The 72,089-nt window shown below is 45.9% G+C and overlaps 2 pseudogenes; both read right to left on the minus strand.

Moving 5' to 3' along the window:
• Positions 1–28,686: 28,686 nt before the first annotated feature.
• LOC137848780 (kinesin-like protein KIF27) lies at positions 28,687–56,619 on the minus strand (annotated as a pseudogene).
• Positions 56,620–71,656: 15,037 nt separating this feature from the next.
• LOC137848781 (zinc finger CCCH domain-containing protein 11A-like) overlaps positions 71,657–72,089 on the minus strand; it is a 16,087-nt pseudogene continuing 15,654 nt past the window's right edge.

Consider the following 72,089-nt stretch of genomic DNA (forward strand, 5'->3'; position numbering starts at 1 on the left):
ATAAGCGAAGCCGGAGGGTCCAGTTGCATGTGGGGCTGCATAAAGGCTCCCCTGGGGAGTTCACTTGTACCCCAAGCCTTCCTCTGGGGGCACTTTTAGATGGTCCAAGGGGAATCGCAATGCGTTTTCTGAGGCCCGCTTTTTCAGTCTTCTCCCATTGCGCCGAGGGCTATATTTAGGCTTGCGGTGAAAGAGTGAACGCGGAGGGTCCAGTTTCATGTGGGGCTGCATAAAGGCTCCCCTGGGGAGTTCAGTTGTACCCAAAGCCTTCCTTTAGGGGCACATCTGGATCGTCGATCGGTTCTTGAAACTCTTTTTCTGTGGCCCGACTTTTCAGTCTTCTGCCACGCTGGCTAGGGTTATATTTAGGGTTGCTCGGAAACAGCGAACACGGAGGGTCCAGTTGCATGTGGGGCTGCGTAAAGGCTCCCCTGGGGAGTTCAGTTGTACCCAAAGCCTTCCTTTGGGGGCACATCTGGTTGGGTGAATGGGGCTTGAAATGCTTTTTCTGTGGCCCGAGTTTTCAGTCTTCTGCCATGCTTTCTAGTGTTATATTTAGGGTTGCTCGGAAACTGTGAACCCGGAGGGTCCAGTTGCATGTGGGGCTGCATAAAGGCTCCCCTGGGGAGTTCACTTGTACCCAAAGCCTTCCTTTGGGGGTACTTTTGGATGGTCCAAGGGGAATCACAATGCGTTTTCTGAGGCCCACTTTTTCAGTCTTCTCCCATTGCGCCGAGGGCTATATATAGGCTTGCGGTGAAAGAGTGAACGCGGATGGTCCAGTTGCATGTGGGGCTGCATAAAGGCACCCCTGGGGAGTTCAGATGTACCCAAAGCCTTCCTTTGGGGGCACTTTTGGATGGTCCAAGGGGAATCGCAATGCGTTTTCTGAGGCCCGCTTTTTCAGTCTTCTCCCATTGCGACGAGGGCTATATTTAGGCTTGTGGTGAAAGAGTGAACCCGGAGGGTCCAGTTGCATGTGGGGCTGCATAAAGGCTCCCCTGGGGAGTTCACTTGTACCCAAAGCCTTCCTTTGGGGGCACTTTTGGATGGGCGAATGGGGTTTGTAACGCGTTTTCTGTGGCCCGAGTTTTCAGTCGTCTGCCATGCGGGCCAGGGTTATATTTAGTGTTGCTGTGAAAGAGCGAATACGGAGGGTCCAGTTGCATGTGGGGCTGCGTAAAGGCTCCCCTGGGGAGTTCACTTGTACCCAAAGCCTTCCTTTAGGGGCACTTCTGGATGGGCAAACGGGGCTTGAAACTCTTTTTCTGTTGCCCGAGTTTTCAGTCTTCTGCCATGCTGGCTAGGGTTATATTTAGGGTTGCTCGTAAACAGCGAACACGGAGGATCCAGTTGCATGTGGGGCTGCTTAAAGGCTCCCCTGGGGAGTTCAGTTGTACCCAAAGCCTTCCTTTGGGGGCACTTCTGGATGGGTGAATGGGGATTGAAACGCTTTTTCTGTGGCCCGAGTTTTCAGTCTTCTCCAAGCTGGCTAGTGTTATATTTTGGGTTGCTCGGAAACAGCGAACACGGAGGGTCCAGTTGCATGTGGGGCTGCATAAAGGCTCCCCTGGGGAGTTCAGATGTACCCAAAGCCTTCCTTTGGGGGCACTTTTGGATGGTACAAGGGGAATCGCAATGCGTTTTCTGAGGCCCGCTTTTTCAGACTTCTCCCATTGCGACGAGGGCTATATTTAGGCTTGTGCTGAAAGAGTGAACCCGGAGGGTCCAGTTGCATGTGGGGCTGCATAAAGGCTCCCCTGGGGAGTTCACTTGTACCCAAAGCCTTCCTTTGGAGGCACTTTTGGATGGGCGAATGGGGCTTGTAACGCGTTTTCTGTGGCCCGATTTTTCAGTCGTCTGCCATGCGGGCCAGGGTTATATTTAGGGTTGCTGTGAAAGAGCGAATACGGAGGGTCCAGTTGCATGTGGGGCTGCATAAAGGCTCCCCTGGGGAGTTCACTTGTACCCAAAGCCTTCCTTTAGGGGCACTTCTGGATGGGCGAACGGGGCTTCAAACTCTTTTTCTGTTGCCCGAGTTTTCAGTCTTCTGCCATGCTGGCTAGGGATATATTTAGGGTTTCTCGTAAACAGCGAACACGGAGGATCCAGTTGCATGTGGGGCTGCGTAAAGGCTCCCCTGGGGAGTTCACTTGTACCCAAAGCCTTCCTTTGGGGTCACTTTTGAATGGGCGAAAGGGGCTCGGAAAGCGTTTTCTGGGGCCCGAGTTTTCAGTCGTCTCCCATGCCGGCTAGGGTAATGTTTAGTGTTGCTTAGAAAGAGCGAACCAGGAGGGTCCAGTTGCATGTGGGGCTGCATAAAGGCTCCCCTGGGGAGTTCAGTTGTACCCAAAGCCTTCCTTTGGGAGCACTTCTGGATGGGTGAATGGGGCTTGAAACCCTTTTTCTGTGGCCCGAGTTTTCAGTCTTCTCCATGCTGGCTAGTGTTATATTTAGGGTTACTCGGAAACAGCGAACCCGGAGGGTCCAGTTGCATGTGGGGTTGCATAAAGGCACCCCTGGGGAGTTCAAATGTACCCAAAGCATTCCTTTGGGGGCACTTTTGGATGGGCGAAAGGGGCTTTTAACGCGTTTTCTGGGGCCCGAGTTTTCAGTCGTCTTCAATTTGGGCCAGGGGTAAATTTAGGCTTGCGTAGAAAGAGTGAACCCGGAGGGTTCAGTTGCATGTGGGGCTGCAAAAAGATTCCCTGGGGAGTTAAGTTCTTCCCAAAGCCTTCCTTTGGGGGCACTTTTGGATAGACGAAATGGGCTCGGAAAGCATTTTCTGAGGCCCGCTTTTTCAGTCTTCTCCCTTTGCGGCTAGGGCTATATTTAGGCTTGCGTAGAAAGAGTGAACCGGGACGGTTCAGCTGCATGTGGGACTGTGTAAAGGCTCCCCTGGGGAGTTCAGTTGTACCCAACGCCTTCCTTTGGGGGCACTTTTGGATGGGCAAAAGGGGCTTGTAACGCGTTTTCTGGGGCCCGAGTTTTCAGTCTTCTGCCATGCTGACTAGGGTTATATTTAGGGTTGCTCGGAAAGAGCGAATTCGAAGGGTCCAGTTGCATGTGGGGCTGCAAAAAGCTTCCCCTGGGGAGTTCAGTTACACCCAACGCATTCCTTTCGGGGCACTTTTGAATGGGCGAATGGGGCTTGTAACGCGTTTTCTATGGCCCGATTTTTCAGTCGTCTGCCATGCGGGCCAGGGCTATATTTAGGGTTGCTGTGAAAGAGCGAATACGGAGGGTCCAGTTGCATGTGGGACTGCGTAAAGGCTCCCCTGGGGAGTTCAGTTGTACCCAAGGCCTTCCTCTGGGGGCACTTTTGGATGGGCGAAAGGGGCTCGGAATGCGTTTTCTGGGGCCAGCTTTTTTAATCTTCTCCCTTTGCGGAAAGGGCTATATTTAGTGTTGCTCGGAAAGACCGAACCCGGAGGGTCCAGTTGCATGTGGGGCTGCATAAAGGCTCCCCAGGGGAGTTCAATTGTACCCAAAGCCTTCCTCTGGGGGCACATTTGGATGGGCGAAATGAGCTTGTAACGCGTTTTCTGTGGCCCTATTTTTCAGTCGTCTTCAATGCGGGCCAGGGCTATATTTAGGGTTGCTGTGAAAGAGCGAATACGGAGGGTCCAGTTGCATGTGGGACTGCGTAAAGGCTCCCCTGGGGAGTTCAGTTGTACCCAAGGCCTTCCTCTGGGGGCACTTTTGGATGGGCGAAAGGGGCTCGGAATGCGTTTTCTGGGGCCAGCTTTTTTAATCTTCTCCCTTTGCGGAAAGGGCTATATTTAGTGTTGCTCGGAAAGAGCGAACCCGGAGGGTCCAGTTGCATGTGGGGCTGCGTAAAGGCTCCCCTGGGGAGTTCAGTTGTACCCAAGGCCTTCCTCTGGGGGCACTTTTGGATGGGCGAAAGGGGCTTGTAACGCGTTTTCTGGGGCCCGATTTTTCAGTCGTCTCCAAAGCCAGTTAGGGCTATATTTAGGGTTACTGTGAAAGAGCGAATAAGGACGGTCCAGTTACATGTGGGGCTGCGTAAAGGCTCCCCTGGGGAGTTCACTTGTACCAAAAGCCTTCCTTTGGGGGCACTTTTGGATGGTCCAAAGGGACTCGCAATGCGTTTTCTGAGGCCCGCTTTTTCAGTCTTCTCCCTTTGCGGCTAGGGCTATATTTAGGCTTGCGTAGAAAGAGTGAACCCGGAGTGTTCAGTTGCATGTGGGGCTGCAAAAAGTTTCCCCTGGGGAGTTCAATTATACCCAACGCCTTCCTTTGGGGTCACTTTTGGATGGGCGAAAGGGGCTTGTAACGCGTTTTCTATGGCCCGATATTTCAGTCGTCTCCGATGCCTTCTAGGGCTATATTTAGGGTTGCTGTGAAAGAGCGAACCCGGAGGGTCCAGTTGCATGTGGGACTACAAAAAGGCTACCCCGGGGAGTTCACTTGTACCCAAAGACTTCCTTTGGAGGCACTTTTGGATGGGCGAAAGGGGCTTGTAACGCGTTTTCTGGGGCCCGAGTTTTCAGTCGTCTTCAATGCGGGTCAGGGATATATTTAGGGTTGCTGTGAAAGAGCGAATTCGGAGGGACCAGTTGCATGTGCGGCTGCAAAAAGACTCCCTGTGGGAGTTAAGTTCTACCCAAAGCCTTCCTTTGGGGGCACTTTTGGATGGACGAAAGTGGCTCGGAAAGCATTTTCTGAGACCCGCTTTTTCAGTCTTCTCCCTTTGCGGCTACGGATATATTTAGACTTGCGTAGAAAGAGTGAGCCTGGAGGGTTCAGATGCATGTGGGGCTGCGTAAAGGCTACCCCGGGGAGTTCACTTGTACCCAAAGCCTTCCTCTGTGGGCACTTTTGGATGGGCGAATGGGGCTTGTAACGCGTTTTCTATGGCCCGATTTTTCAGTCGTCTGCCATGCGGGCCAGGGCTATATTTAGGGTTGCTGTGAAAGAGCGAATACGGAGGGTCCAGTTGCATGTGGGACTGCGTAAAGCCTCCCCTGGGGAGTTCAGTTGTACCCAAAGCCTTCCTCTAGGGGCACTTTTGGATGGGCGAAAGGGCCTTGTATGGCGTTTTCTTTGACCCGATTTTTCAGTCCTTTCCGATGCCTTCTAAGGCTATATTTAGGCTTGCTGAGAAAGAGGGAACCCGGAGGGTCCAGTTGCATGTGGGACTGCGTAAAGGCTCCCCTGGGGAGTTCAGTTGTACCCAAGGCCTTCCTCTGGGGGCACTTTTAGATGGGCGAAAGGGGCTCGGAATGTGTTTTCTGGGGCCAGCTTTTTTAATCTTCTCCCTTTGCAGCTAGGGCTATAGTTAGTGTTGATCGGAAAGAGCGAACCAGGAGGGTCCAGTTGCATGTGGGGCTGAGAAAGGTTCCCCTGGGGAGTTCAGATGTACCCAAAGCCTTCTTTTGGGGGCACTTTTGGATGGTCCAAAGGGACTCGCAATGCGTTTTCTGAGGCCCGTTTTTTCAGTCTTCTCCCTTTGTGGCTACGGCTATATTTAGGCTTGCGTAGAAATAGTGAACCCGGAATGTTCAGTTGCATGTGGGGCTGCAAAAAGCTTCCCCTGGGGAGTTCAGTTATACCCAACGCCTTCCTTTGGGGGCACTTTTGGATGGGCGAAAGGGGCTTGTAACGCGTTTTCTGGGGCCCGATTTTTCAGTCGTCTCCAATGCAAGCTAGGGTTATATTTAGGCTTGGTGTGAAAGAGCGAATAAGGACGGTCAAGTTACATGAGGGGCTGCGTAAAGGCTCCCCTGGGGAGTTCAGTTGCACCCAAAGCCTTCCTTTGGGGGCACTTTTAGATGGGCGAAAGGGGCTTGTAACGCGTTTTCTATGGCCCGATTTTTCAGTCGTCTCCGATGCCTTCCAGGGATATATTTAGGGTTGCTGTGAAAGAGCGAACCCGGAGGGTCCAGTTGCATGTGGGACTGCGTAAAGGCTACCCCGGGGAGTTCACTTGTACCCAAAGCCTTCCTCTGGGGGCACTTTTGGATGGGCGAAAGGGGCTCGGAATGCGTTTTCTGGTACCCGAGTTTTCAGTCGTGTCCGATGCCGGCTATGTATATATGTAGTATTGCTCGTAAACAGCAAACCTGGAGGGTTCAGTTGCATGTGGGTCTGCAAAAAGGCTCCCCTGGGGAGTTCAGTTGTACCCAAAGCCTTCCTTTGGGGGCACTTTTGGATGGGCGAAAGGGGCTTGTAACGCGTTTTCTGGGGCCCGAGTTTTCAGTCGTCTTCAATGCGGGCCAGGGCTATATTTAGGCTTGTGTAGAAAGAGTGAACCCGGAGGGTTCAGTTGCATGTGAGGCTGCAAAAAGACTCCTCGTGGGAGTTAAGTTCTACCCAAAGCCTTCCTTTGGGGGCACTTCTGGATGGACGAAATGGGCTCAGAAAGCATTTTCTGAGGCCCGCTTTTTCAGTCTTCTCCCTTTGCGGCTAGGGCTATATTTAGGCTTGCGTAGAAAGAGTGAACCCGGAGGGTTCAGTTGCATGTGGGGCTGCGTAAAGGCTCCCCACGGGAGTTCAGTTGTACCCGAAGCCTTCTTTGGGGTCACTCTTGGATGGGCGAAAGGGGCTTGTAACGCGTTTTCTGGGGCCCGAGTTTTCAGTCTTCTGCCATGCTGACTAGGGTTATATTTAGGGTTGCTCGGAAAGAGCGAACACGGAGGGTCCAGTTGCATGTGGGACTGCGTAAAGGCTCCCCTGGGGAGTTCAGTTGTACCCAAGGCCCTCCTCTGGGGGCAGTTTTGGATGGGCGAAAGGGGCTCGGAATGCGTTTTCTGGGGCTAGCTTTTTTAATCTTCTCCCTTTGCGGCTACGGCTATATTTAGTGTTGCTCGGAAAGAGCGAAACCGGAGGGCACAGTTGCATGTGGGGCTGCATAAAGGCTCCCCTGGGGAGTTCAGATGTACCCAAAGCCTTCTTTTGGGGGCACTTTTGGATGGTCCAAAGGGACTCGCAATGCATTTTCTGAGGCCCGCTTTTTTAGTCTTCTCCCTTTGCGGCTACGGCTATATTTAGGCTTGCGTGGAAATAGTGAACCCGGAATGTTCAGTTGCATGTGGGGCTGCAAAAAGACCCCCCTGGGGAGTTCAGTTATACCCAACGCCTTCCTTTGGGGGCACTTTTGGATGGGCGAAAGGGGCTTGTAACGCGTTTTCTGGGGCCCGATTTTTCAGTCGTCTCCAAAGCCAGTTAGGGCTATATTTAGGGTTACTGTGAAAGAGCGAATAAGGACGGTCCAGTTACATGTGGGGCTGCGTAAAGGCTCCCCTGGGGAGTTCACTTGTACCAAAAGCCTTCCTTTGGGGGCACTTTTGGATGGTCCAAAGGGACTCGCAATGCGTTTTCTATGGCCCCATTTTTCAGTCGTCTCCGATGCCTTCTACGGCTATATTTACGCTTGCTGTGAAAGAGCGAACCCGGAGGGTCCAGTTGCATGTGGGACTGCGTAAAGGCTACCCCGGGGAGTTCACTTGTACCCAAAGCCTTCCTTTGGAGGCACTTTTGGATGGGCGAAAGTGGCTCGGAATGCGAATTCTGGGGCCCGAGTTTTCAGTCGTCTTCAATGCGGGACAGGGCTATATTTAGGGTTGCTGTGAAAGAGCGAATTCGAAGGGTCCAGTTGCATGGAGGGCTGCGTAAAGGCTCCCCTGGGGAGTTCAGTTGTACCCAAAGCCTTCCTTTGGGGGCACTTTTGGATAGGCGAAAGGGGCTTGTAACGCGTTTTCTATGGCCTGATTTTTCAGTCGTCTCCGATGCCTTCCAGGGCTATATTTAGGGTTGCTGTGAAAGAGCGAATACGGAGGGTCCAGTTGCATGTGGGACTGGTTAAAGGCTCCCCTGGGGAGTACACTTGTACCCAAAGCCTTCCTCTGGGGGCACTTTTGGATGGGCGAAAGGGGCTCGGAATGCGTTTTCTGGTACCCGAGTTTTCAGTCGTCTCCGATGCCGGCTATGGATATATGTAGTATTACTCATAAACAGCAAACCTGGAGGGTTCAGTTGCATGTGGGTCTGCAAAAAGGCTCCCCTGGGGAGTTCAGTTGTACCCAAAGCCTTCCTTTGGCGGCACTTTTGGATGGGCGAAAGGGGCTTGTAACGCGTTTTCTGGGGCCCGAGTTTTCAGTCGTCTTCAATGCGGGCCAGGGATATATTTAGGCTTGCGTAGAAAGAGTGAACCCGGAGGGTTCAGTTGCATGTGAGGCTGCAAAAAGACTCCTCGTGGGAGTTAAGTTCTACCCAAAGCATTCCTCTGGAGGCACTTTTGGATGGACCAAATGGGCTCGGAATGCGAATTCTGGGGCCCGAGTTTTCAGTCGTCTTCAATGCGGGCCAGGGCTATATTTAGGCTTGTGTAGAAAGAGTGAACCCGGAGGGTTCAGTTGCATGTGAGGCTGCAAAAAGACTCCTCGTGGGAGTTAAGTTCTACCCAAAGCCTTCCTTTGGAGGCACTTTTGGATGGATGAAATGGGCTCGGAATGCGAATTCTGGGGCCCGAGTTTTCAGTCGTCTTCAATGCAGGCCAGGGCTATATTTAGGCTTCCGTAGAAAGAGTGAACCCGGAGGATTCAGTTGCATGTGGGGCTGCGTAAAGGCTCCCCAGAGGAGTTCAGTTGTACCCAAAGCCTTCTTTGGGGTCACACTTGGATGGGCGAAAGTGGCTCGGAATGCGAATTCTGGGGCCCGAGTTTTCAGTCGTCTTCAATGCGGGACAGGGCTATATTTAGGGTTGCTGTGAAAGAGCGAATTCGAAGGGTCCAGTTGCATGGAGGGCTGCGTAAAGGCTCCCCTGGGGAGTTCAGTTGTACCCAAAGCCTTCCTTTGGGGGCACTTTTGGATAGGCGAAAGGGGCTTGTAACGCGTTTTCTATGGCCCGATTTTTCAGTCGTCTCCGATGCCTTCCAGGGCTATATTTAGGGTTGCTGTGAAAGAGCGAATACGGAGGGTCCAGTTGCATGTGGGACTGGTTAAAGGCTCCCCTGGGGAGTTCAGTTGTACCCAAAGCCTTCCTCTGGGGGCACTTTTGGATGGGCGAAAGGGGCTCGGAATGCGTTTTCTGGTACCCGAGTTTTCAGTCGTCTCCGATGCCGGCTATGGATATATGTAGTATTACTCATAAACAGCAAACCTGGAGGGTTCAGTTGCATGTGGGTCTGCAAAAGGGCTCCCCTGGGGAGTTCAGTTGTACCCAAAGCCTTCCTTTGGCGGCACTTTTGGATGGGCGAAAGGGGCTTGTAACGCGTTTTCTGGGGCCCGAGTTTTCAGTCGTCTTCAATGCGGGCCAGGGATATATTTAGGCTTGCGTAGAAAGAGTGAACCCGGAGGGTTCAGTTGCATGTGAGGCTGCAAAAAGACTCCTCGTGGGAGTTAAGTTCTACCCAAAGCATTCCTCTGGAGGCACTTTTGGATGGACCAAATGGGCTCGGAATGCGAATTCTGGGGCCCGAGTTTTCAGTCGTCTTCAATGCGGGCCAGGGCTATATTTAGGCTTGTGTAGAAAGAGTGAACCCGGAGGGTTCAGTTGCATGTGAGGCTGCAAAAAGACTCCTCGTGGGAGTTAAGTTCTACCCAAAGCCTTCCTTTGGAGGCACTTTTGGATGGACCAAATGGGCTCGGAATGCGAATTCTGGGGCCCGAGTTTTCAGTCGTCTTCAATGCAGGCCAGGGCTATATTTAGGCTTGCGTAGAAAGAGTGAACCCGGAGGATTCAGTTCCATGTGGGGCTGCGTAAAGGCTCCCCAGAGGAGTTCAGTTGTACCCAAAGCCTTCTTTGGGGTCACACTTGGATGGGCGAAAGGGGCTTGTAACGCGTTTTCTCGGGCCCGATTTTTCAGTCTTCTGCCATGCTGACTAGAGTTATATTTACGGTTGCTCGGAATGAGCAAATACGGAGGGTCCAGTTGCATGTGGGACTACGTAAAGGCTCCCCTGGGGAGTTCAGTTGTACCCAAAGCCTTCCTCTGGGGACACTTTTGGATGGGCGAAAGGGACTTGTATGGCGTTTTCTTTGGCCCGATTTTTCAGTCCTTTCCGATGCCGCCTAGGGCTATATTTAGGCTTGCTGAGAAAGAGGGAACCCGGAGGGTCCAGTTGCATGTGGGACTGCGTAAAGGCTCCCCTGGGGAGTTCAGTTGTACCCAAAGCCTTCCTCTGGGGGCACTTTTGGATGGGCGAAAGGGGCTCGGAATGCGTTTTCTGGTACCCGAGTTTTCAGTCGTCTCCGATGCCGGCTATGGATATATGTAGTATTGCTCATAAACAGCAAACCTGGAGGGTTCAGTTGCATGTGGGTCTGCAAAAAGGCTCCCCTGGGGAGTTCAGTTGTACCCAAAGCCTTCCTTTGGCGGCACTTTTGGATGGGCGAAAGGGGCTTGTAACGCGTTTTCTGGGGCCCGAGTTTTCAGTCGTCTTCAATGCGGGCCAGGGATATATTTAGGCTTGCGTAGAAAGAGTGAACCCGGAGGGTTCAGTTGCATGTGAGGCTGCAAAAAGACTCCTCGTGGGAGTTAAGTTCTACCCAAAGCATTCCTCTGGAGGCACTTTTGGATGGACCAAATGGGCTCGGAATGCGAATTCTGGGGCCCGAGTTTTCAGTCGTCTTCAATGCGGGCCAGGGCTATATTTAGGCTTGTGTAGAAAGAGTGAACCCGGAGGGTTCAGTTGCATGTGAGGCTGCAAAAAGACTCCTCGTGGGAGTTAAGTTCTACCCAAAGCCTTCCTTTGGAGGCACTTTTGGATGGGCGAAAGTGGCTCGGAATGCGAATTCTGGGGCCCGAGTTTTCAGTCGTCTTCAATGCAGGCCAGGGCTATATTTAGGCTTGCGTAGAAAGAGTGAACCCGGAGGATTCAGTTCCATGTGGGGCTGCGTAAAGGCTCCCCAGAGGAGTTCAGTTGTACCCAAAGCCTTCTTTGGGGTCACACTTGGATGGGCGAAAGTGGCTCGGAATGCGAATTCTGGGGCCCGAGTTTTCAGTCGTCTTCAATGCGGGACAGGGCTATATTTAGGGTTGCTGTGAAAGAGCGAATTCGAAGGGTCCAGTTGCATGGAGGGCTGCGTAAAGGCTCCCCTGGGGAGTTCAGTTGTACCCAAAGCCTTCCTCTGGGGGCACTTTTGGATAGGCGAAAGGGGCTTGTAACGCGTTTTCTATGGCCCGATTTTTCAGTCGTCTCCGATGCCTTCCAGGGCTATATTTAGGGTTGCTGTGAAAGAGCGAATACGGAGGGTCCAGTTGCATGTGGGACTGGTTAAAGGCTCCCCTGGGGAGTACACTTGTACCCAAAGCCTTCCTCTGGGGGCACTTTTGGATGGGCGAAAGGGGCTCGGAATGCGTTTTCTGGTACCCGAGTTTTCAGTCGTCTCCGATGCCGGCTATGGATATATGTAGTATTACTCATAAACAGCAAACCTGGAGGGTTCAGTTGCATGTGGGTCTGCAAAAAGGCTCCCCTGGGGAGTTCAGTTGTACCCAAAGCCTTCCTTTGGCGGCACTTTTGGATGGGCGAAAGGGGCTTGTAACGCGTTTTCTGGGGCCCGAGTTTTCAGTCGTCTTCAATGCGGGCCAGGGATATATTTAGGCTTGCGTAGAAAGAGTGAACCCGGAGGGTTCAGTTGCATGTGAGGCTGCAAAAAGACTCCTCGTGGGAGTTAAGTTCTACCCAAAGCATTCCTCTGGAGGCACTTTTGGATGGACCAAATGGGCTCGGAATGCGAATTCTGGGGCCCGAGTTTTCAGTCGTCTTCAATGCGGGCCAGGGCTATATTTAGGCTTGTGTAGAAAGAGTGAACCCGGAGGGTTCAGTTGCATGTGAGGCTGCAAAAAGACTCCTCGTGGGAGTTAAGTTCTACCCAAAGCCTTCCTTTGGAGGCACTTTTGGATGGACCAAATGGGCTCGGAATGCGAATTCTGGGGCCCGAGTTTTCAGTCGTCTTCAATGCAGGCCAGGGCTATATTTAGGCTTGCGTAGAAAGAGTGAACCCGGAGGATTCAGTTCCATGTGGGGCTGCGTAAAGGCTCCCCAGAGGAGTTCAGTTGTACCCAAAGCCTTCTTTGGGGTCACACTTGGATGGGCGAAAGTGGCTCGGAATGCGAATTCTGGGGCCCGAGTTTTCAGTCGTCTTCAATGCGGGACAGGGCTATATTTAGGGTTGCTGTGAAAGAGCGAATTCGAAGGGTCCAGTTGCATGGAGGGCTGCGTAAAGGCTCCCCTGGGGAGTTCAGTTGTACCCAAAGCCTTCCTTTGGGGGCACTTTTGGATAGGCGAAAGGGGCTTGTAACGCGTTTTCTATGGCCTGATTTTTCAGTCGTCTCCGATGCCTTCCAGGGCTATATTTAGGGTTGCTGTGAAAGAGCGAATACGGAGGGTCCAGTTGCATGTGGGACTGGTTAAAGGCTCCCCTGGGGAGTACACTTGTACCCAAAGCCTTCCTCTGGGGGCACTTTTGGATGGGCGAAAGGGGCTCGGAATGCGTTTTCTGGTACCCGAGTTTTCAGTCGTCTCCGATGCCGGCTATGGATATCAGTAGTATTACTCATAAACAGCAAACCTGGAGGGTTCAGTTGCATGTGGGTCTGCAAAAAGGCTCCCCTGGGGAGTTCAGTTGTACCCAAAGCCTTCCTTTGGCGGCACTTTTGGATGGGCGAAAGGGGCTTGTAACGCGTTTTCTGGGGCCCGAGTTTTCAGTCGTCTTCAATGCGGGCCAGGGATATATTTAGGCTTGCGTAGAAAGAGTGAACCCGGAGGGTTCAGTTGCATGTGAGGCTGCAAAAAGACTCCTCGTGGGAGTTAAGTTCTACCCAAAGCATTCCTCTGGAGGCACTTTTGGATGGACCAAATGGGCTCGGAATGCGAATTCTGGGGCCCGAGTTTTCAGTCGTCTTCAATGCGGGCCAGGGCTATATTTAGGCTTGTGTAGAAAGAGTGAACCCGGAGGGTTCAGTTGCATGTGAGGCTGCAAAAAGACTCCTCGTGGGAGTTAAGTTCTACCCAAAGCCTTCCTTTGGAGGCACTTTTGGATGGACGAAATGGGCTCGGAATGCGAATTCTGGGGCCCGAGTTTTCAGTCGTCTTCAATGCAGGCCAGGGCTATATTTAGGCTTGCGTAGAAAGAGTGAACCCGGAGGATTCAGTTCCATGTGGGGCTGCGTAAAGGCTCCCCAGAGGAGTTCAGTTGTACCCAAAGCCTTCTTTGGGGTCACACTTGGATGGGCGAAAGGGGCTTGTAACGCGTTTTCTCGGGCCCGATTTTTCAGTCTTCTGCCATGCTGACTAGAGTTATATTTACGGTTGCTCGGAATGAGCAAATACGGAGGGTCCAGTTGCATGTGGGACTACGTAAAGGCTCCCCTGGGGAGTTCAGTTGTACCCAAAGCCTTCCTCTGGGGACACTTTTGGATGGGCGAAAGGGACTTGTATGGCGTTTTCTTTGGCCCGATTTTTCAGTCCTTTCCGATGCCGCCTAGGGCTATATTTAGGCTTGCTGAGAAAGAGGGAACCCGGAGGGTCCAGTTGCATGTGGGACTGCGTAAAGGCTCCCCTGGGGAGTTCAGTTGTACCCAAAGCCTTCCTCTGGGGGCACTTTTGGATGGGCGAAAGGGGCTCGGAATGCGTTTTCTGGTACCCGAGTTTTCAGTCGTCTCCGATGCCGGCTATGGATATATGTAGTATTGCTCATAAACAGCAAACCTGGAGGGTTCAGTTGCATGTGGGTCTGCAAAAAGGCTCCCCTGGGGAGTTCAGTTGTACCCAAAGCCTTCCTTTGGCGGCACTTTTGGATGGGCGAAAGGGGCTTGTAACGCGTTTTCTGGGGCCCGAGTTTTCAGTCGTCTTCAATGCGGGCCAGGGATATATTTAGGCTTGCGTAGAAAGAGTGAACCCGGAGGGTTCAGTTGCATGTGAGGCTGCAAAAAGACTCCTCGTGGGAGTTAAGTTCTACCCAAAGCATTCCTCTGGAGGCACTTTTGGATGGACCAAATGGGCTCGGAATGCGAATTCTGGGGCCCGAGTTTTCAGTCGTCTTCAATGCGGGCCAGGGCTATATTTAGGCTTGCGTAGAAAGAGTGAACCCGGAGGGTTCAGTTGCATGTGAGGCTGCAAAAAGACTCCTCGTGGGAGTTAAGTTCTACCCAAAGCCTTCCTTTGGAGGCACTTTTGGATGGACGAAATGGGCTCGGAATGCGAATTCTGGGGCCCGAGTTTTCAGTCGTGTCCCATGCCAGGTTGTGCTATATTTAGGCTTGCGTAGAAAGAGTGAACCCGGAGGGTTCAGTTGCATGTGAAACTGAAAAAAGACTCCTCGTGGGAGTTAAATTCTACCCAAAGCCTTCCTTTGGGGGCACTTTTGGATGGACGAAATGGGCTCGGAAAGCATTTTCTGAGGCCCGCTTTTTCAGTCTTGTCCCTTTGCGGCTAGGGCTATATTTAGGCTTGCGTAGAAAGAGTGAACCCGGAGGATTCAGTTCCATGTGGGGCTGCGTAAAGGCTCCCCAGGGGAGTTCAGTTGTACCCAAAGCCTTCTTTGGGGTCACTCTTGGATGGGCGAAAGGGGCTTGAAACGCGTTTTCTCGGGCCCGAGTTTTCAGTCTTCTGCCATGCTGACTAGAGTTATATTTACGGTTGCTCGGAATGAGCGAATACGGAGGGTCCAGTTCCATGTGGGACTACGTAAAGGCTCCCCTGGGGAGTTCAGTTGTACCCAAAGCCTTCCTCTGGGGACACTTTTGGATGGGCGAAAGGGACTTGTATGGCGTTTTCTTTGGCCCGATTTTTCAGTCCTTTCCGATGCAGCCTAGGGCTATATTTAGGCTTGCTGAGAAAGAGGGAACCCGGAGGGTCCAGTTGCATGTGGGACTGCGTAAAGGCTCCCCTGGGGAGTTCAGTTATACCCAACGCCTTCCTTTGGGGGCACTTTTGGATGGGCGAAAGGGGCTTGTAACGCGTTTTCTGGGGCCCGATTTTTCAGTCTTCTGCCATGCTGGCTAGGGCTATATTTAGGGTTGCTGTGAAAGAGCGAATAAGGACGGTCCAGTTACATGTGGGGCTGCGTAAAGGCTCCCCTGGGGAGTTCACTTGTACCAAAAGCCTTCCATTGGGGGCACTTTTGGATGGTCCAAAGGGACTCGCAATGCGTTTTCTATGGCCCCATTTTTCAGTCGTCTCCGATGCCTTCTACGGCTATATTTACGCTTGCTGTGAAAGAGCGAACCCGGAGGGTCCAGTTGCATGTGGGACTGCGTAAAGGCTCCCGGGGGAGTTCACTTATACCCAAAGCCTTCCTCTGGGGGCACTTTTGGATGGGCGAAAGGGGCTCGGAATGCGTTTTCTGGTACCCGAGTTTTCAGTCGTCTCCGATGCCGGCTATGTATATATGTAGTATTGCTCGTAAACAGCAAACCTGGAGGGTTCAGTTGCATGTGGGTCTGCAAAAAGACTCCCCTGGGGAGTTCAGTTGTACCCAAAGCCTTCCTTTGGGGGCACTTTTGGATGGGCGAAAGGGGCTTGTAACGTTTTTTCTGGGGCCCGAATTTTCAGTCGTATTCAATGCGGGACAGGGCTATATTTAGGGTTGCTGTGAAAGAGCGAATTCGGAGGGTCCAGTTGCCTGGAGGGCTGCGTAAAGGCTCCCCTGTGGGGTTCAGTTGTACCCAAAGCCTTCCTTTGGGGGCACTTTTGAATGGGCAAAAGGGGCTAGTAACGCGTTTTCTGGGGCCTGATTTTTTACTCGTCTCTGATGACTTCTAGGGCTATATTTAGGCTTTCTGTGAAAGAGCGAATACGGAGGGTCCAGTTGCATGTGGGGCTGCAAAAAGGCTGCCCTCGGGAGTTAACTTGTACCCAACGCATTCCTTTGGGGGCACTTTTGGATGGGCGAAAGGGGCTTGTAACGCGTTTTCTGGGGCCCGAATTTTCAGTCGTCTTCAATGCGGGCCAGCGATATATTTAGGCTTGCGTAGAATTAGTGAACCCGGAGGGTTCAGTTGCATGTGGGGCTGCAAAAAATTCCCCGGGGGAGTTAAATTCTTCCAAAGCCTTCCTTTGGGGGCACTTTTGGATGGACGAAATGGGCTCGGAAAGCATTTTCTGAGGCCCGCTTTTTCAGTCTTCTCCCTTTGTGGCTACGGCTATATTTAGGCTTGCGCAGAAAGAGTGAACCCGGAGGGTTCAGTTGCATGTGGGGCTGCATAAAGGCTCCCCTGGGGAGTTCAGTTGTACCCAACCCCTTCCTTTGGGGGCAATTTTGGATGGGCGAAAGGGGCTCGGAATGCGTTTTCTGGGGCCAGCTTTTTTAATCTTCTCCCTTTGCGGCTAGGGATATATTTAGTGTTGCTCGGAAAGAGCGAACCTGAAGGGTCCAGTTGCATGTGGGGCTGCATAAAGGCTCCCCTGGGGAGTTCACTTGTACCAAAAGCCTTCCTTTGGGGGCACTTTTGGATGGTCCAAAGGGACTCGCAATGCGTTTTCTGAGGCCCGATTTTTCAGTCGTCTCCGATGCCTTCTAGGGCTATATTTAGGCTTGCTGTGAAAGAGCGAACCCGGAGGGTCCAGTTGCATGTGGGACTGCGTAAAGACTACTCCGGGGAGTTCACTTGAACCCAAAGCCTTCCTTTGGGGGCACTTTTGGATGGGCGAAAGGGGCTTGTAACGCATTTTCTGGGGCCCGAGTTTTCAGTCTTCTGCCATGCTGACTAGGGTTATATTTAGGGTTGCTCGGAAAGAGCGAACACGGAGGGTCCAGTTGCATGTGGGTCTGCAAAAAGGTTCCCCTGGGGAGTTAAGTTATACCCAACGCATTCCTTTCGGTGCACATTTTTGGATGGGCGAATGGGGCTTGTAACGCGTTTTCTATGGCTCGATTTTTCAGTCGTCTGCCATGCGGGCCAGGGCTATATTTAGGGTTGCTCGTAAAAAGCGAACCCGGAGGGTCCAGTTGCATGTGGGGCTGCATAAAGGCTCCCCTGGGGAGTTCACTTGTACCCAAAGCCTTCCTTTGGGGGCACTTCTGGATGGGTGAAAGGGGCTTGTAACGCGTTTTCTGGGGCCCGAGTTTTCAGTCTTCTGCCATGCTGACTAGGGTTGTATTTAGGGTTGCTTGGAAAGAGCGAACCCGGAAGGTCCAGTTGCATGGAGGGCTGCATAAAGGCTCCCCTGGGGAGTTCACTTGTATCCAAAGCCTTCCTTTGGGGGCACCTTTGGATGGTCCAAAGGGACTCGCAATGCGTTTTCTCAGGCCCGCTTTTTCAGTCTTCTCCCTTTGCGGCTACGGGAATATTTAGGCTTGCGTAGAAAGAGTGAACCCGGAGGGTTCAGTTGCATGTGGGGCTGCAAAAAGTTTCCCATGGGGAGTTCAGTTATACCCAACGCCTTCCTTTGGGGGCACTTTTGGATGGGCGAAAGGGGCTTGTAACGCGTTTTCTGGGGCCCGAGTTTTCAGTCGTCTTCAATGCGGGCCAGGGCTATATTTAGGCTTGCATAGCAAGAGTGAACCCGGAGGGTTCAGTTGCATGTGGGGCTGCAAAAAGATTCCCCGGGGGAGTTAAGTTCTTCCCAAAGCCTTCCTTTGGGGGCACTTTTGGATAGACGAAATGGGCTCGGAAAGCATTTTCTGAGGCCCGCTTTTTCAGTCTTCTCCCTTTGCAGCTAGGGCTATATTTAGACTTGCGTAGAAAGAATGAACCGGGAGGGTTCAGTTGCATGTGTGTCTGCAACAAGGCTCCCCTGGGGAGTTCAGTTTTACCCAAAGCCTTCCGTTGGGGGCACTTTTGGATGAGCGAAAGGGGCTTGTAACGCGTTTTCTGGGGCCCGAGTTTTCAGTCTTCTGCCATGCTGACTAGGGTTATATTTACGGTTGCCCGGAAAGAGTGAACCCGGACGGTCCAGTTGCATGTGGATCTGCATAAAGGCTCCCCTGGGGAGTTCAGTGGTACCCAAAGCATTCCTCTGGGGGCACTTTTGGATGGGCGAAAAGGGCTCGGAATGTGTTCTCTGGGACCCAATTTTTCAGTCGTCTCCGATGCCGGCTATGGATATATTTAGTATTGCTCGTAAACAGCAAACCCGGAGGGTCCAGTTGCATGTGGGGTTGCATAAAGGCTCCCCTGGGGAGTTCACTTGTACCCAAAGCCTTCCTCTGGGGGCACTTTTGGATGGGCGAAAGGGGCTCGGAATGCGTTTTCTGGGGCCCAAGTTTTCAGTCTTCTCCCATTGCGGCTAGGGCTATATTTAGGCTTGGGTAGAAAGAGTGAACCCAGAGGGTCCAGTTGCATGTGGGGCTGCAAAAAGGCTCCCCTGGACAGTTCAGTTGTACCCAACGCATTCCTTTCGGTGCACATTTTTGGATGGGCGAATGTGGCTTGTAACGCGTTTTCTATGGCCTGATTTTTCAGTCGTCTGCCATGCGGGCCAGGGCTATATTTAGGGTTGCTGTGAAAGAGGGAACCCGGAGGGTCCAGTTGCATGTGGGGCTGCATAAAGGCTCCCCTGGGGAGTTCAGTTGTACCCAAGGCCTTCCTCTAGGGGCACTTTTGGATGGGCAAAAGGGGCTCGGAATGCGTTTTCTGGGGCCCGCTTTTTTAATCTTCTCCCTTTGCGGCTAGGGCTATATTTAGTTTTGCTCGGAAAGAGCGAACCCGGAGGGTCCAGTTGCATGTGGGGCTGCATAAAGGCTCCCCTGGGGAGTTCAGATGTCCCTAAAGCCTTCCTTTGGGGGCACTTTTGGATGGTCCAAAGGGACTCGCAATGCGTTTTCTCAGGCCCGCTTTTTCAGTCTTCTCCCTTTGCGGCTACGGCTATATTTAGGCTTGCGTAGAAAGAGTGAACCCGGAGGGTTCAGTTGCATTTGGGGCTGCAAAAAGTTTCCCCTGGGGAGTTCAGTTATACCCAACGCCTTCCTTTGGGGGCTCTTTTGGATGGGCGAAAGGGGCTTGTAACGCGTTTTCTGGGTCTCTATTTTTCAGTCGTCTTCAATGCGGGCCAGGGATATATTTAGGATTGCTGTGAAAGAGCAAATACGGAGGGTCCAGTTGCATGTGGGGCTGCGTACAGGCTCCCCTGGGGAGTTCAGTTGTACCCAAAGCCTTGCTTTGGGGGCACTTTTGGATGGGCGAAAGGGGCTTGTAACGCGTTTTCTGGGGCCCGATTTTTCAGTCTTTTCCCATGCCAGCTAGGGATATATTTAGGCTTGCTGTGAAAGGGCGAATAAGGAGGGTCCAGTTACATGTGGGGCTGCAAAATGGCTCCCCTGGGGAGTTCAGTTGTACCCAAAGCCTTCCTTTGGGGGCACTTTTGGATGGGCGAAAGGGGCTCCGAATGCGTTTTCTGAGGCCAGCTTTTTCAATCTTCTCCCTTTGCTGCTAGGGCTATATTTAGGCTTGCGTAGAAAGAGTGAACCCGGAGGGTCCAGTTGCATGTTTCCTGCGTAAAGGCTCCCCTGGGGAGTTCCGTTTTACCCAAAGCCCATCTTACGTGAAAATCAGCTCTCCATTGGAGCCTTTACGCAGCCCCAGATGCAACTAGACCCTCCGTATTCGTGCTTTCCGAGCAAGCCTAAGCGTATTTCTAGTTGGCATCTGAGATGACTGAAAAATCGGGCCCCAGAAAACGCGTTCTTAGTCGCTTTGGACCATCCAAGAGTGCCCCCAAAGGAAGGCTTTGGGTATAACTGAACTCCTCAGGGGAAAGTTTTTGCAGCCCCACATGCAACTGGACCCTCCGTGTTCGCTCTTTCTGAGCAATACGAAACATAACCCTACCCTGCATGGGAGACGAATTCAAAAGAGGGCCCCAGAAAATGCGTACTAAGTCCCTTTTGCCCATCAAAAAGTGCCCCCTTAGAAAGGCTTTGGGTACAACTGAACTCCCCAGGGGAGCCTTAATGCAGTCACACATGCAACTGGACCGTCTGCCTTCGCTCTTTCTGAGCAACCCGAATCATAGCCCTACCCAGAAACAGAGACGAATGAAAAATTGTTCACCAGAAAATGCATTCAAAGACTGTTTCACCCATCCATAAGTTCCCCCAAAGGAGTGCTTTGGGGACAACTGAACTCCCCAGGGGAGCCTTCACGAAGCCCCACATGCAACTGGACCCTTTGTCTTCACTCTTTCTGAGGAACCCCAATAATATCCTTCCCCGGATTCGGAGAGGAATTCAAAAGAGGGCCCGAGAAATGGAGTTCAAAGCCCCTTTCACCCATCAAAAAGTGCCCCAAAGGAAGGCTTTTGGTACAACTGAACTCCCCATGGGACCTTCACACAGGCTGAAAAATTGGGCCCCAGAAAACGCGTTCATTTAAGGATATGGTGAGTGGGTTATGTTAATGTTTTGGGTTCTGGTTAGGGTTAGGTTAGGGTGAGAGTATTAGGGTTAGGTTTAGGGATAGGGTTAGAGAATTAGGTTTAGTGTAAGGGTAAGTTTTAGGTTTAGTGTAACTTTTTTTTAGCGTAAGGTTAGGGGTTAAGTTTTGGATAAGAGTAAGGGTTAGAGTTAGGGTAAGTGTTAAAGGGTTAGAGGAAGGGGAAGAGGAAGGGGATTGGAAAGGGGAAGGGGAAGGAGAAGGGTAACGGGAACGGGAATAGGAACGGGAAGGGTTAATGTACTGGCTGTCCTGGTGCCGGGGTTCAGTCCCATGCGGATGGGAGGCTTGCCATCCCGAGATCCTGGATGCCTCCGTCCGGAGGCGAGGAAGCAGACCGTCCCGAGCCCCTTGGTTCCGGTCTTGGGAGACAATAGTGCTAGCCGCACCGGGGTCCAGAGCCGACCTCGGGTGTCTCGGAGACGGCTATCCAATGGCACAGGTATCTGGCCACATACGGCGCAGTGCTTGCCGTGCGTTGAACGAGGTTGTTGCTGTTGAGACTTTCAGGGACCGGCTGTTCCGAAATCTGTGGAATGTGTCGGGCGGCATGCCGGCAGACTGTCCCGTGTCCCGGGTGTCCGGCCTCGATCGGCACGTTGGCCGGCCGTGCCGTGAAGCGGGAGGCTGGTGTCCGCTGCTATTGAGACTCGCCGTTCCCGATCCATCCCGTGCGGATCGGCGAACGACCATCCCACGCTCCCGGTTATATCCATTCGGAGGCGCAGGAGCCGACCGTCCCGAGCCCCTTGACTCAGGTCGTGGGCAACGTGTGTGCTAGCCACGCCGCGGTCCGGGCTCCGTCTCGGGCGGATCGGAAAAGGCGATCCCACGACACGGTTGTGCGGCCACGAGCTGCATGGGAGCCAGACTTGCCGCGAAGCGTCAGGCTGTCGTTCACCGGCTCGGAGTTACGCCGTCCCGGGGAACGTCGATTCAGACAGTCCAGAGCGGTAGGCGTCCGGATGTGGACCCTGGGCTCCGGTCCCGGGTGACGTGTGTGCTAGCCGCGCCGCGGTCCAGGTCCCGCCTTGGGCGGCTCGACGAAAGTGATCGCAAGACACGGGTGACCGGCCACAAGCGGTGTGGGTGCCAGCCTTGCCGCGAAGCAGGAGGCTGTGTTCCGTTCGCTCGGGAACTGTCCGTCCCGGAGCGGCGGCCGTCCGTCCCGAACGCCAAGACTCCGGTCCTGGGAGACGTGTATGCTAGCCGCGCAAGGGTAAGAATCCCGTTTCGGGCGGACTGGGGACAGCGATCCCATGACACGGTTGTCCAGCCACGAGCGGCGTGGGAGCCAGACTTGCCGCGAAGCGTGAGGCTGTGATCTGCCGGGTCGTGGACTGGCAGTCGCGGGCACATGGGGTTCTGTCCTCTCCGGAGCAGCAGCCGTCCGTCCCGAACACCCACGCTCCTATCCTGGGCGACGTGTGTGCTAGCTGCATGGGGGTCCGGGTTCTGTCTTGGGCGGCTCAGGGAAGGAGATCCTACGACACAGTGGTCCGGCCACGAGCTGCATGTTTAGCAGCTGTGTCGTGAAACAGGAGGCTGTCATCCGCCGGCTCGGGGGCTGGCTGTCCCCGAGACCAAAGCTTCTATCCTGTCCGATCGGCAGCCGTCCGTCCCGAACACCCACGCTCCGGTCCTGGGCGACATGTGTGCAAGCCGCACTGGGGTCCGGGTGGGACCTCGGTCGGCTCCGCTATTTCGATCGCAGGACACGAGTGTCCCTCCACGGGCAGCATGGGTCCGGCTTTCCGAGCCCTTTGGCTCCATCCTGGGTGTCGTGTTTGCTCGCCGCACCGGGGTCCGGATCCCATTTCGGGCGCCTCGGGGAAGGAGATCCTACGACACGGTTGTCCGGCCACAAGCGCTGTGGCTGCCAGCCTTGTCGAGAAGTGGAGGCTGTCGTTCAGCGGCTCGGAGTTACGCAGTGCCGGGGACCGGGGATTCAGACAGTCCAGAGCGGCAGGCGTCCGGATGTGGACCCTGGGCTTCGGTCCTGGGCGACGTGTGTGCTAGCTGCACGGGGGTCCGGGTTCTGTCTTGGGCGGCTCGGGGAAGGAGATCCCACGACACAGTGGTCCGGCCACGAGCTGCATGCGTAGCAGCCGTGTCGAGAAACAGGAGGCTGTCATCCGCTGGCTCGGGGGCTGGCTGTCCCCGAGACGAAAGCTTCTGTCCTCTCCGGAGCGGCAGCCGTCCTTCCCGAACACCCCCGCTCCGGTCCTGGGCGACATGTGTGCTGGCTGCACCAGGTTCTGTATTTGAAGTGTGGATTTCCTGTAGCTGGAGTGTTCCCTGACTCTGAAATATTAGACTAACTTGCCAAAAGCTCTTGTAACTCTGAAGGACAAGTTAACATTTCTGAAACAAGAGAGAGACTGGGAATACCTGAAAAGCATAAGTTCAAGGTTGATTTTAGTGAACAAAACCAGTGAAGCCTGTTAAAATAATAACGATAATGATAATAACAATACCAACACAGACAATAAACTACACAGTATTCCTTTTCTCCTTGTTATCTGGGATACATTTTCTGCAAAATTGAAACGTCTCACTGGACAGAAATTCCATATTTCAAGCATTTCAAGAACATAGAATTCATTAAGAAATTAATCTCTTTATGAATAAGAGTGTGTGACTAAAATACGACAGATGAGCTGAGTTTTTCATTCTCTGTGAGGATTTTCTCATCCAAAGGCAAAGAGTTTCTGGCTTTCAGGTGCCACAGGCAGACACAAAAAGGCATCCTTTAAATCTAGTACCATGAACCAAACTTGACTGTTTTCTAAGACTCTTCTCTTGCACATCCTCAGCACATTGAGCATGTAGGTCCTAGCACTGCACTAGTACGGGAAGACCTCAATCAGGAGCAGATTATTCTTGATTAATTTAAACTGGGGGAGTAGGAATCATACCAGACAATGACGTCCTTTTCACCAACATAGTTTATTTTGCCTGTCACGGCTCTACACAAAGACAGTAAAAAGGCAACAAATAAGACAATATTCCCTCCTTCCCCTTCCCTCTCCTCCCCTCCACTTCCTTCCCCGACTCTCTCCTCCCCTATATTCCCGTACACTCCCCCCCCCTACACTCCCCTACACTCTCCTCACCTACACTCCCCTACACACTGCTCCCCTACCCTCCCCTTCACTCAGTTCCCCTACACTCCCCTTCCCTACACTCCACTACACTCTCCTCACCTACACCCCCCTACACACACCTCCCCTACACTCCCCTACACACTGCTCCTCTACCCTCCCCTTCACTCAGTTCCCCTACACTCCCCTTCCCTACACTCCACTCCACTCCACTCTCCTCTCCTACACTCCCCTATACTCTCCTCCCCTACGCTCCCCTACACTCTCTTCACCTACAATCCCCTCCCCTACACTACCCTACACTACCACACACTACCCTACACTCCCCTACACTCTGCTCCCCTACCCTCCCCTTCACTCAGTTCCCCTACACTCCCCTTCCCTACACTCTACTCCACTCTCCTCTCCTACACTCCCCTATACTCTCCTCCCCTACGCTCCCCTACACTCTCCTCACCTACAACCCCCTCCCCTACACTACCCTACACTACCATACACTACCCTACACTCCACTACACTCTGCTCCCCTGCCCTCCCCTGCCCTCCCCTGCCCTCCCGTGCCCTCCCGTGCCCTCCCCTGCCCTCCCCAGAACTCCCCTGCCCTCCCCTGCCCTCCCCTCCCCTTCTCGTTTTTACCCTTCCCTCCCCTCCCTCCCGTTCTCTTCATTCCCTCCCCTTCCCTCCCGTCTTCTCCTTTCTTCTTCTCCTCTCTTCTCCTTTCTTTCACAAATTGCAATGGAGAACAGGGAGAAGCATCACTTCCAGTCACTTCCGTCATTCTCGTAGCTCATGTCACTGCCTGATTCGTGGCAATCCATCAGCAGTATCCAGAAGTGTTCCAGCTGCTGTGCTGCTAGGTGAGCAGCAGTCTCCAAGTGGCAATCACGGACTTCTTGCTGTGGCTCGGACACGGCACTTTCAAGTCCACCCTGGCTTGGCCATGTCCTCTTGCTACGTCCCCACCTACATTACACTTCTGCTTAGAAGCCGAAGCACGGTGCTGAAGTAGTTCCACTCCTTCCATTTGCAATGATTGAGTTTGTCTAGCCAAGTGGTTTCTGTCCACAGAACACAAGAAAGAGGTTTTGCTTAGAAACAACTCAAGGAGGACTTCTTTTCCACATGGGCAAGGAATAGTCACGCTTTTCTAATGGAGACACCAGTGGAAGAGAGAATGACAGATCATTCCGAGAGCTTTGAAATATCCCTTGGGGATGCTTAGTGCAGAGGACCAGAGGAAAGCTGTCCAAAGGACACCAGAGAATCACTCTGAATTACTTCCTCACAGACACATGTCCTTACTATGTCTGATATGGCTTCAGCTGGTTTCAGGGTTCTTGTTCACCTAAAACCTAAATTCGGAGTTGTAAATGAAGATGGAAAGATTGACAAATGTATAAATCACTGATGGGGAAAAAAAAAAAAAAAAAAGTGCTTTGAAAACTTTGGCCATTAGCCCTGGAAAGCATCAAAGTACTGTCCTCTGAAGCAAATGCCTTCTTCTCTTGATACCTAAGGAGGTAAATCAATCCAATGTTGTAACATTAGAAAAGCAAACACTAAACACAAGCAAAGGAGAAGAACAAGTAAGCAATTGCAATGCCTATGGGGCTATTGCAGGGTTAAGCAAAGAACTATTGTGCCATGAAATCTTGGGATAGAAGAAATATTATGTGCATTTTTTACTGTTTCATTTGTTGAGCTCTGTTTGGAAGGGAGTGAATCTATCAGGATTAGATATCTAATTTAGAAGTGGAATTAAAATTGTTTTCTTTTTTTTTTTTTCCTCTTGAGTTCACTCCTTTTTATAGGATTTCATAATAGAATAGGTATATATTAAAAAGAAAAAAAAAAGATTCCAAGCAGGTAATCATATTCACAATTATTTTTTCAATCCAGAAACAATAGCAAGGATGAGCTGAAAAGTATTTCTATGCCATTAGAGTGTCAAGGTGTGTCCCATACGTTAGTAACAGTCAGAGGATTAATTTTGGAGAACAAAAGCTATCTTGAAAGAAGTAAAGACAGAAGTAAATATGTATGCATGTATATCTCTCTCTCTCTACAGAAACCTAAGAAACTCGTATGCAGGTTAGCTTCTTGCTCTCTCTTCTCAAAGTTCTAGTGAATACAGCATTGGTGTGTGTTCCAAACATTACCCTCAGTCCAGCACGGATACACACGAGAGGTCAGTCTGCAGGTTGCGCAGGCCAAGAAACTGCTCTGGCTTGATGGGAAAAACCTAGGCAGAAGTTGCTGTCAGAGAAAAGATGCTGTCAAAGCGTGTCACGTCCATGCTAGAGCCTCTCTCCCACCATCTAGCTCTACTGCATCTAGATGCATCTATACTAGAGCGTCGCTACTTAGCCAGTCTGGGGGATCTTAGGAGCCTTCTGAAGACCCAGAGGAGGGGCTCTTTGTCCTTTCTGTTTTAACAGCCAGTGAAAACTCTTACCGTTTGACACAGAGTGGCTGAAAAACACAAAGTGGACTTGCAATCTTCACAGCTTCGAAGCAAGTGGAGATTGTGGAGGTTGTGGAGTAACCAAGGAAACTGTTGATCTAGAAGCAGCCTACAGATTGTGTTTAGCCAGGGCCTTGTATTGCCCTTCTGGCTGATCTGCCAGCAATTCAAGAAAGTCTCCCTGGCAAGCCAGCCCTGGAGTCACCCAAAACTTGGTGAAACCCATGAGATTGGAAAGGAGACAGTTGCACTCCATAAACTGCAGATTTCTGTGCTTTTTGCTTGCTTGCTTGCTTGTTTTCCAGGCTGAATTGAATTAGCTGGACAAGTTGGCAGCTGCCTACAGACAAATACCCATAGGAGTCTAAACTAGGGGATTGCTCTAACTGAGAACAATGAATTGGACCTGTCGTCCTTAGGAAGTCTTTCCAGCTGCGCTTTCTACCACTACAGAAATGCACCTGATTCTTTCACAAAGCTTATGGGTGCCGACTGCAAATAGTCCTCATCATTCTCCATTGCCTTCCTCATCTCCATTCTCTTTTGGCCCGTGAAGCTTTTCCAAGCAGAGATGAAGATCAGCTCTAATACGCAGTCTGGGATTCTGCAAAGGAAAAGAAGAATCCTCCTGAAAACTCTTTGCAACCTCACCTGCCATCACCAAAGCAAAGAAGAGCAAAAGAACACCGCTTGATCACAGCAAGCATCAACTCGAGCATAGGTCTCCTGCAAGTGTAGCGGGGTTCAACAGCTGCCAAACAAGCTTAAGGAGCACACCCAGAATCAAGTCCATCAAACAAGTGCTTGAAAGAGTTAGGCTTTCTTAGGCGTGAGGAATGAAAAAGAAAACAAGAACTGACAACTTACCAGCACACAGTTTCCCTCGAGCTTGCTTGGCTTCATTCCGCACCTGAGGCTGGGCTCCCCAGCAGGATTGAGCAGCATTGTGCAGAAATGCCAAAGCCTCCCCAGCCATGCTGGATCTTCAGCCCCAAGGGCTTTGGCTCTGTTGCCTCCTCAGCAACATGGGCAATTGCCCAGGCAAGCCGGTGTCCAGCAGCTCGACTCAGGAAGCGCAGCCCCCCCTTGCCACCGCTTGCCGCTCACACCAGGAGCCCCCGCGGCGGTGGCAGCCGTTGCGCGGCGCTTGGTGCGGTGCGGTGTGGGCAGAGGGCTGCGGGCTCCTTCTCCTTGGGGGCGGCTCCGCCATGGGGTGTCCGCCGCGGGGCTGCTGAGGCAGCGGAGGGCTCCATGGGGGAGCGGAGGGCGACGTGTGCTGGGGCTGGGACGGGCCTGGGGCTGGGGCACCGCGCCGCCGCCGCCATGCCAAGCGGCACTCCTGGCATCTGTGCTGCAGAGCCAGCCAGTGTGACGCCTTGGCGTTTGTGACTTCACAGAATCACAGAATGTCTATGTTGGAAGAGACCTCAAGACCATCGAGTGCCAAACAAAGGCAACTCTGCATTTCCTTCTTAAACACCCGGTTTCTTCAGAAAAACAAAACAAAACAAAACAAAACAAAACAAAAACAAAACAAAAAACACAGAACTTCATCCCTCACACGGGATTCCCGAAGTGAGCCTGCAGGGGCTGCCAAAGGCAGCAGCTCCTCAAGCACTGCTCCCACACGGCTCCCTACCACGGGCTCCATCCATCCCCCAGGAGCAAACTTGGTCAAACTAAGCCCCTTTGGAGATATTGTTTGGCAGGCCTTACCAAATGCCGGACAAAGGAGAAGATCTAACACATTTAGGAAACCAATATTTGCAACAACATCTTACAGGTCTGTGCAAGCAACTAGAACAAATCAAGAAGAATGTTTTAGGCACCTTTTATTTGCCTCCCAAGGGGAAGGATGCACTTTAATCAATATTAGTTGCTGTATGTGTGTAAATGAGGCAGGAAGAATTGAGGCTGAGCACGAAAACATTTGGGGAAAGACTAAGGTAATAAGGTGATTAGTCTAAGGTGATTACATAAGGTAATTCATGATGACACCTCCTGGGGTTTTCGAGAATTATGCAACAAAATAACCTTTTGGTTACCCAACTTTTCTTGGCTTAAGCAATCGTTTAGAGGAATACTGATCTTCTTTTTAATAGTAGTAGTCTTGACTTGTGTAGTGGTACAATGTGCATTTTGGTGCTGTATGAAGGTCTAGATTATGATACCTGGAAGTGTAACTGAAACAAGCACCAAGTCAAAACTGGTAAGAATTTAATAAAAACTTTTAATCAAGAAGGATTGTAATAAGCCAAAGAATTTGCTTAGGCTCAAGAAAAGGGGGGACTTGAGACAGGGAACAAGATAAAGACTGGTGATTCCTAGGTCTGAGCTAGCACCATTGTATGTTAAGGACCCGAAAGACGAGGAAGTAAAAGACTGTGTCTTTTACTTTCCGCTGGCTCTTTGCTTGTAATACAAGCTTCACCATTCTAACTTGCAATTTAGGCAATCTTAAAACAACTGAACCATGACAGTAAAATATGAAATTCTTTGTATTTTCAAAAGTAGTCTGCAATTTCATTAGCAGAACACACAAAACATAGTCTTTGAATGTGACTTTAATGTACACAGGGATTTTTGTTATTTTTAAAGCTCATCACTTTTTTATTACATTGTATTATGCCCCAAAATATATTCAGAGGAAAGATAACTAAAGGTAATTATACAAAAATACTGAGCGCTTCTTACAAACGTTACAAACATATGGATTCGAAAAAGTTAGAAATTCACAGGGATATTCACCCTTCTACATTTCACTACAGTTTGGCTGGGATGGATGTTTCCTCACAGCAAAACATGTCCTGGACTACATGCTTCTTTGTGTATTAGACACAGAATAATCTTCCCCATGCTCATTTACAGTCTAACCCGTGCAATATTCATGTTCACACCGCCACAGCATACTTTCGAGTAATGAACCTCTAGGCTTATTATCCTGCCTGGAGAGCTAAACCTCAATTCACTCTGGTAGCAACAGATGCATATGTGACCAGCATCTACGTGTTACAAAGACATGGCACTACCTCAAGTGTGACGAAACAGAACCATCAGTTAAGAGGAAGAATGAGTCACGCTGAGCCTTAAGACGAAACACGGGGCCAAGAAGGCTGCACTGTGCATGTGAAGTGGTGGTGGTGGCAGTGTGAGGTGTAAGACAACCAAGATAATGACAATAATTAAACCATTTTTGCTTCTACACTAGAACTACTTCATTTTGAGTTGTGGTTAGTAGGACATGGAACAATCAAAAACTTTTCATAGTTGTTTGTTGCTCCTTTTTTTTTTTTTTTTTTTTTGGTCAAAGCATAGATCACATTAGGAAGCTTATCTTCTTACTACAAATATCTAGGTCTTTTAACCTTAATAAAGAATTATTTTAGTTAACTGGAAGTATGGACCTCCTCATTGACAATCTTCCAAGAAATAACTTCTATGAAATCAAGTGCTGGCAGCAAAATCAAGTTGATTGTTTAAAATACTGGCATCTAAAAGCATAGCATATTACACATTTGTTAATTATAATGCCATTCAGAGTCTTTCAGATAATAAAATACCGTTTTCTCAACCACAACAGTGTGAGACTGTAGCTTCTGAAATTATGCTCGAATCCACAGAAAACCAAACATGAATTTAGAACAGTGTTATACCACTGCCTCTATTACAAACTGATGTTGCCTCTCCTTTGCAAGTGTGGGGAGATGTAGTACCTTCCTGGATAAGAGTTAGTTCAGTAAAAATATGAGTTTTATGTCTATCTGATATACTTCTGTCTGTTTGCTACCCCTCAAATGATCTACTGACAAACACAAAAGCATTTTAAGATCATATACTTACATTTAGTAGGTGCCATTAGTTGATGGGGTGACTCTCCAAAAAAGCCCTTCAATTTCTTCTTCAGCTCTCTGCTGATTTTCTCTAGAATAAAAGAAGTCTTTTTCCAGTTGCTGGACTTGTACTTCATACTCTTTCAAGGTTTCTGCAATACCTTCACCATCTTGTTCTAGGGCAAGTAAAACTAGTATGAGAATCAAATCTTCACTTCACTTCTCTGTGCCAAAATCAAGATGCCCAGCTAGAGAATGTCCTGTATTTTGCTGACACTCTGCTTTCAGGGTGTACATTTAAACTAGTATGACAGAGGATCAAAAAGCCCATGCCAACCCCAATTCTCCATTTTAATAGGAGCATTTAGAGGATAAAGATCAAGGGGATTGCTATCTTTCACCTTTCCAATGTCAACAAATTGAATATAAAAATATGACAATTCTGACCGTTTTTTAAAAATGGTCAGCTTTTTTCTTTTATACAAGCACCTTGTGTCTGTTCATCAGCATCCTACACGACATCAGAATTAGTAACAGCCAAAATGTTATCTTTCTACCTCATATCTTCTTTTTTCTTTCATATGAAACACAGTATTTCTCAACAGTGACTAAAGATAATATCTGCTGTACAATTCCCCTTGGAAAACAAACAAGCACCCTTGAAATGATGCAGTATCAACTGTAGTTTTTTCTCATGTTCTCTGTGTTGTAGCGTCAGCTGCCTGTCACACTGCAACCTGATGTGCTCAAGTGCAGATTCCAATTCACGTATTGTATTTTCCTGGTCTATGACCTTCATTTCCTGTTCTTCAGTCTGCAGTTGTAATTTACGTTCAGACTCTTGCAGGCCAACAATCTAAGACAATCTAATACACTTCTATCAAACCATTTCAACAAATGCTTTTACAGTTCTGCTTAATAGATGAATGGATACAAAAGCAATTGTCTCTATAAACTGTAAGCTTATACTGGAAACAGATTTGCCTGCTGACATGAGTTCACACTTCAGAATTGAGCTCTGTAGATTTTGATCACATGGACTAGCGGATTTTTTAATACCCTGTGCAGAACTTAAACTGATACAAGAGTTTTTTTCCTGTTTCTGGAAAACTGCCAATTTGTGTACCACAGACAACTTGTTCACAAAATCACCCAAGGTTCACCCATGGGCAAAGAGAGACACCAAGTCCTAATGCATTTCTTTTTTATGTTTCTAGGTGTCATTACGATTCTTCAGTATATGGTGGTAAGAGCTTATTTGCAGAAAGATTTTATAATGGATTTGGAAAAAAGAAATACTATCCTGAGGTTAATAAAGACTGCAGGTGGGAAGAATTTCAATACGACACCACTATTTAAATATGTTGCTACTTGAGAAGTTAGCAGCATAAAGCAGTGGAAAGGAGCAAGGAAATTTCCAGATTTGCAACACCTTTTAAGCTAATGACACCAAAACAAGATACAAACAAGTAATAGAAAAGCATCCTTTTTATGTTGATGTCAAGATGCAAAATATCCAAATTAACAACAGATGTGAGTAACCTAAGCAGGCTTTCAAGGAAAGTGGATTAAATTGACTTTACTTCTTGACACTATTTCCTTTAACTATTTAGCGCAATAACAGGTAATAGGATAAAATATTGATCATTAGCCAAAGCAAACCTTGTTAAAGTAGTTGAAGAGGATAGCTCTGAGCTCATCAGCAGACAAGGAAACTAGTTTTCCTATTCCATTACCCTCACTCTGTGAAAGGATCTGTGAAGAGGATCTAAGCAAGTACTGGCGACTCTGAATACTTTCATTCTTGTAATCAATAGCAGCCTCCAGGGCTTCAATTCCTTCTTCCAGCTGCAAAAGGACATGTTCTTCCTACACAGAAACACAGGAGTGAGATTGTAAAAAAAGTACAAAACAAATCTTTGTGTGCATAAGACATTAACTTCATTCTCAAAGGTGAATCTCAATTGAAGAGCAAGACTAACTAGTAGTAGTACAGAGAATGGAATGGGAAAAATAAGAGGAAGAATACAAATCTAGAACCTGTTTGGAGCAAGCAGGAAATGTCTTGATATCCCTTCCACAGACCAGAGTTCAAACAAATGGTTCATCACCACAAAAGCCTACATTCTATTCTTCCTTCATTTTCCCCTCCCCACAATTTGATGACTTCTATTACTTTTTCAGTTGAACTAGTTTTCTAATTAGCGATTAATGAACCAATCAGATCTGTAAGCAGTTTGGTGACCATTATCTGTGCAGGAAGGTGGCAGAAATTCACGCCCTGAAGTATTGCAGAAGATTCTGTGGAGTGAAGCAAATAGGATTCTTTCTGGCATGCTATCAGCTCAGTAATAGGCCCCAACTGCTGCTTCTCAAGACCTAAAACAAATCTGTGTATTTTACATCAATTTATTCAATCTTCAACTTAATTATACTGATCTATTCAATCCACAATATGGCTTATTTTCATTGTAACTATATGGAGGCCTTCAGGTGAGGTTTGGTCTTTCACAAAAGCCTATGAAAAAAATAATCAAGGGACATCACTATTAGAGTACTTCACCTTGTTCTATGTCCTGATAGGAAAATAGCTACCTAAGATAAATTGATGTACATCCTGTTTCATTATTTCTAATTATAGAATTGTTAGGCCAGCGACATTTGTCCGGACTCTAGCTAAAGTAAGTAAGTCCCTCTGAAAGTATATGTTGTTCACTGTTATGTAAGTAGTGCCATTATAGCAGTACTTTCATGTCGGCTGTTAACAAAAACACCCAACCTCAGTTCCTTGATTCTCTACTATCTAATACTGGGGGACATTTTAGGTCATGATTGGAATACTTTATTATACAACATTGCCTAAAACTTCGATGTATCTCAGAGATAGTTACTTACTTCAGCTGACAACACTTTTCAGTTACCCTCTTTCAGTTTCTCATCCACACTATTTCTTCTTCTGAGTAGCTGATCCCTTTCCTTCTGAAGAACCTGAATTTTTTCCAGAATGTCTGTCTTACCTTCAGTAGTGCTGTCCTGAAGCTGCATACCTTTATCACACAATTCCTGGTCCAGCATACTTAAGCAAGTAGACAATTTCATACTATCTTTGTTTAAAGCCTTTAAAAAAAAAAAAAAAAGAGAGAGAGAGAGAAAGAAATAAGAGGAAGAATGAAAGAAACCGTAAGTATAAAACTCCTTCCCCATAAACATGTACATGAGACTGTCGCATCCTAAAGTGGAAGACCTGTCTACTTCTTGTAAAGGGACGCCATTTAGGCTAAGTAGATAGCTACCATAAAATTTACTATTTAATCAAAAGATGAAAGAAAACAAAGAAAAGCAATGTGCAGTTTTCTACATATCTTACATGAGTTAGTCATTACGGTGACAATGACATTTCAATTTCTGTTTCTCAGTAGCCAAAGTAAATAATACAGAATGTTTCTCTGCCATGTTCTCTACTTTGCAGGCATTGAGCAATTTTTTAGATATCGTTATTTAATGTGCTGCAATAACAGAACTTTGGAAGTCAGATTTTGTTTTGTTGTTAGAATTTCGGGGATATCATGTAAATAAAGGTTACTACATTCTATTATTCATGTTTAAAATGTTGATTTGATCAAGCCACACAATAATGTAATGGCAGCGCTACAGATACAAGTTGCATGGCTTAAACCTCTTCTGTTATCCGGCTGCCCTCCTCCCATAGTCTTTTCAGGCAGCTCTACAATTGTGTTAAGTTTCTTTCTTTCTTTCTTTTTTTTTTTTTTCTTAAATCACCTGGCTAGATCTCAGTTTCTTGATTTCTAGGCGGCATTTCTCTTGCAATAATGCTTCTTTTTTAGCTACAATGGCTTCTCTTTTCTTTAAATCTTCTTCTAGTTCCGCTAACTGTTGGTGCTGTTGAAGAATTCTTTCCATTTCTTCATCCAGCCATTTCTTCTGCTCTTCTAATTTCTACAGTTTAAACAGAGATCCAGAGAGCATTAACGAGGACTATTTGGGTCAGAATTTTATGACTATGTTTTTCCTCTTTTAGAGTAACTGATAAAACGTGAGAAATCAACATTTCAATTCTGAACATTAAGTGTTCAACAGAATCCTGATTCAGGATAATACAGAAATAGGACTGACTTAAGGAGAGGCTCAGCAATGTTATATTACTACATCTTATGCAAACAATTTTATCAGATGCTTTTAAGGAAATGTATTATTTTCCTAAAAACAGTTATAGAAATAGATGTCATATACAGAATGACAACAACTAAGTTTGAAAGGTACCACAAGAAATCAGCTAGCCCATCCTCATTGCATGATTCTTGCCCAAGACCAAGACTGGTGGAAAAACACATAGTGATGAGAAACTGTGATGCTGAAAGAAAGAAAAAATGGGAGTTCTGATCCTGCTAGCAGAGTCTATTATAAGTCTCTTCTGAAGCAATGGTTTATCAGTGGGCATATTGCTGGTATGGCTAAAAAGTTGCTTTTATTTCATTTTTTAAATTTATTTTCACCTCTAAAGACTTTGGTTAACTCATGAAACTCTCATGTTCCAATGTCTAGTTCTGAAATCATGCAGGTAGCACTGTTGCACAGGAAACCTACTATTCTAAAACTGTCATGAACAACCAAAACCATAGCCATCTGTCATATTTGTCAGATGGGAAAAGAAATAAACAAACAAACCGTGCAACATTTATAACAGAGCTCATCAGAATCACCTTCAAACCTACCAGACAACCAAACTTGTTGAATTTCCAGCTATCTGAATTACTACCTTTGACAAGTCATAGAAAAAACAAAGACATTACAGCCCTCTCCTTTCGTTCATTCAAAACCAGTAAAAGAGCTTCTTGACTTGTCTCAGTTTTTGCTACAACAAAAAAAATAACAATTTAAAAAAAAAACAGGGGAGGGAGGATGGAATACTCTTCTTCCAAAAGCTTTACAAAGATGGCACGGGGTGAATAAAGACACCTTTCTTTTCAGTGTCCACACAGATTTGGAATAGATTAGCTACCTCTGATTTCTGTAAAGTTCCCACTGACTTATTTTTCTTCTTTTTAAATGCAGCAATCTCGCTGTCTTTAAGTTTAAGAATCTTCTGTTGCTGTTCCATCTTAAGCTGAAGTTCCTATAAACAAAAACAAACAAACAAAACTTTCTTTCTGCCTCTATCAGTGTGTTTTTCAAACACATTTAATGACAGAATCTACACAATCATGAAATCAGAAATATTGAACTAATTTACATGCAAAATTGCAACTCAGGGCTAGACATCACATAATAACATTTAAAAACATAGCTGAAGAGAAAGGAAGAATGAAGATTTCTATGAAAATACTTATACATGATTTCTTCAGTGTCAAGTAAGCAATTACTTAAAAGGACAAAATCTGGTAGTATAGTACATTGCCTTTGGGAAAACAAAGGTCAAACTGGTTGGTCTTATTCTTTGTCATAAGGAAACAGAAAGAATCCTACTTTAATTTGTAGCTGGTCCCGCTGAAGCTCTGCTTCTAGTTGCTTCTTTTTTTCACTCTCCTCACGCAGTCTTTTCTCTAGCAGGGTCTGCTGATGCTTCATCTGATCCACGTTCTGCTCAAGTTCTATTGCTCGTTTTTCACTTTGGTTAGATAGAGAAGCCAGATTCTTAGTGTCTTGCTTCTTCTTCTGTAAGGCCTGAATGTTAACGGAAAATTTCAGCTTAACAGGAAAACTTAAAACTAAAACCTTACTCAGGTTAATTCTCTATTTCACTGAGTTAGGACAGTGAGCAAGACTTGCTACATTTTGCCACAACAATCACACATTATTTCTAAGATCTCTGAGCCTTCGTAAAATCATCAAAGACAGAACTATCTAACTACTTAGTTGTTAAATAGTAGTGGGTATAACTGTGTGAAGGTTCTCATTGGCTACTTCAATCCAACTAGCTTCAATTGTGTGAAGCTGGTGAGAGTTTCACAAGCAGAGTGTACGGATTTCAAAGGTGATGCTGAGACAAGAATTTGCAAATCCTAATGGTCATATTGGAAATACCTGCACTTTCAGCTTAGCTGCATCCATCTTCTTTCGGAACTCTTTTTGTAGCTTGGCTTTCTCAGGAAGCTCTCTCAGCTCCTTATTCTCCAGCTCCTGAAGCTGTTTTTGAGTTTCGGCCAGTTCCATTTTGGCCTGCTCGGATTCTTGCTCCAGTTTAGTTATCTTCAAAGAATATTGCCTGCTTACACACTCTGCATCCTTACCTTAAAGACATCATATCCAAATAGTTTTAAAACAGCAAGATAATAATTTGCAATGTATCACTTAAACCTGTAATTGAATCGTTACTTACTTCATCCTGATTAAACCAAAAATTTCTGAGACATTTTCCAAACCTAAACAAACAGCTCCCTTGTAACACTGAAATATAGATGAACAAAGGAATCTTAAATCTGAACTCTTCATAAATCATCTGATGTCACCAAAGAAAGTAACACCTGAGTGCCACATCAAGTGAAAATTTTCTGCCTACTGCAGTCCTTGACAAAATAGCTTGCCTGTATTATTATTATTATTATTATGTTGTTGTTGTTGTTGTTGTTGTTGTTTTGTTTTTGTCTGTTTGTTTGTTTGTTTGTTTTTCCCCAGAGGAATATGCTACATATTTCTCAGCTTTCAACTTGGTAATCAGCAAAAAACTCTCGATTGTGTTTCTACTGATTTACCCTGTTCGGGCAATCTGATTTGCTCTGTTTGGGATTCCGTAAGTACTGTTACTGGGGGCGCACAATGTTTCTCAATGCCAAAAGACTGCCTCAGGAGAATATGTACACACTAGAAGAGTGTGACTGAAACAGGTAAGCACAGATCTTTAGGGTCATCATAATGATAAGTTTCTGGCAAGCATATATATATCAGGACAGGTGTGTAATGATATAGGCTAACAGGGACACTGACCTTTTCCCTCATCCACTTCTGACTCCTGCTTCTCTACTGCTATGACGGCAATGCAAGCATTCCCAGCACAGTGTCGTATCTTCTCTCCTATCCCAGACACTGGATGACAAACACATGTCCATGAAGAGATCAGTTGCACTAAGCATACGTGAAAAATTACACTATAGGTGGATAAACACAATAAGCCACAAAACACAAAAAAATATTTAACAAACAAATCTGCAGATCACAGCTGAGTAGGACACAATACAAATTTGCAGCCTTCAATGCACTCATAGCAAGTAATTCATTGAAGTTAGGAAACTGTAAGTTACCAGAAGTATTCCCACAGAAGAAAATTACCCAAAAACTAAGATATGCAGGTCTTCAGAAGTTTTGTGTCTTTTTTCTTGCTTATTTCTGAATGTCTTCATTTCAATTTTTCAGTCACTTACCTGTTCTTACTAATTCCTTAATAAGTTCTTCTTTCATTTTGATGTTAAGTGCAAGTTCTCTCATTTTTTGCTTGGCCTCAGTGAGTCTCAACTCTGAATTCTTTAACTTCTGCATGTTAAAAACATGACTTTTCTGGAGGCAGTCCATTTCTTCACCTTGAAAGAAAACAAAGCAATGTGGAGACCAAAAAAAAAAAGGAATAAAAAAGGAATAAAAGGAATACACTCTTTAGCCAAAAGACAGTGATCTGAAATATAGTATGTATAGAATTCTTACAAATGAAGCGAAAGAGACAAAAGGAGAGAGTATTGCAAAGAGTCTTTTCCCTGCCGTCTAAATATGGAAATGACAGCATGCATTAGCATTTCAAGATGCTAACCTGAGAGAGAAAAAAATATATTTTTTAAGCATTTTCAGTGCATCTCTGATGAAACAATAGCATGTTTCCTTTTCTTGAACTAGTACTAGACTTGTATGTCAAGTGCTTTCTCGCTAGTAAGTAGTACTTAAACATTAAGGTCACTGATGTCAATTTCAGAAAAGGAAAAGGAAAATAATTTAAAAATAAATTTATGTTGAGCTATCATGAAAAAAGTATTTGTAGCAAATAAAGACATTTTGATGAGAAAAATAATTACATGTGATAAAGACATTATTGCATATTCTAATATCTAACACAATTTACTCTCATGACTTCCATTTTACCTGTGGCTGTATCAGTCTGTGGCACAGATTTGTCACATAAGCTGGACTTGTCAACTTGACATTTCATGTCACTTTGCTCAAAGGGAAAGCACAGAGAAGCCTGTTTTCGTGTCCATCTTTGGTTTATTGAATGCCTAAGAAAGAATGGAAAACATGATACATTCTAAACACAAAGGGATTTTTTTTTCTTTTAACTTTATATAAAGTACATGATATTAAAGAGAAGAGTGCCAAACTGAGAAAGCTTACATAAGCATTTGCACCTTCTTCTTCCCATGCTTGATCTTGTTGGATGATGTCCCCAAAACAAAGATCATGCAATCTTTATCGCATCAAAAAAATGTGGTTTTTAAACTAGTTTCATAATATGCCTAGTTGGTCCTGCAAATTTATTTTAAGTAGTATCACAAATGGCCTCACATTACAGTAGGATTAGGCAGTAATATTATATTTGCTATATATTTATCTGTAACAAAAATTAAAGAAAAAATTACTTAATTAAGTAATGAGAAAAAAAAATGAAATTACTTTTGACTGTCTGTATTTTCTTTCTCTTCATCACTCTGATCAGAGAGGTGGCAGTGAAGGACTTCATCTTGATCTTCTATGTAGCTCAGTATCATCTGGCTACGAGCACGGAATCCTGCAATCATCCGAGCCATGGAAAAAGCAGGGGGACTGGTATACACTTGCCAAAAAGCACCCAAAAAACACTTGGAATAGTTCAGTAATTCTTTATTGATATTCCAATAGTATTTCAGTTTAAAAGTCTTTCACTACCTGACCTTGTATGCAAAATTGCAGGTGTTTAAATAATATTTCTGAGTACCTGTGTACCAGAAGGTTTTGCAAGAGAAGGTTCTGCTTAGAACACTTGTCCCAAGTGCAAAAGAAGGTACTGTTACCAACTTATTACCCAAAATGTTCAGTTTATCAGTACAGAATAATCATTCATTTTGGGAATGCTTCCTATCTGAACTGTTAAACATTGCACAAAAAGATCACTAAAGACTACAGCTTTATGACTGTGATAAATTCTGTGTTTTAAGTCAATTTGTATGGGGCTTTGAGCAACCTGATCTAGTGAAAGGTGTCTCTGTCCATAGCAGAGTTGGACTAGATGATTTTTAAAGGTCCCTTCAAACTCCAGCCATTCTGGGATTCAAAATGTAAGCCCATAGATTTTGGACAATTGGGACATAGCATGTGTCGCAAGACATTCGAAAGTACTTTTTCAGTCTTCCATGCTAAAATGCTTCAAAGCTAAACAGCAGCTGACAATAGGTCACCATAATTTGTCACGCCCAATAGAATTATTGAACAATAACTGTTAAAAAAAATGGAATGCTTAGGTAGACCTTACCTTTCGTGTCTCTGTCCCTGAAGATGGGTAAAGGGAGTGTAGCAGACTCTTTGTGAGTGGGACACTGTATGGCCTTCTTGCAGATGCCGTAACAGCAGGCCCATCTCCACAAGCACTTGAGAAGTCCCAAGTTTTCACAACCATAAACTTCTCTAATTTTTCTTTTAGCTGATCAATAAGGATTTGCTGTTCCACCATTTTTTCATCCTCATATGAAAAAAACAAAAACAAAAACGGTTGCTGATCATCAGGTTTGCATCATACCTTTCTAAATTCATTATAAAGGTCAGTCTTCTTGTATATCATTCACCAACTCTAAATTCTTCTGCAGTGCACAGGCAAATTCTGCAACAAACTGAAAATTCTCTGGCATGACAGGTAGAATCTTACCTCTCCCCAAACTCCAATCATTTTTTTGAGACATTTTTGTCTCTAAAGGACCTGTCCTATATAAATTATGTCAGCTAGATTTAGACATCTAGTGAGAAGTAGATGACATATTTATCAGCCCTTGCTTGCCTTATTTGTGTGTTCATGGATAAATAAAACGGTAATTCAAGAAAAATGTTCAAATGAAGCACATGGTCTGAGTTTAAAGAATGAAATGTACATACATGTAGGCTTCCTCTTCCTCTTGGAGCGGTCCAACTTGAAAGATTATTTTTATTAATTAACATTCATAAAATTGTACGTGACCCCAGGATCCCCTGTATCAACCGTTACTTTCTTTTCTACCCAGCCTCAAATTTGTCGGTAATGCTAGTTTGAAGAACTTACTTGCCTTTCCTACAGCAATCTCTGTGCATTGTTCAAAATTACGTATCTTCACTGAACTGATTTATCCATAAGGCCAAGATCATACAATTTTCAGTCTTCTCTGTTCCTTTCAGAATACATCAAAAATCTTGCCTATCAACAGGAAATTTGAATAACAGCTAGAGATAGTTAACTAAAATATGCATTCTCCTACTTTGAATCATATATTTTTTATTTATTCTTTTTTTCTCATCTTCTTAGACTGCAAGTCCTTTCCCCATACATAGACAATGCCCCACAAATTGACATTTTGTTGGAATACAATACATAATATTTCTGTGTCATAGCAAAAAGAATATATATGTCAATACCATGCATTTTATGATTGTGGAAGTAGTAATGGGCAACTCCACCTTGCAACTTTTTTTTTTTTTAATCCCTATAAGACTCTGTCCCTTATGCCCTTGTACATACGACCCCATAGTGCATAACCTGTTACATAAATACATGGGTACAAACATTTACATGCTACTTTTACAGTTCTTATTCTATCATGTATCATTGAAACGACACCTTTCCTGTGCATACAACTTTAAGCCATTTGACACAAGCATTTGATTTAATTATTATACTGATTTTTCTGTTTTTAAGTAAAAGTGAGAGCTGCGATCTTTTGCCTACAGTACAACTGTTTCTGTTCATATCATCTGCCTCGTATCCTCCATAAGATACAATTATAAGCATAATCGTATATAAGCATCTATGGGTATTAGAAGCATGGATTGTTTCAGTCTAATAAGCTGACAATATGCAGTATGGGTTAAAAAAGGAAAACACACAAAAAAAGCCTATCCAGAGATGACAGAACAGAAAAAATGTTACAGAGGGAAGGAAAAGATGGTGACCAGTAGACTTACCTTTCATTCATTGACTCTCCCCAAGCCATCAGCAAAGAAGAGGAAAAAGGAGAAAAAGGAGAAAAAGGAGAATAAAAAAGGAGAATAAGGAGAAGAGTACTAACTAGCCATGTTTATGCTGTTCCCTTTAAAAAAGGTCAGATCTATCATCCTATAAAGTCAAGATCCAGGTCTCCTGGATCTTGAAATGCTATTCACTTACTACCCATTACAATTTCATTAGCATATACAAGATCTAGAGAGGGAAGGAGGCAAGCAGTGTTTCCACTGTGTCACTCAGCTTCTTGTAATAGTAAACTCTCAGAATACTAGGATGAAATTCTGTCTTAAAAAGTCAAAAGGCAACAATACTTTACTCTCACACTGAATAAAGATATAACAAAGCATGTTTCTACACAGCCTTTCAATTAAAGCATTCTGTAGGAACTTGATGGTCTTTTTGAGATTCTAAACAATCTTTAAAAGCCTTTCAAGTCCTAAAGCATGAATCGTCCTGAAACAACTTAGCAACAATACAGATCTGGAGGAAGGCAGGAAGCAAAGAGAGGGTGAATGAATCACTTAATATCATACAGGAAGGCTGTGGCACAGTTAGGCTGATACACAAACTTCAGGAATCACAGTATTGTGATTCACCCACTAGATGATCTCAGCTCATTAGGGAATACAGCTCTAATTCAAACAAGGTGCTTGTAAGACTGGTAGGTGTTTACATCCAAAAAAATTCTGAAGGATCTGTCTTGAAATCATGAGTACATTCCTATAGTGGACGGATGGTTCGACATAGATACATGTAATATATGCCAGAGGAAAAATACCTGTAATCTATGTGTTTCTTCAGCCTTCTTTAAAGATTCCAGTTGCTCTTCATTTTCCTGTATTAATGTCTTTATCTGATTCTGCAATATCTTCAATTCATGATCCTTCTGGATGAATACTTCTTCATCCATAGCTAGAGCCTGCTAGATAATAAAAGGAAAATTCAGCCAGTGGAAATGCAGGCATTGTTATTCTTGAAGTTGGAAAATTAAATACATACATATATTTATTTGTTGTTCAAAGATGTGATTGGAACTGCAAAGTTGGCACGTATAAATGGCAAATTCTCCCACCATGGAATCACAGAACAGCTGAGGCTGGAAAGGACCTCTGCAGGTCACCTGGTTTAACCCCTGGCTCAAGCAAGGCCACCTTGAGCAGGTTGCCCAGGACCATGTCCAGGTGGCTTTTGATGGTCTCAGAGGATGACTCCACTTCTTTGGGCAACTTGTTCCAGTGCACAGCCACAGCCACCACACAGTACACAAGTGCTTCCAGATGTTAGCCTAGAAGCTCTTGTGCCCACTGCCTTTTGTCCTGGCTGCACGTTCACTGCACCTTCCTTTCAGGTATTTGTAAGACATTGCTAAAATCCCCCCCTGAGCCTCCTCTTCTCCAAACTGAACAGTCCCATCTCTCTCAGCCTTTCCTCATTGGAGAGGTGCTCCAGTCCCTTAAGCATCTTTGTGGCCCTCTGCTGCACTTTTTCCAGGATGTCCCTGAATCTCTTGCATGGGGGAGCCCGGAACTGAACAGAATCAAGCAGAATGGAGTAGAAAAGTTGGAAAGGACCTACAAAGATCATCAAGTCCAACTGGCTGACCACTTCAGGACTAACCTAAAGTTACAGCATGTTATTGCGGGCAGTGCCCAAATGCCTCCTGAATACTGACAGGCATGGGGCACCAAACAGCTCGCTAGGAAGCCGGTGCCAGTGTCTGACCATCCTCATGGTACAGAAATTTTCCCTGATGTCCAGCGTGAACTGGACATCCCCCACAGCTTTGTGCCATTCCCATGCATTCTTCCCTCAGTTACCAGCAGCAGAGACCAGCACCTTCCCTCCTCAGCAAGTTGCTGAGAGCCATGAGGTCGCCTCTTGGCCTCCTATTCTTCAGACTGGACAACACAAGTGTTCTCAGTCTCTCCTCATAGGACCTGCCTTCCAGCCCTTCTACCAGCTTTGTTGCCTTCCTCTGCACACTTTCAATTATCTTCACATCCTTTTTCAACTGGGGAGCCCCTGAGCACACAATACTCAAGGTGAGGCCACATCAATGCTAAATAAATGGTGGGAGAATCACCTCTTTTGACTGGCTGCCTATGCTGTGTATAACGCACCACAAAATACAGTTTGCAACTGCAACTGGACACACTACTCCAGCTGTGGCCTCACTGAGCAGAAGGATCACATCTGTTGACCTGTTAGTGACACTTTGCCTAGTGCAGCCAACAAAACCACTAGCCTTCTTAGGAGGAAGGGCACATGGCTGACTCATGTTCAACTTGGTGGCCACCAGGACGCCCAGCTCCTTTTCTGCAGGGCTGCTTTCCAGCGGGGTGGCCCCCGGCATGCACGAGTGCCTGCAGTTGTTCCTCTTCAGGTGCAGGACTCTGAACTTGCCCTTGCTGAACTTCATGAGGTTCTTGTCAGCCCACCTTTCTAGGCTGTCAAGGTCCCTGTGGTTATGGCAGCATGGCCCTCTGGGGAATCAGCTGCTCCCTTCAAAAGTGGTTTCCACCAGTTGTTTCTTTACTTCTGTTTCTCATCTATTGATTTTGTTTTGACAAGTTTCTTTCTCCCAAAGGAAATAACGGACCCATAACCAACACTACCTTACAAAGTGGGTATTTAAATCCAATTCCTTTCTTCGGTGTGCTGTGAGATGTGGCTGTAAAATCTCAGCATCAATCATAATATTAATACACTTCTCAAACAAAAAAATAAGGATGGCCCTCCTTATTTTTCATCTCAAAGAAGAGCCTAAAGATTAAAGAAATTATAATGTTATTTTTTTTTTCAGATGTTTTTCTGGGTAAGTGATCCAATAGTGATTGAAGGTTACTTCCAAATGTAGCTGGCCTTCCAGAAAACCTTTAGGAGCCAAATGCAAAGTATAGACACACTATGTCTTACCATTCTAAAGACAGATACTTCTGTACAACTCTATCTTTTCTGTACAACCTATATCTTTCAAGTAAATACAACTCTTAAGAGCTGCTCAAGAGCCTTTATTGCCCTGTTTATTTTAGCATCTCCATAACCATCTCCTCCGAGCTGTGGATGGCATGCTTACCTGGGTATCTTTCAGTTTAAACCCAGCTCTTACACTGTTTTGAACCTGGGAAGCAGAGCTTTACAATAAGCCAGAGAAAAAAAATGAAGAATAAATAACAGAGCTGTAATTTAGGATGATGAGAACCAAGAAAAGCCAGAATTTGTGTATGCGATTGCGAGGTAACAATCTACAGGCTTACCAGAATTCAGTGTGAAAAATGAAAATAGGTTGATTTTATAAAATTCTAACTTGTTGGAACTCTATCTCCTCCTCCTACAAGACAGACACATTAGCTTTCCTGATTTGTTCATAGGTACCTAAACAATCAACTTAGAATGAAATACCTGGCAGTTCTTTAGTTCTCTCCTCAGCTGAAGAATTGTGATATGATGGGGCTCTTGCATGGTGCCAGTTCCAGTGTCAATTTGCTGCACGGTGAGAGCTTCCTGCTTTTTAAGCTAACATCATCATTCAAATCAACCAGGAATGGGAAGGCTTCGTCCAAACAGTTTCTGTAGCTGAAGCACTGAACTTGAAGCCGGGTGAGCTGTTCTTCTAGCAAACTGATTCGGGTTCTTTCTTGATTGAAGTCATGTCAACACTGATTACCAACTTGTTGGTTCTGCAAAGCTTCTCGGAGCAATCTGATTTCAAGTTCCATTTCATCAATCCGGTCTTGATCAGGGTTGTAGTTGACAACTGGTTTATTTCTAATGTTTTTGGCTCTGTTTGCATATTTGAGCAAATTTAAAGATTCATCAAAGTCTGATGAGGATGGACTTATACATGTTATCATGACCGTCTTGGCGTTCCCTCCTAGGGAGTCTTTCAGAATGCGAGTGATTTTAGCATCCCTGTATGGAATATATACGCTTTTCCTTTTTGGGTCTCCAAGAGCACTGATGACATTTCCCAAGGCCAACAAACCACTATTGATTTGAATTGATTCTTTGAATCGTTCACCGGTATTTCCAGTCTTTGTCACCCTCTCTGATCCTGCCAAATCCACAAAATGGAACTTTGAAGCAATCATCTGGACTGATTTCCAAGATGAATCCTGTGGATCACTATTTTTTCTGAGACTCTGCAGATTGTTTCTGACAAATACTGATAGTAAAAATGGCATGTGATCGACTAGAGTGTTCGTTCATTTGTGTTGTGCCTGCGTGACGAGCTGCATTGCCACTTTCCAACAGGCTCATCACTTCATCTGCACATTCTACTTGGAATTCCTTAGCACCAACAATCACTTCAAACACCAAAAGAAAATCAGAATAATTAAATTAATTTTAAACTTTTCAGTAAAAGTTTACTGCAATTATGAAGAGTCAATCTATAAACACAAATCACACAAGCATACAAGCCTGCATTATTATAAGGTCGTAGCACATAGCTAAATAAAATAAAACAGTATGTGGAAAGCACGAAGTACAGCACATCTGAAACCTGCAGAAATAGAATATATGGGTGTATTTTGTCACAGCATTTGAAACAATATCGTAAACAGAATACACAGACTTAGGTGTTTACACATCGTCTTATGCAATTTGCAACCTAGCGCTATCTAGAAAAAAAGTATGAGCAAACCTAGCTCAAAGCTTACTTTGTCAGTTAAAAAAAAAAAGACAGAAATTTTGAAAGTTTGTAGTAAAAGTGACTCCCAGCCTATGTTAAGAACATAGTTCTTAGTGGAATGGAAGCAGATATTTACAGCATAAGTAGCTTAACAAATGTAACTTTGAAGTGAGAAGCAAAGGCTTAATCTTAAAGCATTCATTCAACTGAATAATCATGCACAATTGTGTTTCTATGCTGAATTTGCAGAAACAGTAACAGTACTACCTTACCACCTGATGCTGCTTCTGGAGGAACATTGATATTGTTCATAGGAATCTCAAATGAAGGCTGCTTCAGATCAGCTAAACTGAATTGATATTTTGAAAACGTGACTTCGTCTAGTATTAGTCATCGATAAGCTCTCTTTTCAAGAGGTGGAAACAGTAATGTGTGCACACAACAGAAATCAAATGCACGAAGTTCTAGAGCTGAAATCCTACCTGTATTTCCCTTTTCATCTTCTCGGATATGTAAATCTTTCACAGAGGTCTCCAACTCCAATAAATCTCGAAGTTCTTCCTTGTAAACCTCTATATAAGATACCTTCACACGGAAATCGATGTTATGGTTTTCAGAAATATGCTGAAATAACTCCTGAGTAGCCCGTGGGATTATGCCTTTTTCATCCTCTGAAACTGATGCTAAAATAGAAACACAGATGTCACAGATACTTGCAGTCATTCTGTCACACAAATTACAAAGACTAAAACTAAAGAGAAGTCTGCGAGGTTTATCACTCAATATAATAAGGAATAGGAAGAGCTCAGTTTTCCCAAGTTTTCATGTAAAGATTTGCTTTTCTGTTGATCAGAAATGCATGGAAATGATACAGAACTTTACTACTTTCTGCGGGTACGAGACTACAAGAAAATTAAATTAGTAAAAAATCACGCTAGAAGAAAAAAATATTTTGAACTTGCTCATGAATTAATGATAAAACTGCAAATCCTTTATGCAGAAAGAATGAATACATCATTTTCAGGGTTTCAAATTCAGAATCAAGGACCAAGAAAAATCCAGATAGTCTTCTAATTCCTGCTACTCCACTTCTTCTCTCTTCTTCAGCAGAACAGACAAACAAATTGTGACTTCTCCATATGGAAGGGAAGATAACCAGAGCTGGTGATACAGGATTCCAGAGAGAGTCAGAAAGCAAAATCGTATACATGCAGAAGCTGAAGAATTCTTCTGCGAACTAATACAGAAAAAAAGTAGTTTCCAGTCTCAGGTGTTTGAGGAACACTGACTCGGAAATACCAAGTAAGTCGAATAGTAGAGTTTCAGATATCTGCCTTTAAAAAAGCAAAATTTGAATTCCACATAAAGTTCAACAAGGCCAATATGCAAGGTTCTGCACTTGTGCTGGAACAGTTACAAGCACAACTACAGTCTGGACAGAAAACAGATTGAGAGCAGCCTTGAGGAGAAGGACCTGGCTGTTGGGAATTGGCATAATTGTTCGATCTAAGCTTGCTTTAAGCAACCAGGGGTAGGCCTTAGAAATCTCAGGGCCTGCTGTAGCTGAGCAAACCAAGCTGCCAGAGTAACTGTGAGAAGCTCCCACGGCAATGACTCCCACATCACCCAATTAAGGAACTCAGAAAATATTGTTATCAGCAGCTGGCCTCAAGGACTAGGCCTACGTGACCGTTAAGCACAAAGGGGGTTGTTTTCCTAACTTCTAATCAAAAGGTGGTGTTATTTTCTTAACAGTTTGTCTGGGTGCTTTTGACCAATAATCTTGTGTGAAACACTGTCCACCCCTGTAAAATTCACTATAAAAGTTGGGCTATTCGGGCAATAAAATGGCGAAGCATGATCTGACTCTGCTGGTGTCTGTCGTGCTTTCGGCCGTGCTTCGCAACAAATGGCGCCCGAACAGGCTGAGACCTGAACAAGGCCTGAACAGGACATCGCAGCGGGACAGACATCGCACCGGAGCAGGACATCGCAGCCGAGCACGGACATCGCAGCGGCGCCGGGGCAAACACCGCAGCGCAGCGGGACACCAGTGCAGCGGGACACCAGCGGCGCCGACACATCCGAACGCAGGTAGACCAGGAGACCAGCGGCGTCGGGACCAGCGGCGCCGGGACATCGGCGCGGCGCCGGGACCAGTGCCGCCGGGGACCAGAGCCGGGGTCACAGCGCCGAGACTGAGACATCGGAGCGGCGCGGGACATCGGAGCGCCGCCGGAACTTCGGAGCGGACATCGGAGCGGCGCTGCAGCTGACCAGACACCGAGCAGCACACGCTGTACACAGGACTCACGGTGAGACGCGCTACTCCCGGTGAGACGCGGAAAACGCGGTACTCCCGGTGAGAGACGCGGGACACGGTGGGACGCGGGGACGCGGGGACTCACGGTGAGAGACGCGGGGTACGGAACCGCGCAGGACATTGAAGTAATCGCGAGACACTGAAGTAATTGCGGTAGAGGTAAAAGGGACGATAATCCCCGCACCTGCACTCTGACAGGTGAACGGGACGTAAACGCGCAATCCCCGCGCCCGGGAGCACCTATAGACGGTCCCTGCCACTCACTTGTCTTGCAAAGGTTGTAACAGTATAAACAAAGGCATGGAGAGACAAGCGGCCTATGATTTGCTCAAATGTTTCTTAGAAAAATGAGGCACGCAGGGTATAGACTGCAAAAAGGATTTACCAGGATTATTAGCATATGGAGTAACAAAGGGTTGTTTTATCAATCCGGATACAGTTTTTGAACAAGCAGAGTGGCGCAAATTTGGGGACAAATTGTTTGATGAAGTTATTAATGACAATAAGACTGCTAAAAAATTATCGAAGCCTTGGAAAGCAGTCACTAACGCCTTAGCTATACATCAGGCTGAGCAGAGAGTCGCTGCTGTCGCTACAGAGCGACTGGGATTGCCGGGAAGAGCTGGTAGTGTTAACCCTCAGATGGACGAGGAAATAAGAGAGCAAAAACCAGACAGAAAAAACACCAGCCCGTTTACAGACGGTGTTCAACAGAGGCAGAGGATGTGGAACCAAATAGCAAATGAGGCCCTACGTGAGGGTGAACACGAGATAGCTGCACAATTGATTCCAGAGGCCTTCCCGGTAATATACTCACCACCGGACGCCCAGGGTAATGTTACGGTTAATCTAGTGAATTTGGACTGGAAATTGTTAACTCAGCTGCGGTCCACAGTAAATGACTCAGGTCTGAAAGGTGAACCTACGAGACACATGCTGGACTACATTTGGGGAACAAATATTTTGCTTCCAGGAGACATACGCAACATAATGAAGTTAATTTTGACCCAACACCAGCAGCTCTTATTTAATGCCCATTGGCAGGCTGCTTGTCAAGAATCAGTCGCAGTGATAAGACCACCGGGGGACCCTTTACATGGGGTCACGCTGGAAGAGTTGATGGGGATAGGACCGTATTTTAGGACAGAAGCACAGGCATTGCTGGGACCTGATAAAGCCAAGGAATCAATGAGAACGGCCAGAAGAGCATTGGATCGGATAAAGGGGCCAGGGGGAATACCTTCCTACATGGGAATCAAACAGGGTAGAGAGGAACCATTTGGGCTTTTTATTGATCGTGTAGCAAACGCCATACAGGCAGCAGGGGTGCCCGATTACCTCAAGGGCATGATATTAAAACAGTGCGCAATTCAGAATAGCAACCCCTCTACTCGCAATATATTGGCTTCCTTACCCGGGACATGGACAATTGAGGAAGGGTTGGAAAGAATGGCTCAGGTACCAGTAGGCCCACAAGCTATGTTAGTAGAGGCAGTAAAACAATTAGGTGACAGCATGCGAGAGCAGGCACAGGCTATGAAAGAGCATGCTGAGTTTACACAGAGTCAGGTCCTTGCAGCTCTTGCTCCTTTGCAAACCGCCGGTGGTCAAGTACCACCCCCTAGTAACCAATTACCACACCGCTGCCGATGTTATCGTTGTGGTGCTTTTGGACACGTGAGACGAAACTGCAGAGCTGGGGCAGTATGGTGCTCAAATTGTCAGTCGAACAATCACAAGGAAGCGGCATGTCGACGCAACATGCCGGGAAACGGCCGGAACAGCGGCAAGAGTCGCAAACGCCTCCCGTGGCCGCTCCGCTCCCGGCCCTGGCCCCGGCGCCGGCACCGGCCGGGGCAGCGCGGCCGCGGGCGGCCACAGGGCCGGTCCCGGTCCCTGTGCCCGAAGTTTCCCAAGCCCGCCCCGCCGAGGCGGAGGATGCAGCAGGACGGCGCGGAGCGGGGCGGCTTCCCGTGGCCGGAGCCGCTGCCCGTGGCCGGCCCGGCGCTGCCGTTCCGCTGCCCGCGCTGCGGGGAGCGCGGTCGGTTCGGCCGCGGCGCGAGTGTCAGGGCGAAGTTCAGCAGGATGGTGGAGGCCGTGGACAAGACGATGGAGAAGCGGCTCGACAGGCTGACCGGGGAGCTGGACCAGAAGACGGCGGAGCTGCTGGAGGTGCGGGAGGCCTTTGTGCAGCTCTCGCAGAAGAAGCAGGAGGTGCAGTGGAGGGAGCGGGTGCTCAGCAGGCAGGTGGACGTGGCAGTGGAGATGATCGCGGCCTTGAAGCAGCACCTCAGCGAGTTCGAGGAGGAGGCAGAAGAAGAATTGCGGGGAAAAGCCAGGCTCCAGCACTTCATTGAGAACCTGCTGCAGCGCATGGACCTGGCAGAAAGGCAGCTGGAGTATTACCAAAACCAGCAGATTGCCTGCAGCCGTATAGCAGATGTTACATGCTCTTTCCTAACTAGTAATCATGTGTCTCATCCATTTGTGGTGAATGGTCAGTGGCAAAAAGAAAAGGGGGAGAGTAAGGGGCGGCAAAGACAGAAACGGTACCAGGAGGATGCCACTGACACTGACAGCACGGGTAATAGCAGTAGTATAAGTGACACAGGTGCGGGGCGGCGGGCACCAGTGTCCTGGAAATGTGATGGTGATGAAGACTGCTCAGACGGCAGTGATGAGAGTGCTTGTGTGAAGAAGACGTGTGCTGAATCTGACTTTGTGTGCAACAGTGGTCAGTGTGTGCCAAACAGATGGCAGTGTGATGGGGATCCGGATTGTGAAGATGGGTCTGATGAGAGTGCTGAGCTGTGTCATATGAGAACATGCCGGGTAAATGAAATCAGCTGTGGTCCTCAGTCGACCCAGTGTATCCCAGTGTCGTGGAAATGTGATGGTGAAAGAGATTGTGACAGTGGAGAAGATGAAGAGAATTGTGGCAATGTGACTTGTAGTGCAGCAGAGTCCACATGCAGTGGTGGGCAATGTATTTCCAAAAGCTTTGTCTGCAATGGTCAAGGTGACTGCTCCGACCACTCGGATGAATCTTTGGAGCAGTGTGGCAGCCAGCCTGCACCTCCAGTGAAGTGTTCTGCGAGTGAGGTGCAGTGCATCTCAGGTGAATGTATCCACAAGAAGTGGCGATGTGACAGAGATCCTGATTGCAAGGATGGAAGTGATGAAATTAACTGCCCTTCTCAGACTTGCAGGCCAGACCAGTTCAGATGTGAAGATGGGAACTGTGTCCATGGAAGTAGGCAGTGCAGTGGTATGAGAGACTGTCTGGATGGCACTGATGAAGCAAACTGTAACAATGTTATTCAGTGCTCTGGACCTGGCAAATTCAAGTGCAGAAGTGGAGAATGCATAGATAACAATAAAGTGTGTAACCAGCAGAGAGACTGCAAGGACTGGGGTGATGAGCCCCTGAAGGAATGCAACATAAATGAATGTGACTGTCCAGCTGGGTTTGACTTTGTAGAAAAGAGAAACTGTGGAATTGATGAATGTCAAAACCCTGGTATCTGTAGTCAAATATGTATCAACCTGAAAGGTGGCTACAAATGTGAACGTAGCCCTGGATATCAGATGAATCCTGCTACAGGAACCTGGAAAGGGCCATACCGGTACAAAAATACAAATAACACCTGTGATTACAATGACACTGCTAAGCAGGGTTTAGGGGTTTATGGCACGGAGACAAGGGGTAACAACTACAGTGTTTGGAACAATTGTACAGCTTTGGCCTTACCTCCTGATGTTTTTCTGATTTGTGGAGATAGGGCCTGGCAAGGTATCACTGCAAATGCTATCAGAAGTCCATGTTACTTAGATAAACTCATTGTATTCGTTTCTAGCTTGTTGCAGTTGCATGAAATCACCAGACATAAACGGGCATTGCTTGCACTGGATAGCAATGATAATGTTGAATTGTGTGGGGTTGCAGCTAGAGCGGCATTGGCAATTTTAGTGCTTGGAGTGGCATCTGTGGCCGCACGTAACAACTGCTCGGCTGCGGGGATCAGCTGTGGTGTGGACGCCCCTAGGTGCACCCTGAGCGTTTTGTTCGGAGGGGACTCCACTCTCAGCTGCTCACCGCAGGAGCAGACAAAGATCTCCTGTAGCTGCAGACAAACAGTAGATTTTCAGCTGCTGGAGGGATACTAACTGGAGTATTAATAATTATATGTGTTATTCTTAAATGTCCAGGTATTTTGTGTTGAAAGTATTTGTGTAAGGGTAAGGTTTTAAAACAAAGTGTTGCAAGTCATTTCATGAGGAACACAATGAGAGACAATACTTGTTTGTTTGCTTATCATTCTAAATTATATTCTTGTGGTATGATTGAGGTTATGGTATGATTGAGAGTGAGATGTGCCAGAGGCCTCTGGGTGTACGATTGTGTTCTGTATGTGTGATTGTACTGTGTACTGTGTGAGAGAGAGCACATTTTAACCATAGTGCAGGTTATTGTTGCCCTAGTGCAGGATTCTGGAATATAACCATAGTCCAGGTTATTGTTGCCATAGTGTAGGATCCCGAGATATAACCACAGTGCAGGCTAAAAGCATGGGAAATTGGTGCCGGCAAAAATCATAGAAAAATGGATTCATTAGAAAGATTCAATATGATATCAATCCTTTCAATCAATGGTTCACTGATTTGTTTGAAACAATGCATAGATGGTCACTGGGATTGGTCAAAGGGACATTAAGGATTCTGTTCATTGTGGTGTCAATCATCATTACACGTAGTATTGGGATAAATGTGGTTAAAGGGTTATTTACAAAATGTTATAGGGATTTTGAAGTGGTGCCGGGAACAGGTATCCAATGGATCACTGTAAAGTGGACTGAAGCAGTTTTAGAATCTGCACACGCTGAAGACGACCAAGAAGAGGTTCCTGATAATCTGACAATGACGTGGGCTGTGACACCTCAAGGACTGTCAAGAACAGCCTTTGATCACCATCAAGTGATTAGGTTTAAGTGTGTTACTATTAAGTTGTGTTGCTTACTACTAAATTGTGTTACCATTAAGTGCTTACAGTAATTGTGGTATTATTAGAGTTAAGTTGTATAGTTGTGTTATGTTATGTATTTGACATCTGCTGTAAAACCAAGTCCTGCTTGTACTAAAAGAAAACGGGGGAATTGTTGGGAATTGGCATAATTGTTCGATCTAAGCTTGCTTTAAGCAACCAGGGGTAGGCCTTAGAAATCTCAGGGCCTGCTGTAGCTGAGCAAACCAAGCTGCCAGAGTAACTGTGAGAAGCTCCCACGGCAATGACTCCCACATCACCCAATTAAGGAACTCAGAAAATATTGTTATCAGCAGCTGGCCTCAAGGACTAGGCCTACGTGACCGTTAAGCACAAAGGGGGTTGTTTTCCTAACTTCTAATCAAAAGGTGGTGTTATTTTCTTAACAGTTTGTCTGGGTGCTTTTGACCAATAATCTTGTGTGAAACACTGTCCACCCCTGTAAAATTCACTATAAAAGTTGGGCTATTCGGGCAATAAAATGGCGAAGCATGATCTGACTCTGCTGGTGTCTGTCGTGCTTTCGGCCGTGCTTCGCAACACCTGGCGGTGTTGGTTGATGAGAATCTCCACCTGAGCCAGCAATGTGTGCTTCCAGCCCAGAAAGCCAACCATATCCTGGGCTGCATCAAAAGCAGCATGGCCAGCAGGGGGAGGGAAGTGATTGTCCCCCTCTGCTCTGCTCTCATGAGACCCCACCTGGAGCTCTGGGTCCCCCAGCACAAGGACGTGGAAGTATTCGAGAGAGTCCAGGAGGGCCACAGGGATGCTTAGAGAGATGGAGCACCTCTCTTACGAAGACAGGCTGAGGGAGCTGGAGTTGTGCAGCCTGGAGAAGAGAAGGCTCTGGGGAGACCTTACAGCAGCCTGCCAGTGCCTAAAGGGGGCCTACAGGAAAGCTGGGGAGGGACTCTGGAGGGACTCTTTGGCAGGTGGTATAATGATAGGACAAGGAGGAATGGCTTTCCAACTAAAAGAGGGTTGATTTGGATTAGATCGTCAGAAGAAATTCTTTACTCAGAGGGTGGCAAGGCACTGGCAGAGGTTGCCCAAAGAAGCTGTGGATGCCCCGTCCCTGGGGGTGTTCAAGGCCAGGCTGGATGGGGCCCTGGGCAACCTGGTCTAGTGGGTGACATCTTTGCCCGTGGCAGGGGGTTGCAACCGGGTGATCTTTAAGGTCCCTTCCAACCCAAACCATTCTAGGATTCTATTCCATGAAATTTATCTATGAAATCTCTTTGTCAGTCTCTGAAAAAAGTCCAAGAGTGAGTTTGCTTCATACAATTACCTAAAGCAGATACTTTCTAAGTAGGATAAATGGAGCAAAAATTTCTAAAGCACTGTGTTTCAGAAAGTAGGGTAAGTTGCCTGTTAGAATAGAGAATGGGAAAGAGCACTTTTTTATTTTTTTTTCTCTCATACTTTTGGGATAGCCTAATGGACACAGAATTTGTGTTTAGAACACAACCATCACATAAACTTTGGAATATATATGTCTTTTTTTTGCTATACATTTTTTCATTATCTCTTAAAAATTCTCAAGCATCATCTGTTATGTATTAAATACGTAATTTGCAGAACTACATTGTTCACACACACACAAAAAAAGACTTTTTACAACGTACCAATGTGACCACCTCCAATGGTGTAAGTCTTCCCGGAACCTGTCTGTCCGTATGCAAATACTGTAGCATTATATCCCTCAGCCAAAGACACTAGAAGAAGTTTAATGCAAACTGGATAAACTTCTTCTTGGGTTGAGTTTTTGCCAAATACAACATCAAAAGTGAAGACATGGTCTTTCCCAATGATTATTTGTTGTGTATTTGGGACTAATCTCACGCATACTTGGTGGTTATGAAGCACTTCCTTGGAAAGCAGAGGTCTGACCCTTACTGCAACTTTAACCAGGATCTCCTCCATGCCGGCCTCCATCTCTGTGCTCCCCACTCAGTATTCAGGAAGATCTGTTACAATTCCTCTGTTCACCTCATTTGCAATTTTCTGCACCTAAGAAAAAATGTTTTCTGAGTTAAAGAAGAAAGAATTAACTCCCTGCTGAAGCAGAATGTTGAAGAGTTTCCCAAAGAATACATAAGCATCATTACACCCTGGAAAGGAACTGTGATAAAAAAGCAGATACGTTAACAACTGTTAAACCAGTGCAGAAACTAATTTTGCTTCTATTACCTTCTAAGCTAGCAGACTTAACCTTTGGTCTGAAAGTGGTCAGACTTTCTGTTTGGATGTTATACTGCCGGATGAAGCAACAATATTGTAAGATCTTGTTAATGAACTGTTGATAAAGCATAGACTTACAATGAACCTTATTTTCTCACTGCTACAGTACCGATGCATAGGCAACAGAAATTATTCAAACAAAACCTTTTTATCCTGAATTTATACCTATAGACACACACGTGCTTGAAAGCCATCTTCTGCTTACAAGAGCCAAGTATTTAGAATTTCAGAAGCACAGAAAGCTGTCGTGTTGCTTACATGGTGGGTATGATTTTAAATAGTTGTGATTACTACACACCAAGCATTCCTCTGATTTTAATTCATCTGTTTATGCCCATATGGAACTATTTTTTATTAGTTATATATTTCAGCAACCATGGTTCCTTATACTGCCCCCCATCTATTAATTCTGAAGCACAAGAAGAAGCATCGAATCGCATTTCTTTACAAATGTCTACCAGAAACACTCCAAAGCCTCGATGGGTATCAAATGCTGCCAGATCCCAAACACATCTTCTGCTCTTCTCTTGCTGATTCTCAGTCAAGGAGGCTTTGCCATGCAAAGGAAAGTTTGCTGAACTTCCTTCTTGCTCAACTCCCACGCAGCCTTTTTGCTGTTACCCAACTGGCAGAACTCACCAGCTAAGCACATCAAATTCAGCCTGCATGAAAACGCAACCAGACTGAAACACAAGTCTTCTGTGGTTGCAAAGATAAGAGTTTTGGCACTCACACCCATTTGCATTGAGGGCTTGTTCATTCCGAGCTGAGAAGCTTGGGAAGCTGACAAAAAGCCTTGTTGTACAGAACCGAGCAGAGCGAAGCCAAGCAAGAGAAGCAAGAGCCTGAAATCCTGCTCATTTCAGAAAGGGCACGGCAATCACGAGCAGATACTGAAAACTTACTGACTCCCCCCCCCCTCCCAAAATGACACCCAAACCAGTCGCGGGAGGGGAGGGGCGGAGGAGGGGAGAGATCCCATTTCCTACTTCCTCAAACAAACACCAAGCAAAATGCCGGCTCAGCGGCGCTGTGGGGCGGCTCCCCCCAGACCCAGCCCCGGCCCCGTCGCTCCCCGCTCCAAACCTGCTCCGGGCGGCGGGAGGCAGCCTCCGGGCGGGCTGAGGGGCCGGCGGGCCGCGCCTGGGCCGCCCGCGCTGCTGGTGACAGCGCCTCGCTAGGCAACGGCCGCAACCTTCGGCGGCGCCGCCCCGCCGCGCACAGCGGCCCCCCGCGGCAGGAGGGCGCGGGCGGAGCGGGGGTTGAGGGGTGGGTGTGAGGGGACACCGGGGGGCAGCCCCCGGCCCCCAGGGACGCGCACAGTTCGCCCTCGAGTCCTGGGGAGGGTGGAGGGGGCCGTCTGCTTGTGGTCAAAGCAGGGGTGCGAAATGCGGCTTCCATCGCCGCGCTCGTCATGGAGGAGAGCGTCTCCTTACGGCTCCGGTGGAGCTCAGCGGTAAAGGCTGAGTTTTCCCTCAAACACAAGCGGTCTCCAAGTAGGCGAGCCACGCTCACAACTGCTCGCAGCTGCTCGCCCAGCAGCCGCCGGGAGTGCCCAGGCACACGTCCACACACAGACACATCTGTAGACACAATGCCGACAGAGCTCAAGGAGCAAAACGCGAACGGATTCTGTCCGATTTGTATATGAAAACAACAGAGAAGACCAAGTCGGTCCCATTCATGACATGGAACACTGCTTTAGCAATTTTTAAGTGCACAGAGCTTACTCCACCCTAAAGACTTGATAAACAAAGAGACATTTAGAAAGCTAAGCTGTGAAATGACTGAAACAAAAGGGTGTATTTCCAGCTTCAGTTCCCTAAAGCGTGTAAGTACTTCTCAGAAACAGAAGACAGGACAATGTAAAGATGTAATCTGTGATTAAGTAGTTCTTCTTTCACAGGGAAAACCAAAACCAATGACTTTTCAGGGACAGCAAAAACTCTTGATGAGACAACAGCCTTACTTACTGTTGAAAATACAATCCCTTTACCTCATTGGCCTCACTCTGCTGCTGTTCTCTCTTTTTTCTTCTTTTCTCTCTTTTCTTTACATTTGTAGATCTACACCCTGAAGCTAGAGATTTACCAGCACGTCGGCCACTTCTGCCTTTTCCAGGCTCTGAATCAGTATCACTTTCCAGTTGTAGTAAGGCAAAACGAGATGCAGTGGTAGGGACTGAACTGATTATAGCAGATTCCATTGCCATGTCTGAAATTCTACTGAGCTGGCTTCTTTTCATTATCAGTTTCCTGGGAAAGTAGCACAGAAGGTAGAATGAAAACATTGTTTGATCAAACAAGCAATAATTCATATCATTAAACCACAGAAGTGTGTTTTTTTTTGGCTCAAAAAGCATAAGACAGGGCTGGAATTGGGGGAATGAGGGAGAAATCAAAAAGATACAGTATAATTTATTTATATTGTAACTGACTACACTGTATTACCTTAGGTAACTAAAGAAGAATTACATAAAAAAATAAAATAAAATAAAATAAAAACAATCTACCAAACACATTTTAGGCTAATACATTCGCTCTTGAGAGATTTCGTGGAAAAAAGGTGGCTCTAAAAGAAGCTGGTCATGTTCTGGGCGGAAAAAGACACAATAGAATAGAATAGAATAATTTAGTGCTTAAAAACTATTTCAGATGCCATCCCCGGAGCCTGACAAACACAATTTAAGAATGAAGTAGATAATACACATACGCAAGCTCCAGTTTGGGGTAAGCAGCCTTATCTCTTCTTTTACAAGAAGTTTAATTTTGTTTGCAATGCACTGGAGATTCAGCAAGCAGTTTTCTCCACAGGGAGGTGAACCCAGCATTTCAGCTGGTACCGTCCACAAACACCAAGTTCACCTGTTCTTACAGCAAGACACAGAGGATACGCTGGGGGGAGACGGAACTAAGCAACACTTATGCCTTCTGTTGTTGCCTGTAGCTAAAAGCAACATGTACATCCCTGGGACACCATTCTAAAGATCAAATCATTTACCTAGCATTAAAGCTAGATCCTGGGTATATCTATGTTTGTCCAACTGCAGTTTTTCCATGCAGAGTTTGGTCAATTAGCAGAGTATTGAAAGTGATGATATCCATCTCTGATTACAAATTTCATAGAAAACAGACATCTAGATATGCTGACATATTATGACAGAGGTGTAGTGAGATAATACATACTTCTTGAAATTACTGTTCAAAAGGAATCTTTAGAGTTTGAAACAAGTTCTTGAGTTATCTGCTTAGATAACCTACAAATCTGTTCCTTATTAAGTACTATTACAAAAGAACATGAGACTCTGCAGAAGTTTCCACAGGCTCTCTTTACCACTTAACTCCAGAATTTCTCCAGTCCAAAATTGTATAGGTGCTCCATATATACTCAGGTATGTCAACATGCAACAATAGCATGGCAGAGACCATTCCCCAAAATAATGATTTAAAAGGAATATGTCATTTCACTTTTCAGAGATGAAAGAACCATGCTCTACTCTTAAGTTTACAGGAGACAAAAAGGTTACAGAAAAGAGCATTCTCGTCACACAAAGTTACTCAACTCCATTTCTCTCAAAAGAAGAGAAAATGAAGCTGGTCATCTTAGGAGAAAACGGCCATTGAGCTGTGAATCTACTTGATGCTGATATTCAGATTAGCTGATCAGACCACAACTATGTATCTAGAAAATACAGGTCAATCATATCTACATCATAAGTAATTCATATTTGTCACTCTTTAAATGACAGAACAGGATACATTTGGATTTTTGTGCAGACAAGACTGTGCACATATGCACACGTGTGCATACATTGACAAATATTTTAATGCTAAATAACTAGTGTGAGAAACACTCCGTAGCCAATAACTTAGGCTCAGGCGAGGATCTCAGTGAAGTAGTAATTTATTCGCGATTGCAATGGCGGGCGCCCCACAAGCAGGAGAGAGCGCATCTACTAGTTCCAAAACACAGTTTATATACCTTTTGATGGCAGGACCCTCCCCTGTTTCCCCACTGAGTGGGTAATCCAGGTTCACAATCTATCTGATGCTTCACAAACAATGCATGGCCTTCAGTTGCCAGCCTGTAAATTTCAAATTTCTTTTGACATTTTTACTGCTTGAAGTGGTAATGTTTCTTCACTTATCTGACTTGACTTGACACCGTGATTTTCACCTAATTGTCTTAAGGAGTCTGGTTGTCTGCATTTCACTAGGTCGCCTGCTAAACTTTCTTATCACTGTAAGCATATCTCAGTACCACATTCCCTCCTTCTAAACAATGTAACTCTGCAAAAACAACATTTCTATTCCCACAATTCCCCCCTTTTCTTTTTTTTATAATCTGTTGATTTTTGCAAAACCTTTCTCTAAGGTGTAATTTGATAGACTTCTTCTTCTTTGCTTTCTTTGCTTTCCATCTCCTCATTATCTCCTTATCTGAGTAAGGCGGTAGCTCCATGGTCATTTGTTTCAATAGTGCGATTTCAGTTAACCACTGTACTGGTCCTCTTACACAGAGGATAATGCAGCAACCAATGGCTGTCAAAACTCCTACAACTACGATCAATGTTGCAAATATGCCTATTTTTTTTTTTTATTTTTTTTTTCTGCCAATTCACTGGCAAGGGTGGTAAGCCCTTGCAATGCTCTTGTTACTGAGCCATCTGGGACACTATTGTTGGGTATAAGAGTGCAACAATGGTTGCTCAGTATTACACACACAAACACACCTCCTTCCTCTGCGAGCATCATATCTAATGCTATCCTGTTTTCCCAAGCCATTTTGCTGATGGCATCTAGTTGTTCATCAATTCCTCTCATCGCATCCTTGGTATAATTGATGAATCTCTGCTGATTATAATAGAAATAATTAATTCAATCCGCATTTTTATTGATTGTTACCCACCAGAACAGTGACTCAAACCCTGCAGCAATTTGATTTCTGGCTTTATGTTCATCTGCAACTCCTCTAGGTACCCCAATAGAATCTATGTATACTCTATCATCAAATGATATTCCTAAGCCTCTTTTACTTCCTCTGGGTATTTGTGATGTTTCTCTTTCAAATGCCAGGGTGAAGGGTATAGCTAATTGAACAAGTGCACAAGTGCCTTCCCAATTAGTTGGTAGGGTGGACCGTAAGATCTTCCCTCCACCGTACCACCAGAGATCTGCCCTGGGGATCTCTAGTCTTGAGCAGTTTCCCATCAAGTCCTTGGTAGCACAAGGCAAATTCTCCCAGATGCCAGGTAGCACTCACACCCTGCCGTGAGAGGCAATCTGTATGGTTACCTATAGCTGTAGAGAATGCAGGGGGAACCGTGATACTGTTATCATGCAAGGAACAGCAAAGAGAGACTTACAGGCCTCATTTCCCCAGGCAGTCTTTTCTTGGTACAATGCAATCATACATCGCACCCCTTGGGAGTCTTTGGTCCACCACCATGGGAAGGGCACTATCTGGGCAATCAGTCATCCCGAGGCACAAGCATAGCAGTAGCTACGGTTGAGACTCTGGACAGTATGTTTGACCCATTCTATCCAGGCATTCACATCCCCATACCCTGTTTGAATCTCAAATGTTTGAACTGCCACATTTCAGAGGGCCTCCTGTTTTCTCTCCTGTTTTCTCCTTGAGTTTCTCCCTTTCTCTGATGGCAATAGAGGATTGTTTCCATACAGCTATTCTCAATCTGGCTGTTGGGTCTCTCTCAGTTATTTGTTCTCTCTGCTCAATTGTCGTTGGGCATTTAAATCTCCACAAGCTAACACCTCACAAACATCAAACGTGACAGAATGTGGTACATAACCCTCTGTCACAGTCACCCATATTTTGACAGGGTATCCCGTTTTTGCTATTATCTGGTCATGCCTTTTCCAAGTTGCCAATTGACCGAGGCCTTCTCTGAGGCCTAGAATCACTAAAAACAAAATTAGTAATCAATTTTTCCCTGTCATTATTTTTAAACCTTAGGTTTCCAAATAATTATCGATACAAAAAAAAAATAAGATGTACACTACTACTATAACAACCTCCCCCGGGAGCACTGCAATTCACTATAGGTCTGTTCTTTCTCTCAATCACAAGTCACAGTCGTTAGTTACCTGTGAAAATAAAAGGTTAGTTTACAATTGTAAGCTCTTATCCTGCTCAGAGTCCACTATGAGATTTTTCTCTTCAATTTCAACTTCCAACAAGTCTTTTGTAGGAACAGCATCCCAGGTACTAGCGTCGACGGATGCCTTCACTCGAGTATAGTGAGTCCAACCTTTTTCCGCAGTTCTTACGGCTGTTTCAGTGGTTAGTAATTGTCCTTCCCATTCAGGCCAGAGTTGACTCTTTCCAGGTCCCAATCAGGACCCGGTTTCCTGGGTGATGGTGGTGAATGGGAAATTCCAAAGGTGGGGTTTGAGCCCACAACCCACAGGTCCTGAGAAATGACAAAGAACAGAACAACCCCAGAATACAGTTCTTAAGAAAACTCTCTTGTTTTGAATTGTGGTATCTCATCCCTTCTGCCCAGATAGGGCAATCTGAACAGCATCTCATATGGTGAAATTCCTATATCCTTTCTTGGTGCTGTTTAAACCTGTAGGAGTAAGCATTTTACCCAAGGAAGCTGGGTTTCTAACACTAGTTTAGTTAATTGCTTCTTTAATGTCTGATTCATTCGCTCCACCTTCCCAGAAGAGGAAGGGTGCCAGGGGCTGTGAAAATCCCACTCAATCGCTAAGGCCTGCTTTAACCCTTGCAGTAAAGCTTTACACCCATCCAGTCATGTGGTCAATTAGGACAAACAAGTAACTCAGTAAAATCTACCTGTATACTTTGGAAAGGTCAAATCCCTGGCTCCCGTCCCCCTCTAGATGGGTTACAGAAGACCTTTTTATTTACCTTTTCACATATGGTACATCCTCTGCATATGTGCTTCGCTAAAGTGTATATTCCTATACAGACATACTTTTTTAGCACAACATCACACGTTGCTTGCACCTCCCAATGACTCTTTTGATGTAAAACAGTTAATATTTGCCTCATTATCACTTTATTCAGCATTTCTCTCCCATCAGGGAGTATCCATTTTCCTTCAGACTTCATGGCTCCTGATTCCTTAAAAAAAAATCTTTCTTTTAAAACTTTTTAGTTCTTTCTTAATTTTCAACAATTCCCTGAATCCTCTCTGCATTTATTCTTTGTTTTCCTTCAGATGTTAGATGCCTTAAATACCTGACTTCTCTTTCTCCATATTGTAATTTATTTATTTATTTATTAATACTCCCAAGCCCTGCTTTCCCAGAAAGTTGAATAGCTTGTTAGTAGCTTTCTTCACAACTCTTTTCTCCTGTCCTGACAATAGAAAACGATCCACATATTTGTTAACATTAATACCTCCTTGGGAGGTTGTAATTGCTCCAAAGTCTTTTTTTTTTTTTAGAACTTACCCAAATAGATAGGTGGCCCTGTATAGCCCTGAGGTAAAATTGTCCACCTATATTGTTGCTTCCACCCCCATTTCAGGGTCTTTCCAGTCAGAGGTGAATATCCATGTATGTTTGCTCTCAGGGCCAGAGAGCAATAACACTGTTATTCCAGTCTAACAATTTACTATTTGAATGCCCAATTTAATCATCAAATCCCTTTTCAACAAGTTAGTCCCTGCCTTGGGTACATACAATAATTACCCAGTGATCATTGTATCCCCTGGTCTCAGCTTGGTATCCCCCAAAAGTGGCACTGTTATCCCAGTCCCTTCTGCCCCCATCACTTTTTAGGGTTTCATTAGTTAATTTAATCCCTGATACTTTACAAGTCAGTAATGACCTAGCTGTTCCCCAGTGTATTGGTTTTGATGGCAAGGTTCGGGGGGTGTGAGAGGTGTGGGGGTGGGAAACTGCAGTGGCAGCCCCCGTGAGAAAAACCCAGAAGCCTCCCAGTGGCAGGTAAGGGACAATTTCATCTGGCCCCAAAGGGGCCCACTGCTGCCCAGAGCCAAGCCACGAGCAACACAGTCCTTGCCTTGTGAGAGCACATCCACGAAAACAAACAAACAAAGAAACAAACAAAAACCTGCTGCTCAACAGCAGTTGGGAAAGCGAGAAACCCCCCCGCAGACACCTAAGTCAGTGCAGAAGGAGGGGGAGGAGGCGCTCCAGGCGCTGGAGCCGAAGCCCCCCTGTGGCCGCTGGAGAGGCCCCTGGTGGAGCAGGCTGTTCCCCCCTCCCCAATGCTTGGGAAACTGACCAAACACCACAGCAAATATGCAAATATACCAAAACTTTTAGACTGTTACTTAGATAATGCCTACATCACCTTTCCCTGCTCATTCAATTTCAAACAGCTCTGTTAAATACTACATGCCACTCCTTTAACACCTTCAGCAACCCTTTTAACACTTCCTTTATCTTTCTCCAGCCTGTACTTTTCTAATACCAGCACCAAAGGCTCAGTCAGGGTCCAGCTTAATTCCATACCTTTTCCCTCCAAGATAAACAACATACCACTATAGCATATTTCATCCTATTTTCCTTCTTTCCTCCTTCTTCCACTCCAGATATTCCTATTCGAAGTGGCCAGCCTGGCCACACTTAAAACATCTTATCAAAGCCTGTCTCTGCTAGGACTCAGGCCACAACACAGGCAGCCTTCTTTGCCTGCCATTCCTTCATCTCTCTTCCTCTCCTTTCCATCCCGGCCCTGACTCCCCCTGAAGATTTTCTTCCTCTTTCTCCAACCCTCTGCCTCACTACCCGCTGCACTGTCAATACCATTAGTTTCACTCTTTCTTTTTCTTTTTTTTTTTCCTTCTTATCTCCCCTCCGGACACACACCTCCAGGGCCTCCCGCAGGAGGGTCCCCCAGTGACTGTTCACTACATCCCCCCACCTTCTGAAGCATTTTCTGCGTATTTTGCCAGGCTTTAATCACACAATGAACTTTCAAGAGCCCTTGGGATACTGGGTCCTCAGGTCTCATCCCCAAGTACTTTCTCATTCTGACCCCAAGTCTCTCATATGATTTCTGTGTTGCACACTATTATTATTCCAGCCAGGATTGGCAAGTGGGTATTTCTGCCCTGCCGGTATTACCCCTGGTCCTGGAGGATGAGCTCTTTCCCATTCTTGTATAGCAGCTCTCCTCCTGATCATTCCCATTTCTTTCCCTGTAAACAACATACTTACAGACATAATTCCCTCCCCCAAGAGTATAAATCAGGTTGTAGGAACTGGTCTAATTGTTCAACTAGGCTGTTGGGGTCCTCGAATAAAGACTTCCTCTCCTTCTTAAAAGTCCTAACCTCTCTGCTGGTAAGGAGGAGGGGGTAGTTCACCTAAGAGGATACACTGTTAGTGTTAGTACTGTTAGTATCAGGGAAGGCAAAATTCTCAATATCTCTTCTACCTTGTTCTAATTCTTGCCAGAGCCTAGAGTACGATCCTTCTTTAGGGACAGTGTTAATTACAGTCCCTGTCTCCCTTCCCGGAGTGACTGCTGCTGTCACCAGTTCAATATTAAGATTATAGGGAGCATAACTTGGCTCCTTCTCTAAAAAAAGGAATCTTCTTGTTTACACATAAATTTAAAGCCTGAATTTTCATCAGACCTGTATTTTGGCCAAAATACTGCTGTTTCCTTAATTGGTTCTTTTGTCCAGACTGATACACAATATTTAACCTTTTAAAAATTATTTTTCTTTTACAATCCCTCTAATTTTTGGGATTATGTTTCCAATTTCTTATCATTCTTCAGGAAGAACTATTAGTAGGCACTCCCCCAGGGATATCTCCCTGTCCCCTGGAACTCATATTTTCCCATTTTTCCTAACCCTCGCCAGTATGTGCTACAGAAATTTCCCTTCTGCAGTGTACCACACACCAACATACTGAAAGATGGGGGTGTACCGCCAAGCACTTCCCCGTGCCAGCGTTACTGCACACCTGAGTTTACCAGATTCCCTGGTGTACTTCCAAGCACTTCCCCGTGCAAGGATTACCGTACACCAGATTCCCCTGGTGTAGTGCCAGCACTTCCCCGTGCAAGGGCTTACCATACACCAGATACCCGACCCCCAAGGCAATACTTAATATCTCTTACCTTGGTGGTGCACAGAGTTACCGGATCAATTCTTAAAAACCTGGAGTGCCTACCTTGTTCCTTTCCCCACTACTTCACGGATCCTGCCTCTTTAACCAGTCTCGGGCCCTCTGTCAGCTTTCCGCAGAACCGCCACCGTCGATGCACAGGACCGCTGAAATCAGCGGGGCATGCCTTCCTGCTGCTGCGGCGGTGGGGCTCCCCAGTAGGTGACTGGATCCCGGACGAGCCCCCAAATTGTGAGAAACACTCCGTAGCCAATAACTTAGGCTCAGGCGAGGATCTCAGTGAAGTAGTAATTTATTCGCGATTGCAATGGCGGGCGCCCCACAAGCAGGAGAGAGCGCATCTACTAGTTCCAAAACACAGTTTATATACCTTTTGATGGCAGGACCCTCCCCTGTTTCCCCACTGAGTGGGTAATCCAGGTTCACAATCTATCTGATGCTTCACAAACAATGCATGGCCTTCAGTTGCCAGCCTGTTAAATTTCAAATTTCTTTTGACATTTTTACTGCTTGAAGTGGTAATGTTTCTTCACTTATCTGACTTGACTTGACACCGTGATTTTCACCTAATTGTCCTAAGGAGTCTGGTTGTCTGCATTTCACTAGGTCGCCTGCTAAACTTTCTTATCACTGTAAGCATATCTCAGTACCACATTCCCTCCTTCTAAACAATGTAACTCTGCAAAAACAACATTTCTATTCCCACAATAGTTAACCAGCTGAGGAAATTAGTTAAAGTTGAGAGACTTCATGCTCTTACTAGCTGGACACGAAATATGTTGAAACTTGAAGCTCAGAGAAAAGATTACAGGTGCATCTTTACAGCAAGAAAAAGCACCAGATAAAAGTGCTCAGTCATGTTCCACAAGAACTTATGATGCTGGATGTTGCTCTAAAGCAGACAACACTCAAAGTTTTGTCTGCAGACTCCTTGCTGTGCTTGGCTTAAGAAAAAAAAAAAGAACTATGGTATGACTCTTCAGTAAAAGCTTGGAATTTCTAGTCTCTCTCTACTGTGGTGTATTTATAGTTAATGTAAACAGTACAACGGCACAACAGTCTTTATTTGTACAGTGGCAGCAGTGGCTAATGCTGCCAAATCCTTCTTTTTGCACATACAATCTGAAAACAATTACACGTAGCTGAACCTCTACACAGGTACATAAAGTGGCTGCAAACTCCCTTCTTTCGTCTATAAATACACCAATATAAATACACCAATCAGTATACCTTTGCTGTCTTATCATAGTTGGCATGCAGTTAAGAGCCCAGCTGACAAGTACATTTAACAAGTACTACCCATGGAATTCTGCTGTTCCAATTCACTGAAATACTACAGTGACAACATGATATCAATTTACAAAACCTTATTCCTGAATTAGGTGTTTCTACATCATCATCATAATAATGGATGGCAATGAGTTTATAAAGTGAATTGCAAATACATGAGATTGCAGGTTATTTTCTAGTTGAGTCTCAGATAGTTGTTAACATTGCTAATTCAGTTGGTAGGACATTTCAATACCATTCATATTACAGCAGGATCAAATTATCCCACTTCTGCAACACCTAAAGATGGATCCAGTGATTCACCAAGGCCTACCACCATGCCAGGCTTCATATTTTAGCACCACACCTACAATTCTGGCAGACCCATTTTATTAAGCACCTAGCACTTCAGTTTCAAAGTATGGCTCCCATTTCCCCCTCCCTGAAAAAACAATGGGCTGATACCTCAAAAGCTTTCAGCTAATTAGAGGTGCTTGCTAGCACCCTTTCAGAGGCTGGTATAGTTCCTCCCACCTCAGGAATTATGAGCAGTGTTATTCTGTATTGCTATAGAAATAACCAGCCGTAGAAAATTAAAAACACACTGGTGTAATTGAGCTTGAGGCTGTGTTTAAGGAAGCTTTTTGATCACAGAAAGAAAGTGTTCAAATATGATTCAAAGATCGAAGCCGAAATTCCTTTAAGTGGTATAGTCTTTATTGCAGCGCTGGATGATGCACAGGGGATCTCTCCACCTATCGTGCATACCCAAAGCGGAAAGCAGTCTTGAATTTATACAATCAATCTATCAATATTCTACAAGCGCCTATACATATTCCTTATCTATCCCCCCCTTCCCTCGCTTCTCATGCTAATTAGCCTTTTGGCACCTTGCGCCTGTGTAGAGCCTCCCAAGAATTGTGGGCAGGGGTCTTTGGGACGTGGGCAGGGGTCTTTGGGAGGAAGACCCTGAGTCTTCCTCACAGTGTACTTTTCACCTTTGGTCAGGAATCTGCTGAGCTGGCATGTTTCTTAATTGCAAGCGCTGGTTGTTGCTAATTCTTCCGTTTGTTGTATCTTTATAATGAATTCCAATGTCCAATTTTGAGATTTATAGTCCTTACATTTGTTTCTCTGTCCGTCTGCCGCTTCCTTATCATGAGTTGCAGCGTCTTGTTTCAAGATATACAGTCCTTGTCTGGGGATTGTCCTTGCCTCCCCAATGCCTCCCCAATGCCTCCTTAATCAAATACCACAAGGAGTTTCATAATTCCACAGATCAAACTATGACCTGAAGCATCATTTCAACTTCTACAGTAGTTTTCAAGGAAGAGTTTTGAAGTGCGGTAAAATATTGGAAGTAAATAACAGCCTGTTGCCCAAACCCTATTTATCTGAACACAATATTCCCTACTACATAGGCTACAGGAAAAATCCGCATGAAGGTAAAAGGAAGCAAAGCCTGCTGGCAAGTATTTGAAATTGTTTCCATTTGTGTTATGTATTAGCAAGAGCCATAGTCTTGAGAGAAGACTTTCACTAACGTGTCAAGGAAGTAAGGAACTCTGTTACAAAAAGAGCCCTCAATAATCCAAGTTGCAACATCATAATGGCATGGATTGACAGCTCCCATAAATGACCCAGTTTCCCAACTTTCTGATCTGCATATCACTAGCAGGCTGTTAGTGCAACTCTCTGTGCAGTCTGCTCCAAGCAGTAAGAGTTGTGAACACAGCTCCTGCAGCCAAAAGTACCTGTTACTCAGATTCATGCATCACCAACAGAAGATGAGCATGATATACATGTACCATATAATTTTAAGGCAACGTTATAGCAATGGTTATTTCTAGCAAGTAGTAATTTACTTATTTTTTTAGTGCTTTACTCATTTGTAGGTCATGCTTTTCTACAAACCATGTCAGCATACGTGAATGGATTCTGTCAGATTTTTATATGAAAACAACAGATAATACCAAGTCGGTCCCATTAATGATATGGAACACTGCTTTAGCATGTCTGATGCAGCAATTTGTAAGTACACAGAGCTTACTCCACCCTAAAGACTTGATAAACAAAGAGACATTTAGAAAGCTAAACTGTGAAATGACTGAAACAAAAGGGTGTATTTCCAGCTTCAGTTCCCTAAAGCGTGTAAGTACTTCTCAGAAACAGAAGACAGGACAATGCCCTGAAGAGCTTCAGTCTAGTTTTAGACATGATGTAACAAAGCTAACTATGATAAAAGTAACACAGCCAGTGTTTCAGTAGCATCGAATCCCTTTTCTATGTTACTCACCTTAACCCACACTGCAGGTCAAATAGCTCTACTGTAAGCACTGCTGTAAGCCCCCAACACACATCTTAAGAGGAGCGTAATGCACACCCAGAAACTCAGTTGGAGCATCAGCAGCTTCCTGGTCTGCGTACAGCTTTGTATACATGCATGAATTTACAGTTAACTGGCAAATGTTCAAACACCACAAAGAAATGAGCAGCACAACACAATTTAGGACTCTAGGCTGACGTTAGGAGCAGACTTTCAAGCATTTGTGGAATAACCACATAGCTTTAAATGCGGTGATCTACTGTTTCAAGGAAAATATGCTGAATAGCCCAAAAACACATCTCAGTTCCTCTTGAACCACTTCCATCTTCAAATAAACTAATAAAGCCACAGATTTCCAAGAACTTTGAAAAGAGCATCTTCCCACACGCTGTCTCCTTGTGTCTATTACTAACATGCTTATTTGCCACCATCTATCATCGAAACACGTGCTCAGCTAACACCTAAAGTACTGACTGATCCCAGCAGTCGCTGCTAAACCTAAAACACCACCAAGACACACAATAACTGAAGGAGCACGTCCATCCTCTGCTGGCACCGACCAACCTTGGCGCTGCCTGCACACGACAGTATTGATCTTTGGCTGTTTGTACACTTTATCACGGCAAGCCCCATCTACTATTTATTCCTTATCAGCGCGTTTACAGGAAGCTTTGATCCACCCAGCGGGATCAGCTTTCTCACTTTTAATAACCTTTGTTTATTTAAGCCATCTGATCAAAGGCTATCAAGATACTCCATTTAAAACGCTCTAAATCCTTAAAATCACTTAGGATCAAGCCACCAGCTCGCCTCCGAGCTCCAGGAGCAGCTTCCCAGCCCCACGCACCCTGCCTCGGGAACCCGCTTCAACCCACAGCAGCGGCGAGCACATGGCAGGCAGCGATCCTGGCGGTTTAGAGGGCGAACAGGTTGTGAGTGAATTCACCAGAAAAAATAACTTTTTTTTTTTTTTTTTTTTTTTTGAGGAAGAACTTCAGGAAAAACAAACAAGCAAACAAACAAACAAAAACACAGTTGAGGTGCACTGTTAAAATGTAACAGCCACCGGTTTGCTCGCAGGACGCTGGCTGACCCACGAACCCCCCTTGAAGCCCTCCCAACCCCCAAAAAAAGCCCAAAGCTTAAAGGGCATTTCTTAAGCTCGCAGCTGCTGCCTGACGGCGTTTTCCAGCTCACAGCCGACCTCCTGCCCCAGGAGCTGCACAACGCCCGGCGGCAGCGAGCCGAGGCAGCCCAGCCAAGGCACGTCCCGGGGCAACTCCGAGCGCTGCTCGCGGCCGGGAGCTTTTTATTCACCTCTCCCCAGGGCAGGGCAGGGCAGGTGGTGAACAAACAGAAATGGTTGCTGGGCTATCCATGGTCAAAATTAGTTTTGGAAGTGCACGCAATGTGTGCTCTCTGAAGTGGCGCACTGCACGTTGCCCTTGTGCTTGGTGATTCGCTGGAAGCCCAGCGGGGAATAACCTGCGCAGTCAGCACAGCGGTCCCGAGCAGCAGAGTTCCCCCACTGCTGCCTGCTAATAACACTGTGCAGGATAGAACTCCCACTCTCTGATTCAAACGAGGATCTCATGTTTGAAGAAAGTTCAGCCTTCCTGGAGCGCCCTGCCTTTAGAACTGCCTCCCCGAGGACTCTGTCAGCCAGGTCTCTAAACAGGCCAGTGTCTGCCCTCTGGAAATCCGCAGCAGCGGTTCTGCAAACTGCCTTCCTTACTTCGCCAAAGATGAAAAAAGCCTATCGCTTCATGATGGCTGTGCCCAAAGAGACCTCCAACCATCATGACACCCACAGGTCCTTCCCTGTTTGCAAACAACAGGTCAAGTGGGGCACCTTCCCTTGCTGCTTCCCTCACCACCTGTGTCCACACACCCCAGGAGTCTGTCAGACCATTTCCTCCTTACTGCACTGTATTTCAAGCAGACACCTGGCAAGCTGAAGTTCCCCATGAGAACAAGGGGAGCAAACATGAGACTTCCCTTGCTGCGTATGCAGTATCTTATCTGTGGATCTGTGGTTTTTGTGTGTTAGTTTGCTGGGGGGGGGGGGGGGGGGGGAGGAGAGAGAGGGATGTTCTTTTTTTTCTTCCCCGTTTTTCTTTCTTTCTTTTTCTTTTTCTTTTTTCTTCTTCCCTCTTCCCCATATGATTGCCTTGCTGTCCTCTCTCTCACATTGTTCTGTTTGTGTATTGGAATTGTTAGCTCCTATTCATGGTCAACACTTCATCCAGTTCTCAAAGATCACAAATGTACCCAATGTATTTACCTCCTGTAGTGCTACAGGACATTGTACTTATGTCTGGAAATGGATACATTTGGCATACAGAATCTAATGTTTGATTGACTACTTAATGTGTAGTGTCACAGCTGTAGAAACCTGCGGAGCATCAGCAGACATCTCCTACCAATTGAGTTGTATGTTTCCTACATTACTTCTTGCTTATTTTTCATCCATAAAGAACAGAATTTCCATTTATGCAGACTTCAAGAGGAATTCATCCTTAGTTGTAGAGTAGTGACAGGTATTTGATAATACACAGTATCATCCGAAGAAGAAATGCCTTCGGCAATTCTTTCACCTCATAAAGAATAGTAAATAAGTGCACATTTCAAACTGTATTTACTTGTTTGTTTACTGCTCTTTGACAACAAACATGGAGTGAATAATAGAGACACTAATATTAAACTTAACATTAGCAAGACTTGTTACTTCCATGCAAGTAGAAATAATCCAACAAAAAGATGACGATTCTTATCTCACAATTCAGATGAACAACATAGAATAATGAAGTATGGTTTACCTAACCGTTTAGAATATAGTATTTTGCAATCTACTCAGAAAAATTGTAAATGTGCCACAAGACAATAGGCCCATTTATCATGTTGTAACAGCCGCCTCATGATGTGGACAAATTTATTCTGTGCTTGCAGCAAGGAAAAATGCAGTCCTTTCATATCTACAGCCACACATGTTATACACTACTTGCCCAGATGACAGCAGAGTAAAAATCCACATCTAATAATCCACAACAACACTTTCAAATATGCCCACTTGTAGTCCACCACTAACATAAAACTAACCTTACTTTCAAAAGTGCTTTTTTTGATATGTTGGAGAGAGTTATGGATAAAAGTTAGATTCAGTTAAGTGCGGACTTAACTGAAAGAGTGCCATTCATCTCATAAATACAGAAGGGTTCTACAAGCATCCTGTAGACAGCTACTGGATTTAAA

This window comes from Anas acuta (genome assembly GCF_963932015.1).
Source record: "Anas acuta chromosome 4 unlocalized genomic scaffold, bAnaAcu1.1 SUPER_4_unloc_2, whole genome shotgun sequence".
Lineage (NCBI taxonomy): Eukaryota > Metazoa > Chordata > Aves > Anseriformes > Anatidae > Anas > Anas acuta.